Consider the following 66,030-nt stretch of genomic DNA (forward strand, 5'->3'; position numbering starts at 1 on the left):
CTTTTTCTTTTTCATTTCCATTTCCCTTTTAATTTTTCTCTCTCTTACCCCATGTGACAAACCAAGTCAAACGCCAATGTTATTTGATTAAACACTGTTTTTTGGCAAATAAAAACACATCATCCATCATCATACATGACATGCATTCACATGCATACGCATACGCATGCTTCTTCCCCCTCTTCACACTTCTATTATTACTTCCACACTACGTTTTGTCTCTTAATTTTATTTTTTTTTAAATCTAATATTCTTTTTATAAAAAATTAAATAAATTTTAAGGATATAATATTTTTAAATGCTTTAAAATTATTATTAATATTATCTAATCTAGAGCCGTATTTATTTCTTTTTGGCAGCTTAATTATCAGAATTTTAAAATTGAGTGTTGAAGGATGAAAGTCCCACATCGACTAATGTAGAGAATGATTATGGCTCTCTCCATTGTTTGAGGCCTTTTGGGGAAGCCCAAAGCAAAGTGATGAGAGTTTATGCTCAAAGTGGACAATATCATATCATTGTAGAGAATCGTGTTCGTCTATCATGGTATCAGAGCCATGCCCTAAGCTTAGCTGTGCCAATAGATTGGTAAATCCTCAAATGTCGAACAAAGGAGTCGAGCCTCAATTAAGGGGAGATGTACTTTGTTCGAGGGGGGAGGTGTTGGATGATCAAAGTCCTACATCCGCTAATTCGAGAAATGATCATGGGTTTATAATCAAAGAATGAAGACTCTCTCCATTCGTTTGAGGCCTTTTGGGGAAGTCCAAAGCAAAACCATGAGAATTTATGTTCAAAATTCGAACAATATCATATCATTGTGAGTCATGTTTGTCTAAGAGTGAGCTCTCAAAAATTAAGTTTTGAATTAGAAGTCCGTGCTTAAACATGGATTTGAATTTATAACTTAATCTGTGCCCCGATTAATTTAATATTTAAATAATATCATTAATCACAATAACTTAATATAATAAAAATAAAAAGCATATAAACTAATTTTGAGATTAAATTTGTGTAATATCATAATTTAAATCCTATCAACTTCTACTTCTTTTATTAATTTTATTATTATTATTATTATGATAATCCTTTATTCACTAATTATTGCTTATTAAAAAGAAAAAAAGAAGGCCACAATCCACTGCATCATAAACTCTAAGCTTTACTACGTGGTGGATTTTGACAGGGTGCAAACTAGAACACGCGCATTCTTATCGTGGACCGGGGTGTAGATGACAAATTCACTTAACGGCGGTTATGCCCTTTTCTCGACGGAAGCATAACGGTGCTTTTTGGAGGCAAGCAGTAGCACGCGAGTTGATTCACAAGACACGTGCCGGTGGAAGGTAATGATGTATGTACATAGGATGTGTAATGTGTATGGCATATACATACATGGAGTTTACTTTTTGTTGTTTAGGGAATTTAATGGGTTCATAATGACTGAAATTGATTAACATACGGTCGTGTTTTTCATGCTGCTTTTAGGGTTCTTTTTTTAAGCTTAATACTTACGTCATTTTACGTCATCTTGTGGGTAAAGGTACCAATTTCCATTTTTACCCTTCATTTCCTCCTCTAATTATCAATATCGACAAAATTAATACATGACACAGCAAAAATATCGCATTCAAATTAGAGCGATGCTCAGAATATGATAACTAAACAATGCTTAAAAGAATTTAAACTTATTATATATAACAATAAGGTCGTGTACTTCATGGCTTAATTATAAGGATTATAAAGTTAAATGTTAAATAACGAGACCATGTTAAGAGATCTATGAGAACGTTCGAATGGATTTTGAATTCTGAACATGGGAGGGGATGGAAAAGCCTTGTTCGACCCCTCTTATTTCATTTCTCATTCTCACCAACTTTGTAACGACCTGAAATTTTCTACTTAATTTAAAGTCGTTATGGTATACATATCATAAACATGAATGCAGAAATACTTTATTTAAACTTTCATATAACATAACTTTCAATTTAAAACATGGTCATGGACTTACTTTTAAAAACGACACAATAAAAAACTAAATAAATGTTTAAACAAAAAACATCATACTCTAACCTAAGTCTAAGAAAATAATACGACTACCTTATGCATGTGTCACGGTCTGAAGTTGCGATGTTGTCGTCAGCCTTACAGGAATGTCTTGTCTTGACTTGAAATAAAGATAGCATGTGGCTTGAGTATTGTAAGAAATACTTAGTAAGTGACCCATACTTAGTAAATGACCCCACTATTGGGGTTAAATGCAAGAACATGCAATATGCTATGACGGGACCTATCAGTCTATTTTTTTTCCTGCGACTCTATTCTAATTGGGCAGCTTGTATGTGTATCATATATTTTACACGCAGCCCATACGTGCGAGCATGGACTCATCAGTCAGTTTGCACACCATTGGCCTTTTTTCTTATCGAGCGACCCTTCTCTGGTAGCTCAATTTTTGCCAAATACCCATTTATTTTTGTAAGAATTAGCATGAAGATTTTTCACGATAAAATTACATAAATCAGGTTCACCTATATTATATTAAAAAAATGTAAAACATCTTAATAAATTAAAAAAAAATGTAAACCGTTGTCGGTCCCAATTTTGAATTCATAGGATATTTGTTAAGGATATTTAGTAATAAATTATATTATATTTGATATTTTATTATAAGACAAATATCTAACCTTTACTTTATTACTATAGGTATCTTTCCATTTATTGTTATTTCCATATCCTTGTAATTTATTTGATTATAAATAAGATAACTTTCACACCATTTAGGTGTGGTGGATTCAGCAAACATTCACATGGTATCAGATCCATTTTGGTTTAGAACCCGGATCCTTTCTTTTCAATGACTTTTGAAATCTTCTACTGTTCTTCTCCACCACCACTGCTGGCTTTGACGCCGCATGGGCAGTTGTCATAGTTGCCACATGCAGAGCCGATTGATTACCCTTCGGCTCCACCCTTTTGACCTCAAAATCATTCTTCGCCCTACTTTGTACATACAACCTCACTTTTTCCAACACAATCGATTTTCCCTCCACCAATATAGTCTCTTTCATTTTCTTCCGAATATTCCCTTCATCCTTCACATAAACCCTAACCTAAACCTATCAACCTTCTGCAGAGATTTACCTTTGGAATTTGCGCGCCGCACTGGCCTCTTCGCCAACCAAGTTGCCGCCGCCCTTCTCGCCAAAATTGGCTCCTTCGCCCAATGTGGCGACTCTTCCGGCTTCAACATTGTCTTTGTCCCTTGCTCTAGGTTTCCCCTTCTACTTCTTGGGGTTAGACATATTCTCACCAGAGCCAAGGTAGCATTGTCGCTAAGCGACAATCCCTCTTCATGGGTTAGACATATTCTTACCGAAGCCAAGGCAGCATTGCCGTTGAGCGGCGATCTCTCTGCAGTTTTCGATGGCCAAGAAAGTGTTTCTCTACGCCTCCTCTGAACCAGGTTGTTAACATATTCACGAAAAATGTTTCTCAACCTCTTTAAATTTTTCAGATTCAAGCTTCACGTTCGTTTAAATCCGACGCTTAGCTTGCGGTGGGGTGTTAAGGATATTTAGTAATAAATTATAGTTTACCATATATATTATATTTGATATTTTATTATAAGGCAAATATCTAACATTTGCCTTATTATTATAGGTATCTTTCCATTTATTGTTATTTCCATTTATTACTATTTCCATATCCTTGTAATTTATTTGATTATAAATAAGATAACTTTCACACAATTTAGGTGTGGTGGATTCAGCAAACATTCACAATATTAAATAATTCGACAATGGGATATTAATTTATTTTTATTAAACGTTTTAAATATTCGATTTACATGGATTTTTTTTGGGAATTAAACATTTAATTGAAAAATCTCGATAAAAACATATTAAACGTATTTCCAACTTTATTTTTTTTAATAAACAAGTAATATAAACATTTTTTATTTTTATTTTTATTCTTTTAGAAATATGTAGAGTCTATTGTATGGTCTATAATATTAATGTCCAATTTACATTATTTAGCTCGACAACTATTTAGCTATTAATTTTAAAATTTTATTTATGAAAATCATGACGTTTGATAACTATTTTGGTTTATAAAAATTCGTATTTTTTTTTCTCATCAATTTTTCTACAATGGTTCAAATTTCTTAATAATGGAATTGTTAGCCAAAATTAAAAAAACAAAAAAAAATTGAGTTCATTTATATAATGTTGTGGGTGTGAAAAGAGAAATTAAAAAATTAATTTGTGGGTGTGAAAAGAGAAATTAAAGAAAAAATGTTGATATCATTTATATGATGTTAGAAAGGGTCAAAACAATGTGAAAGTAAAGTAATTTGAATTTTACAAATTGACCAAACCAGGTTGGATTTGGTCGGTTGAACATAAGTCAAGTCAAAGTCAAAGTCAAAGTTAAAGTCATTAAATTTGTAATAAAAATACTATTGGTCAATTAATTAATTTAAGCCACCTTTGTTGAATGAAGACAAGCATTTTAAAGTGTATTTTCCTTCCCTTTTCATCACTGTGTAATTTTATATTATTTGTTTATTATTTGTTTATTATTTGTGTGGGTTGAGTCAACTAATTAAAAGGGTAATTAAAAATAATAATAATAAATAATAAATAATAAATAATAAATAATAAATAATGGAATTACAAATCTTCATCCCCGTATTTTTGTTTTACCAACGTTGTATTTTTAATGTTTTTTTTTAAAAAAAAGAGTTTATAGTTATTATTATTATTATTATTTTAATGTTTAAATATGTCCATTGATGCATTATTTGCATCATTTTAAAGGATACTTAATTTCGTATAACTAAAATTTGGTCGTACTTAAGCTGATCTTACCTCAGACTTATCCATTTTCAACCTCGGTTTGAATGAGTCAGGGCTTAGGTTAAAGTTTTGTTTTTTTTTCTTTTCGTCGTTGGTTTTATATGTCACCCACTTGTAGAGTGTTATAATCTGCAAGTTGTGGAGAGTGCCACAATTCATGATGTGATCGTGCTCTCTTGAGTAGGTCATTAAGGACGATGATTAGTTTAAGTGAGAGAGAATGTCACAACCTCATTACGAAGATAGTAGGGTGTGACCCCCTTATGCATACAGACAAGGTGGTGACTCTCAAGTGGCAACCATTTGCCCACGTGAGGGTTGAGATGGACAAATGTCATGATACAACCGAGGAGAATAGTGCATCATCCAACACACCATGAGTGTGCATTAAAGTCAAGCTGAGGCATAAACAAGATTAGAGAGAATGAGGTGACACGAGTGTTGAAGACAAGCTTGGAGAGGGTCAGGAAGGGCAATAGGCCATAACCTTAGAAGTGGGGTTTCGATGTGAGTTTCGGCCTGCAGTTCTAGAGTTATGTCCATCTATATGAAAGATGAAAGCTCTCCAAACTTGGTGTCAATTGGATACCCGACGAACACTCCATAGGGCCGTATGACCGCTTACCACATGATGTTTATTCTAGAAGGATTGGAAATGTCTCAAAACGTACTATATGGGGAGGCATGGTGTCAACTCTTCACCACCCCTAGGTCCTTTGCTTAAGTGAGCTACGTGTGTCATAGCGTGGGCAAGCGTCTCGGGTGTTTTTGTTGAAATAGGTCTTTCAATGAGATGATAGTGTCTGATGACACATGCCATCATTGTGCCTCATCCCATGTTGAATGTTGGTATATGTATTTGCTATCCGATACAAAGTTCGTAAATGACACTACATGGACGTGGAAGAGTTCATGCCTCAATAGAATCCAGATGGATGGATGTTTGGGATGTCCTGATGATATGATCGACAAATGTATCTGAGCAAGCTAAGATAGTTGAGCAGTCCAGAGATATGGGATGACATCATGATACATGGGTTGTATTGTTAGGAACCGAAATGATGATGAGATACGACATTGCACATGAGAAACCTTAGCCTAGAGTAGAGGTAAGGTCGAGTTGAATGACTTGACCTAGTGTAGAGGCAAGCCGACTAGAGTCACAAATGATTGAACATGCATATGTTATTGAACAAGCTTGGACTTCACACAAGTTGTGTTTAGTTGGCGAAGACAAACCTTTCCTAATATCCAACGAAGCCACAAAACAGGACAAAAAATGTGACTAGAACTTGAATTTTCCTTAAGGTTTGTTATGAGTGTGTCAAGATCATGATGCTGCATGGTTGAAATTATACGAATGTAATGCATTCTCCTTCATAACAAAGGATGATTAATTCCTTATCCCATCATTCTTTAGCCCTTGTCTCGTTATGCTCATAAACTCGAAAATGTTTTTAAAAAATTCATATAAGTTACATATAAAATATTTTGTAATTACACATAAAATATTAAAATAGGAGACCTCAAAAATTATTTGAAGGGTTAGATTAATAGGTTGTTGAATCCCACATTGCTAAATTTGTAATTGCATGTAATCTTTATATTTTAGGTGGCGGACATTACACACTGCCGAGCTTTGTAATGGGAGCATTAAAGTGGTTGGAGGGTTGGGTCAAACCTGGGAGTTGTGGGTTGTGGGCCTTGGGTTGGGTCAAACCATTCGAAGGCCCAGTGGTCATCCTTCATTATTTGTTCAAACTCAAATTCATATTCCTACTGGCAAGCCTTGCCAGACACGATCAGACATACATACATGACCTTATCATATTAAGCATTTTATTAAAACTTCATTAGAATCTAGTTGGCTTAGAAACAATTTCTACACTTGAATCGTTGTGAATTTCCCACTCCGCTCAATCTAATTCGCGATTTCATAATTTTAAATCATATTTTTGATATCTCATATCACAATCTACCTCCATACAAGCCTGAAGACACCTTTAAACCGCCTCACAACTTTCATACCATGCAGCTGTCCTCGAACTTGCCTTTAAATCTCACAAATAGTGTTGAGACAAAGGTGATCCACTTTTCATTACTTTCAAAACTCAACATCCATAAAATTAGTTCAAGTATAGAGTGCTCGAGCTTTCATGATCATAGCTTGTAAAATTTCCCTTTGGTAAGCCCAAATCACTCTTTTCTACGTTCACACCAACACTATGATTTCATAGTTGGGTACTTCCTAGTGATAGACCTTTTCTTTCGACACTACCACTCTCGATATCTATAGTAGCCTACGGGATCTTATTGTCTACAACCCTACCTTGTCACTTTCATTTTACTCAAATTGGTTAAATTGTATTTTGTTCTCGCTAAGTCCTATGAACAGGACCCTAAGGTTTGAGCTACATCGTAATCTCTCACAATTTCTCTAGTCAAGTTCTCTCAATATACCAAAAAAGCTTGCTTGCCAACTACGATTCTACAAAGATATCAAATCAAATCAAATCAAACACACCCGCAACTTATGGTATTGTCGATGAAGATTAGAAAATCAAAAGACTAAAATAAATAATCGATAAAAAGTTACATCCCAAGATTATATAAACCATTAGAAGTCGATATTGATTCATTAAAATCATAGTATAAACCTATAACCTATGATTATATTTGCATATTCAAACTTGAATTTTTTCAAGTTGAACATCCTTAGGTTTCAACGGCACATACTCTCCTAACAAATACTCTCCGAGATGGTCTGAGAGGGCAGATTTGTCAATATTTTCATGATGGTATGATTTGCAGACGAAATACAACACCGTCTCCGTCACCAGCTTCAACAAATAGAACACGAAAAACAACAAGAAGCACAAAATCCCCAAAACGCCCTTGGAGACAACTCCCAACGCTGCCGCACGAACCACCAAATGCCCAAACATAAAACGCACCGTTCCGAGAGGGAGGCTTAGGAGAAGGATTATAACCACGGAAATCCCTAATTTCCCTTTCACCAAGGCGTAGCTCTTGGCCATGGCTTTGAATCCGTAGGAATCTTCTAGAACGGAGACGACGTTCGAGAGCTGCCAGATCGTCATCAGGTAGAACGCGCCGCCGAGGTATAGGATCTGGAAGGCGTAGATCAGGAGTATGACGCCGGAGGCGGTGATGTGGCCGATGAAGATGATGAGGACTAGGAGGGAGATGATGACGAACAAGCTGGCGATGGAGTAGCCGACGTAGGAGATGAACACGCAGAGAAATGTCAGGAGGAGCCGCTTCCAGACCTTGGGGACGACGCTCATCACCGGCTTGAAGGTGACGTCGCGGCCGGTGTAGATTGACGCGACGGTGTAGACGACAGCGGCGGTGGAGAGGAGCGACAGGACGACGAAGATAACCAGGTACGCGACTTGAAATAGAAAATAATAGACCTTCTCCGACGAAACGACGCCAGAGAGTTTTCCGAATGACTCTGTACGGGGTCGCGTTTGGTCCAGTATGAATTCGTCGTACATGATTTTTCTTAGGAATAGATTGGAAAGCTCCATATGAGCGAGGAACAAGAAGGAGAGAGGGAGAATTAGGGCTAGAGTGATTTGGGAGAAAATCCTTCGCCATGTGAAGATTAATTTGCTGGTTTCTCTAAAAATTCCATAGGTTCCGAGGAATTGCATCTCTTCTTGTTCTACATCCATGATTCTGCGAAGAAGTAGATGGGATAATTTGCAGAAGAATGGAGGATTTTTGGAGGAGGAAAGGATATATAAGGAAAATGGGTGTTTGAATGTTCTTGAGAATTGAGTTTGAAAAGGATATAGATGACTTTTGGGTGCCTCTGCATTGGTTATTCCAAATATTATTTTATCCTTTCTTGTTTATAGAACAATCAATTTTAAATGCTTGAGAATGCTGACGAACTTTCTTGCTACTCGCAAGGATATGTCTATGTTGGTAGTGTTCATAGATTAGTTTATGTTGAATTTGACAGCGGCATTCATACATTTTTTTGAATTGACCTGAACTTGGGAAAGGTTAGGAACTCGGACCTTTGCTATAGAACCTCCTCCATATATCAATGGAGGGACTCCGACAATCCTCTCCTTGAACAAGATACCATTGAAACCCCTCTTAAATAGTCATCTATTCGTTGAACACTATCCATATAATCTTTTTTTAAAGCACATTACTAGTCTAATAGAGCTCTACCACGGATCTTCACTGTATGACTACACCTTCAAGACGGCTCACAACTTTTCTTTATTGATTCTATTGACATAACTAGGTTCAAGGTAGATTTTGATACCGGTTGTAGAAACAAGATATCTTTACGAGGGTATGATATCGATGACGTCGAGCCTAAGCTTTCATAGGTTACTTTCAATTTTTCTAAAAGACTGGTAGGGATTAAGTTAAAGCGTAAGAGAGGGTTTAGGTTTGAGAAAATATGAATGGTAGGCCCCTATCCTTATCTTTTTGATTGTAGAGCGAGTCTTGCTGACTGAGTCAACACGTTGGTTGGCTATTATTTCAATATTATCAATGAAATGGCAATAAAATAAAAAAGAAAAAAAAAAGCATCTTTTTTATTATTATTAGAAAATTATAAAGTCGACGTCAACGATGGCCTGATGTTGACTACAATTGTTTTTTTTGGAAGAATCATTGGGCAGCAAGGCTCTCTGTCGAATAGAAAATTATAAGCTTTCACCCCTCTTGTTCATCTATAAGTGGTGTTATAATCGTCTTCGTTCGATTATGCGGTACTATGATTTACACTTGATTATTGCCAACTTGAAGAGGAACTCAAGTTTCAATATACTTTTTCATTCTTGTTTATGAATTTATCACACATTAAGTGAGATTCTTTCACTCTCAACCAAAATTCACTTCAGGATTAACACAAGCATACTTGGTCCACTGTCATGATCGGTATTTCCTGTCATGACCCTATAAAAGTAAATTAAAATAAAGGATAAAAATTTAGATCAAATTAAAACCAACAACATCAAAATTAAACACTAAACGAGTATAATCTCAAAACGAAATGAAAAAAAACTCAAATACACAGACAAAATGACACTTGGAAGTAACCCCCTCTATGGCCGCACACCTCTCGAATGTTATCTACTTATGTAGTCTCTCATCCCCTCTCAAGGTGCATTTATTAGACACACAATATTAGTTCCTCATGTACCTACTAATATAATCCCTCGTCCCTTCTCAAGGTGGGGTTTATTCTACACTCAGTAGTGGTTCCTCATGTTATTTACTTATCTAATCCCTCATCCTCTTTCAAGGTGTGTTATATTCTACTCATAGTAGCTATTTACTTATCTAATCCCTCATCCTCTTTCAAGGTGTGTTATATTCTACTCATAGTAGCAATTCCTCCTCTTTCAAGGTGTGTTATATTCTATTGAGAGTAGCAATTCCTCATGTTATCTACTTTTCTAGTCCCTTGTTCTCTCAAGGTGGGTTATTCTACCAACACTAGCAGTTCTCTCAAGGTGGGTTTGTAGTTTATTTATTTATGTAGTCCCTCGTCCCCTCTTAAGGTGATTTTATTATACACATAATAGTAACTCCTTAAATTAATACCGTTCACTCTTTACTAGGTTCTGAAGGCATTTAGACGGCTTAGATCTCTTTTCGCTTTTCTAGTCACTCAGGGTTAGCTCTTGGGGCTAAACTTATAACGACTCTATTTTTCTATTTTTCTACTATAATAGAGTCATTACTACATTCATGATGTATAAGTTATGTCATATTTAAAAGCTATGCTATGATGTCACCCTGTCATGTTGATAAAATTGTTATGAGATTGATATTTTATGATACATAAACCTCTATAGACCATGCCTTGAAAGCTATGCTGTGAAAGAAAGTATTAGAATTATGTAGGTGAAACTTATAGACTTATCATGTTATGAAAGAATAGAGGTTTATCTTGCATTATAACTTATGTCACGACAATAACCTATGAGGACCTCATGCATATTTGTGTGTCACGTACATTGAGATATTTCCCTATTATGATGAGTATAGACATGTTCATTATGACTTACTATTTACGATATTTATGTTTGCCATAATGTTATGTTGTCCCTCAGTGGTTTTCGACAAGAACCCATTAGCGAGTGTTAGCCTGATGAGCCAGACCTAGGGGATGTGCGAGACTGCCTGACGGGCCCATGCTCGCACACATGGGATGTGTGAATAAGAAGTACTACAAATCCAACTTTGTCCCGGCTAGAAGTTATAAAGGTCATGGTATGATATGTTAAAAGAATAGGTCTCTCCTTTCACGTGTGTGAGTTGGATTACTTACTTGGATTACTTACTGAGTATTTCTTTAAAATACTCAAGTCATTCATTACTCTTACATTTCCGTTAAAGATAAGACACCTTGTACATATCATGGTGGCGTCGTGATGAAGGTCATGAAACAGTGTTGGGTAGTTGAATTTATGTTTATTTTTTACCCTTAGATTAGATCAGTGCATTATTTTATTTAAAGTTCATGTTATTTATTTTCCGTTTATTTGCTTTTACTACGAATGTTTAAGTCAATAACATCGTTTTTGAAATATTTCAAATGACTATTTCCGCAATTACCTGTCATGTAGTATATATATATAGTATATATATAGTAGAAGTAGAAAATTAGTATGGTTGTAGTCTCATCCAATGAAAGCCCAATAAATAAAATAATTAATTAAATTTTTAGAAAATTATCTTTTAATAGTTAAAAGTTTATACAAACTTTTTTTAATACTATAAAACATTTATTTTTAAATATTTAGTTAATATTTGCAACACAACATATATTTTAAAAAATTACCTCCAAACAAAATTAAAATTAATTTTAAGAGTGGCATAATAATAATAATAATTGATGTAGATGCTTGGGCGGATGAGAAGAGAATTATTTATTTTATTTATTTGTTAATAGGTAACGGTCAATCATATAAACAAAGACGATAACTTCAAGTTTTGACTTGATTTTATTGTTGATATTAGTAGCCTTCGTTACTACGTTTGAAAACATTAAAAAACTAAATCGATTCGACCTAGACTAATTAGTTCAGTCAAATTATTCTAAGAAAATTAATTTCTTCGCTATAAATATTGAAAATATCATAATATTTGTTTTACTTTGCGGTCATTTTTCAAAAAATCTAGCCGAATCAGATTTATAGTCCATTAGCGCGTAGATGAACTTTTTAATATTAATTAATTAATATTTTGATGTTAATAAAATTAAATTTATTTGTCGATAATATTAACAAGAATCACTCCCATCCCTAAGATTAAAAATAGGAGAAAAATCATAAATGATGGATGACGTGGACATGTCGAAACCTGACGTGGGTTTTTTGAAATATTGGACCATCTAGAACGTGACATGTGGCGCTGGGTTTGAATTAGAAGAATAGTCAAAATAAAGAAAATTCAACGCAGTTACCTTTTTAATATTATGTTATTATATTTTCCAGCTTATGACGAGCCCACACGTGGCAGTCAACTATCTACATTCCTGCACCCTTCGCTGTTTCATAATTTTAATATTTTCGTCTTTCACCCTATCAAAAAGTGACACGTGCCATAACATCTATTTTTTAACCAAATTTTGGGCAACATTTTATTCATTATTTCTAAATTATTTTATTGACTTAAGACTTGTATGCCTATTCTTTGAGAGGAAACTTTATTTACTTATTTTTTAAAATTTTATTTAATTTATTAGGGTTGTTCTTGAATTTAAAAAAAATATTGGAGGCTTATAGAATTTTTTTTTCAAATTTATTGAATAAATAAATTTAATATATATATTTTAAAATATTTTAGGAATAAATCGTCTCGTATCTATCCTAAATACTCATCCACTCCATTAAGTTTTTGATCTCGAGCAATCATAAGCAAATGAAATTGTAGTCTTAATAAGAGTGAGGAGTTGTCTCAACAATTGGATTCAAAACGTATCAACTCTCATTGCTTAACAAAGGTTAAGGTTAATTACAAACGCAAAATATTAATAAATATGGAACATAAATATTATTAATCTTATTTATCATTGGAACAAGTTGCAATTTGGGAAGCCGATGATTGATGAACAACATTGTGAACATCCGACCCAACATAATTAGGCGACAAATGACCATAAAAATGGTCCGACAAAGGCAGCTTATGGACACTCTCACAGTGACACCATTTGCAAACAAAATACACCACAATTTCCGCCACAAACTCGACCAACAAACACAACAAACCCCATAAAATGAAAGACTCACCCCTTCCCACCACCCTCACCAACACTGGCCGACCAACAAACCAATAAAGCTCAAACTTAACCTTCCCCAAAGGCAAATTAAGCCACACCGATGGCTTTACAACCATCCTCGACAGCTGCAACGTTATCACCAAATACCAAATGCCCATCAAATAAAACATTACAAACAAGAAAAAAATACCAATTTTATGGTTGATTAAGATCTCGATCACAGGCATCCAACGCAGCACGGTGTAAGTAATAAATCCTAAGGCAATTAGAGCTGCACAAGTGACCAAAAACATGACAAGAATCTGGTTCCAAACTTTTGGGAGGACTCTCATCACGTGTTTGAAATTAGAAACGTCACGTGCAATGTAGATACCGGCCGCGATTGTGTAGACGATGGCATAGGTGATGAGGAGAGATAAGATGGATGAGAAGATTGAGAAAACGAAGTTGAGGAGAAGATGATGGTTTGTTTTGGAGGAAACGAGGTCGAGGAGTTTAAGGAATTGGAGGGAATTGGATAAGAGAGAGAGAGGAAGAATAAAGGCAAGAGTGATGTGGGTGAAGATTCTTGTCGATTGTCGTATGAATTTGTAGGTTTGTTGGAGAATTCCATAGATTCCTAAGAATTGCTCTATTTCTTCATCCATGGTGTTTTGGGAAATGGGATGAACAAATTTTCAGAAATTGGAAGATATATAGAGAAGAATTATTATTATTATTATTCTAATTTCAAAGTTTGAATGTTTCATGGAGTACTTCCTTTGGAGTGAAAAATGGTGAAGGATTTGGATCTCATGCTTCAATATTCAAAGTAATGAGTCAATGTTAATGGCATTTTTGGTACATATTATATTATATTCATTGTATTTATGATCGAGTTAGTTACCGTAAGCTTTAATTTAAGCTTTAGGAACTTCAGATTTAAATTTTACGGGTATATAAGTATTTGGAAGGTTTTAAAGTTCCTAAGATGGTTCGAAGGTAGTTCACCTAATCTAGTGTCGCATGATTTCCTGAACGACTTAATTGAGTTTTGAGCTAAACTAATTTTTATGATCTTCTTACTTAACTAGCTTATATTGTCTAGAAAGTGAATCAAAGAGGAGCAACCTCATCAAGCATAACATGAATGGTATCATGAGTTCTAAACATTGTTTGTGAAAAGTTAGTTGGCAAACCCTTTAGAGGGCCATAACGTCAAATTGAAGTAGGGAAATGACCCCAAATGTACCAGCCAACTACTGAGTTTACCTATTTGGTCTCTCTTTTGACTTAGGACGAGTTTAAGGAATAGATACCGTGTTTCAAGACCCTAGTTCATTTCCACGTAAGATAAAAGGCAATAACATGAAATAGCCTCGATACACCATCCTATATGACCAATACTGAATCTTAGATCTATTGCTAGACAAGGAGCACTATTAGGCTTAAGAGCACTAATGATGAACGGGAAGGGATACAAAATGGTTTCAACTCTAGTGATACCGTTTACGACTGTTAATAGTGTTAGGATTAGATTAGATTAGATTTGGTTATTTGGATTAGATTAGATTTGGTTATTTGAATTAGATTTAGTCATACCAGATTTAGTCCTATCGGATTTGATTCTGTAATGCTATATAATAGCCAATTTTATTATTGAATAGAATGAGAGATTTCTCCCAATTATTTTGATCTTACCAGTTTTCTTTTTCTGTTCCTAACATTTGGTATAAGAGCCATGCCCTAAACTAGTTAAAACTAGAAGCAGCAGTCTTCTACGTCTGTCATAATAAAAATATGTCAATGAAGAGTCCATTTGTGCAGTCTGCTGGAGGAAGGAGTCAAGGTCGTGGAAGCTTTAGAGGCAGAGGAGGGGACGAGGCACACAAACCTTCAACAAGGCCACAGTGGAGTGCTATAACTGACACAAGCTAGGACATTTTCAATGGGAATGTCAAAGCAAGGAGGAGACAAACTATGCAGAGACTCAATAAGAGATGTCGTTGATGGCTTACGTGAATATGAATAAGGCCAATAAAGAAGATATGTGGTTCCTTGACTCGGGATGTAGCAATCATATGTGTGGGAAGAAGGAATATTTTTCAAATTTTGATGGAAGTTTCAGAGATTCAGTGAAGCTGGTAACAACTCAAGCATGATTGTAACCGGAAAGGGTAATGTGTGGCTGGAAGTGAATGGAATCATAATGATAATCACAGGAGTGTTCTGTGTCAGGCCCAAGGAACAATTTGTTGAGTATTGGTAAATTGCAAGCAAAGGGGGTTATTTTTTTGTTTCAAAATGGAACATGCAAGGTGTTTCATCTTGAGAGAGGCTTAATCATGGAGACAAAGATGTCTTTGAATCGAATGTTCGTATTGCATGCTATATCTCAGCCTATAGCAGCCATTCAAACTCAATTGAAACTTATGGGGAGAAGTGGTTCAAGGTCTCTGTCGTACACTCACCGCTCTAATTCCTATCGCCATAGTCAGAGAAGCAAAAGGGACCCAAGTCCTTCCCCCTATCATTCCACTACCCGTTCCAAGAGAAGCACCCGTTCAAGTTCCCTCAGCCGCCAACGCAGAAGTAGGTCTTCCTCGTTATCTCCTTTCCCTAAATCGTCCAGTTCCAGTCCTAGTCGTGCATCCAATGATCGGAATCATTCCATAGAGAAGCTTTGGAAAGAGGAAGAATAGAAGAAAAAGCATGAAGCAGAGTTGAAGAAGTTAGAAGAAGATGCAGCTAGGAGGATGGAAGAACTAATTCAGAAGAATGTTGAAGAAAGACTAAACTCTGAAGAGACTAAATTAGAAATACAGAGGCGAATAGAGGAAGGTCGCATGAAGTTGTTTGATGATGTTGACATGCAGCTTGAGAAAGAGAAAGAAGCCGTTCTGATATGAACCAAGAGACATCAATCATACAATATGCTTCAATGAAGATGTGAAGAAAAGATTGTCCAAATTATCAAAAGATGTTTCAATTCATGCTACATTGAAGAAGAATAAAGTTTGATTGTTGTAAATTTTGGGTGGGTTATAATTTAGAGTTATTGTACTTTAAGACTTTTTATTTAATTTCGGTTACATTTACATAATGGCTAATTATGGCCATAAAGTGCGAATGTTACCACTTTTGGAATGCCTTTAATAGTTTCATTTTGAGGGTATATAAGGCCATCTATGTTGTATTTGTAAGGCAGACTTGGAAAATATAGTAAAGAAGCATTTGTGCTTTTCTTTAGCCGATGACTAAGTTTCTTTGCAATTCTATGTAGTTTAGATTGCATGTAGAATCATTCAAGCTCGACATGATCAATCTTGCTTGTGGAGTGATTCGAATCTCAAACAAATGTTTGAGATATTTGATCAACAAGAATCATTCAAGCTAGACATGATCGATCTTGCTTGTGGAGTGATTCGAATCTCAATCAAGTGTTCTTGCCTTGAGATATTCGATCAACAAGGTAATCCGAATCTTGCTCTCCTTGTAGTGATTCCTTATCATATCACGTTCGTACTACTACAAGACAAAAAGGAGAACAAGCACGAAAAGAGAGAAGAGCTAGATAAAATGCTGGAAGAGAATAGAAGAAGGGTAGAAAAAGCACAGCGACGATTAGTTCTGGAGCTGCAGCGGAAGGAAGAAGAACAATATTGTGAACTCGAGTGGATTCAGAGACAAAAAGAGGAGGCAACTCGGAGAACTAAGCTAGATGATAAGAGTTTGAGTTATGTTTTGCTGGGAGTTAGTGAAGAGTCAAAAGCTTACAGACTCTATGATATAGAAGCGGCATATCAAAATAATAATATAGAAGTGGCAGATGAAAATAATAATATAGAAGCGGCAGATGAAAATACTACAGAAGAAAATATTTCATCTGGCTCTTTGGTTGAAACAAGCTCTCCTAGCTCGAATAAGGTGAGGAATAAGAGGCCACCGGTTTGGTGAGAGACTATGCAATAGGAGAAGATTTTTGTGAAGATGTTGATGAGCAGTCTGGATGAGAAGAATTTTTTTTTGTAAAAAAGATGATGAAGCTCAGCCATGTTTACCACTACTGAACCTGCAAACCTGTAAACTTCGAAGACACATTGATTTAAAGACGCATTGAAGAGTGAGAAATGGAGGCAAACCATGGACTTGAAGCAATAAACAGAAATGACACATGAGAATCGATGAAGATACCTCATGTTGGAAGTCAGTTATGAGGTTGTAGATATAAACTGATTACTGTTTCGGTTGAGTTTAAGGGAGGGATTGTTAGGATTAAATTAGATTAGATTTTGTTATTTGAATTAGATTTAGATTTAGTCCTATCGAATTTGATTCTTTCACGCTATATAATAACCAATTTTATTATTGAATAGAATGAGAGATTTCTCCAAATTCTTCTAATCTTTCTAGTTTTTTTTTTCTATTCCTAACAAATAGACACGGTAAAATATCTCAAATTATGTTGGATGTTGCGGTGGTAAACTAGATATTTAAGGGAATCTTAATGGTGTATAAATTAAGTTCTTATTTCCGAGACGACTAGCTCAGGGGGGCTAATCATAATCTGGGAGCAATAAAATGTCGTTCTTTGATCATAACTCATTATCCATAAGCGATCGGTTCACTAAAAACTTCTTGACATGATGGTATACACTAGAAACATCCTAACTTGATCATCGTGAAACCATGCAATCTTTAGCGCCCTCATTTTAATTTATTTCATTAATCACTCAAATCTGAGCTCTTTAACTCAAATGAGAGTTTAACTCAAATGAGAGTTGATGGCATACCAAAAGTCTTCCTTAGCTTAGAATATTAAATTTCTCTTTTTGGGAGAATTTTAAGTCCGATTACTTGCACATAAATCTACTCAGTTCAATGGTTATTTCTCTTGAGTTTCTTTATGTGATGTCTCATATTGGTTGGGGAGGAGAACAAAACCCTCTTTGTAAACGTGTGGAAACCTTCTCCTAGCAGACGTGTTTTAAAATTTTGAGGGGAAGCCCGAAAGGGAAAGCCCAAAGAGGACAATACTGCTAGCGGTGGATCTAGGTCGTTACAAATGGTATCAGAACCAAACACCGGACGATGTGCCAGCCAGGATACTGGGCCCCAAAGAGGGGGTGGATTGTGATGTCCCACGTTGGTTGGGGAGGAGAACAAAACACCCTTTATAAAGTCTTGAGGGGAAGCCCGAAAAAACGACACAATCTCCATGAATCTAAATATTGGAGGAATATTTTATTACGTATCAACTTGATTATAATTCAACTAGTACATCTTATATATTACACAACATATATTTACACTTTATTCCAAACGAAAGCAAAAAATAGTGCACAAATCAGATTCAAACAACTTGCAATTTCTCAATCGGAGTATGATCGTCGACCTTCAACGGGTAATATTCGACCGATAGATAACTTTGAAGACGATCTGAACCCGACAACTTGTCGACAATCTCACGGTGGTACGATTTGCAGACGAAATAAAACACAGACATAGTCACTAATGCAAACAAAAAGAAGAAAGAAAACAACACGACCAAAACAAGTTCCAAAAGAATCTTACCCACCAATGGCGTATGAAAAATCATATAATAGAACCCAAGTTCGAACCCTCCCGTACTCAAAATAAGAAACATTGATAACTTAATATTGATCATCATCATCTTCCCTTGAACCAAACCCTTACTTTTAGCCATGGCTTTAAACCCACAAAACTCTTCAAGAATTGACACAGCGTATGATAGCCTCCAAATTAGTGTCAAATAGAAAATACCCATAAAGACAATGATGGTGAAGATGATAGCAAACGTTAAGCTATAGCTGTTGGAGCTAAAGGCATTTGATTCATTTGTAAAGACAATGATCATAAATATCAAAGAGAAGACCATGGTAGCAACAAAGGTGTAGGCAAACAAACCTATGAAAACGCTTAGATAGGTGAGGAGAAGTCGTTTCCAGACGTTGGGTATGACGCTGATAACATGTTTGAATGAAACGTCACCGGTTGTGTAGATACAGGCGACGGTGTAGACGACCGTGGCGGCGGAGAGGAGAGAGAAAATGATGGAGAGGATATAAGAAAGGATTTTGAAAGTGAGAGAATAAGGTATTTGTGGGAAGAAAAGGGAGAATTGCATGGGGAGAAAGGTAAAGAGATAGAGAGGAAGAATGAAGGAAAGAGTGATTTGGGTGAAAATCTTTCTCCATTGGTATATTAACTTTAGGGTTTCTTTGAGAATCCCAATGGCTCCCAAAAACTGAAAATTGTCGAGATTTTTGAGTTCTTGATTCATGTTTTGTTCGGGTCGAATGTGAAGACTTTAGCAAATTAGAAAGAATATTTATAGCCAAGAAATAGAGGATGGAGTGATGGTTTAATATTCTAAGTTCTTCATTTATGATCCCGACAACCCAACTACTAAAATAAATATACTAAATTAATAGAAATACCGTTCAACTTTCCGAGGTGTTTCAAAATATCGAGTTTTTCAAAGTTTTATTAATACCCTTCAAAAAAATTTAAACAGTAAAGATAATCTATGAAGTGTAGATAGATGATGGTTTCTATTCCTATATTGGTTCAAATAATTTTTTTTAATAAAAATTAAGACGTGATATTAATTAGTAAACGTATTTTTAAATATTTTTAGAATGTTGAAGAGTAGTAATGAAAATTTTTTAAATTCTCAATTTTAAAAAAATTTAAGAATATTTTTTTTAGATAAAATATAAAATTTAAAAGTATTTTATTAATTTAGTCAAGAAAATAATATTAGTAAACGCCCGTAAATATTGATTTCGAAAGTCTCAATTCAATGTTTTAATATTTATTATATAGATAAGGATATGATCAACCGTGAGAAATTTCTTTGAAGACCAAATTTAGAGAGGCCACAAAGTCTTTTCTAAAGCGTGTTTTTATGTCACGATCATGGACTGAGTCAATAAGCTAGACGTAGAATGTTATGGTGAGTTCATAGTTTTGTCTACAAGATTAGTTGCAAATTCATTGCTCGATTATATTTAGAGAACGATATCGAAAGACGTTATCAAAGCTAAAGTATAATGATGAAGAATGATAAAGAGAAATATCTGGAGAAAAAAACCTTTTAAAGGGATACAATTTTTATGTAATATTATATAACATTATATCTTGATTTTTAATAACATGCCATTTTTTATTTATTGAGTCACAACAGTTGCTTCCGTTCATCTTACTTATAGGTTTTGGCTTCTCAGCTAACTTAACTTGGGTTTGATATGATTGGACCATTTTTTTTTACACTTATCGACTCTTTAGAGACGTTTTTTACACTTTCTGATTAAGGTTAGTATGACTACTTTTTTTAACTAATTTAAATTTAAATTATTTAGAGTTAAGTTTAAATTATTTTATGCAAATTAGATGAGTCAATTTCCATAATAAAATTCTCCGAGACTGTTCAGGTAGAATCAAATTATTTTCTGAAAACAACTTCCTAGGCACCCCAACAATATTGTTGGAGAAGTTATGAAACCAAGCCTCGATAGTTTTATTTATGTTTAAATTGTAACCCTTTGTTCATAGCGATTTCATTGCTTTGAACTTCTTATTTCATTAAAGTTTATTTTAATTGAAATGAATTTAACGAACGTTTAACATTGTACATAAAAAGTTTTAAATAATTTTTTTCATGCACGGTAGTCACATCATTTATATAGTAGTATAACTATTTTATTAAGAAATATGGGCGATGCTCGACCCTAAACAGGGTCTATGTTAGAAATATTGGCGATGCTCCCCTAGATATTGACTTTTGCAGTCTTTGTCTCGACAATGACATTTGGGTTGGGACATATAGAATGGTGATTAAATCTTTAAGAAATTCGTAGTTTATCTTTTATGATACATTAAAAATTAAAATAATATTCTTAAATTTTAAATTTATGTCTAATAAATTTCTTATTTATTTAATATTTTTTAAAATAAATAGATCTATGAGAACAAAATTAATTATTATTATTATTATTATTATTATTTTGTCCAATAAGATATAAAATTTGTAAAACTAAGATAATTTTAAAGAAATTATTTCTCGAAAGTTAGCTACAACAAAGAAGAATTGTAACCACTCAATTTTTTTTATTAAAAACGTCATTTTGACATGACATGTCTAATATGTACGAAAAAGTTCATTTCAGACGTGACTTAAACGTTCATTAAATCAATTTTAAATAAAATTAACTGAAATAGCATAAATAAAATAATAAAAACTTAAAGTAACGAAAATCAACTCGATCTAACCCAAGGGCGATAATTTAAACATAAATGTAATTGTTCTAGCTCTGATTTCATAATCTCCGATGATCCTGGAAGCTAATTTTTTTGAACTCCAATAATTACAAAATTTCACATGAAATTAAACATTTCTTCATAAACAAGTCCAACTATAATATAAGCATAATTATAATTATAATTCGGAGTTATTCTAAGGTCAAAGGTTCAGTCTTAGACTCAAGGGATTGTTGAAGATGAACAAAGAGCTCCAGTTTGTCAATGCGCTCACGATGGCACGATTTGCAGACCAAATATAACACAGTTCCAATCAACAAGAACATCAAAAAACACCACATCCAAACAATCCCCAAACTTCCTCTGATTCCTACCTCCACCAACGCCGATTCAGCAACCACCACATAACGAATCACAAACAAAATCACTCCAAAAGGAAGACCGATCAAAATCAGAAGAATCGAAGCCATCGCCATTTTGCCGTTAAGCAATTCCTTACTTCTAGCAATGGCCTCAAATCCATACGAATCCGCTTCGAGAACTGATACAACGCTCGCTATTTGCCAAATTAGGGCAAAATAGAACATCTCAACGGAGAGAAACAAAATCAGCAATCGAGTCAAGAATTCGAACGGTTCGTAGTATAGGAGATGAAGAATCGCGATGCAGATCAGTGTAATTGCAGAAAGAGCGACGAAATTGAAGGCTAAGAAATCGACGATTAAACAGAGAAATGTGATGAGATGTTGCTTACAGATTTTCGGCACGACGCAGAGCAATTGGTGGAACGGAAGTTCGCGGTCGGCGAAAGTAGAGGCGGCGGCGAAGACTGTAGCGGCGGTGGAGAGGAAGAAGAAGACGGCGGAGAAGAAGAAGAGAGCGGAATTGAAGGGGAAAGAACGGATGCTCCATAGATTGGGGATTTTGGTTTGAGTGAAGATTAAGAAGGAGAGGGGAAGAAGAAAAGAGAGAGTGATTTGAGTGAAGATTGTTTTGGCTGTGAAGATTAATCTGATGGTTTCTTTAAGAACTCCATAGATTCCAAGGAGTTGAAGCTTTTCTTGTTTCAGATTCATGAGTTTTCTGGTTGGGAAAATTGGAGGAGGAAGATGGAGAAGCAGAGAAAAAATGGAGGCTGTGTGTTAATACATGGTTGACTTCTACATTGATTTGGACTAACTTGGACTGATTCAAAATTTGAGGTTTATATTTTTTTTTAATTATTATTTAAAAAAATCTTATATTAAAGGTCAAGGATATTATTAAAAAAATAATTTAACTCTTTTCTTTGGACGCTCAACAATAGAAATATCTTTTAATGCTTTTGAAACGTTAGATATGTTTATGAGTTGTCTCATGTACTGACTTTTCCATCCTTTTTGTCACTTTCGTACCATGACCTTGTCTAAAAATCATTTGAAAAACAAAGTGAATAATTGATACGTGGAAATCACTCCAAGAGTAAGATACGCAAGAACATTATTTGAGATTCGAATCACCCCACAAGTAAGATCGATCATGTCTAGCTTGAATGATTCTTGTTGATCAAATATCTCAAACACTTGTATGAGATTCGAATCACTCCACAAGCAAGATTGATCACGTCGAGTTTGAATGATTCTACATGCAACCTAAACTACATAGAATTGCAAAGAAAATTAGTCATTGGCCAAAAAACAGCGCAAATGCTTCTTTTACTATATTTTCCAAGTCCACTTATAAATACAACCTGCATGGCTTTATATAATAAAGCTATTAAAGGGCATTCCAAGAGGTGTAACATTCGTACCGCCATAATTAACCTTGAAATAAAACTATTAATCTTAAAATAAAACTATTCCAAGAGGTGTAACATTCATACTGCCATAATTAACCATTACAAGCTATTAAAGACATTCCAAGAGTTGTGACATTCATACTGACATAATTAACCATTATGTAATTGTAACGTAATGTAAATAAAAAGTCTTAAAATACATTAATGAAATACAATGACTCTAAATTGCTCTAAACTGTAATTCACCCAAAATTTATAACATGAAACTTTATTTTTCTTCAATGTGGCATGAATTGAAATATCTTCTGATAATTTCAACAATATTTTCTTCACATCTTCGTTGAAGTATATTGTATGATTGATGTCTGTTGGTTGATATCAAATACTTAGTAAGGAACTTTGCTATTGAGGTCAAATATATAAACCATTGTATGACTAATCAAACGAAATCGAGGAACTTTAGTGGTTAATTACCCGAAATACATAGCGTGTAATTTTTTCACTAAGACTATTTTTCAGCAATCCCTCCTCAAAGTGATTAATAATGGTTGGTACCCTGTTCATACCGCGTGTAACCCTTACCACATAAAATTTAACATCCACCCTTATGCCTTAAAATATTATCAATCATTGATTACCCAATTCACACCGCTTGTAACACTTATCTTGATAACTATTTTCTGCAATCATTCAACAAAGTGACCAATAGTGGTTGGTTACCTAATTCACACAACACAACCATACAATAACAAACATATTGATATGAACCAAGATACATCAATCATATAGTATATTTCAAAGCCATGTATGTTGTATTTGTGAGTAGACTTGGAAAATATAGTAAACGTAACATTTGTGTAGTTAGCCAATAACTAAGTTTCTTTGCGATTCTACGTAGTTTAGGTTGCATGTAGAATTATTCAAGCTCGACATGATCAATCTTGCTTATGGAGTGATTTGAATCTCAAACAAGTGTTCTTGCATTGATATATTTGATCAACAAGAATCATTCAAGTTAGACATGATCGATCTTGCTTGTGGAGTGATTCGAATCTCAAACAACGTTCTTACCTTACTCCCCTTGTAGTGATTTCCACTTATCACATATTTAACCCTTTTCGAAAACCAAAAGATTTAAGTTTCAATAGAAAGGTCCCTAGAGAGCTTCTTCTTAATAGTTTCTATAGGTATTGGTCCACCTCCGACCTAGACCGAACCTACATTTAAACACAAAAAATTAACAAACAAATTTGACATGATACAATGATTCCAACAAACCATAGAGTTTTCTTGCTCACCTTCTTCGTATGAAGAAATTGGGTCCAATTCCCACTATATATATATATATAAAACGTTTCAACTTTGATGACTGGCGCATTATATCTCGATTACTATACCAAAATTTAGAGGTAAACATTAAGGATACGTAGGAATTTATACCTAACACATCGTAATTAATTATTTAAGTTTAATAATATTTTTTATTATTTTATTTACAATTTAATATTATCTATGATATGAAAATATAAGGTTATTAATGTAATCTTGAATCATATGGTTGACATATAAGAGGATCATGTTCAAGTAATAGAGTCTATAGTATATTAATAAAATTGAGTGACTTATTCTGGTAACACTATTGATACGATCTACTTTACCATCGTTACAAATGATTTGATTCAAATCGTTTGACATGTGAGTGAGAGTATACTATACAGTGAGTTTGTATAAGATTGGACCAAGAAGTATTTAATATCTTTCTATAAATTAGTTAACTAAGAAGATTAATACGTGCATAATTTGAGTTATGAACTCGTACCTGAGAAGAGTTGTCCTTTAATTTGTATAGGTGTAAATGACATTTTTAACCGATTCAATATGTCTAACACAACCGGGAGTTGGAAAACATTTATGAATGAATGTATAGTAATATAATTTTTAGAAATAAATTTATAAGGAAATTGCACATCCGTCCAAACCACTTAATCGGTCCGGTCTGAAGAGTAAACCGCTTCGTCGGCGCAAAACGGCTGCCAGTCTAAGAAATTATTTAAAAAGAGGGACGAAGATAAGACCGCTGGTTTAACCAAAAAGAACTTCTTCTACTGCTCTCCCGCCTCTCGGATTTTGGAGTTTCCATTTCAGTTTCCATTTCTTGTCGCCGCATTTTCTTTGCTCAAGTATGTCTCTCTTTCTCCCTCTCCTTCCTCTTTGTTTTCTTTCTTATCTTTCAAATTCATTTCTGTTTCGCATCTGTTTGGTTGCTGACAAAATCGTGCTGAAAAACACAGAAGAATGGAGTGTTTTCGAATTTTGTAGCTTCTTTATTCAGCATTTTTTTTTGGAGCTACTGGATTTGTTTGAATTAGCTTCTTGTTTGTTGACTATGTTGAGCTTAAGGTTTTTCCCGGTCAGGGGAAGTTGCAGATGGGATTTTAGTGATAGTGGTATATATATATTTTTTTTGTTGTGTTCATTAATGGAGAAAATTTCTCCTGGTGAACTAAGTGTGTTTTTTCGGTTTCTATCAAGTACCAATTAGTTTTGCGAAGCTTGGGTGTGGAGAATTTTCAGAATCTGTAACACATGCGACTATCGGAACCCTAATCCTGTCCGGAATTAGGGTTTTCTTCGTGCTGTTTAGATGGTTATTGAAGATGGGGAAAGCAATGGGAATTGCACGGGACGTCCTTTGGAGGTCAAGTTCATGAAGAGCGTGGCAGGAAAAAATGGAATCGGGATGGGGGTTTTGAATGTTGTAACTGAAGGGGTTCCAGGAACTAGCGATGGTTTTCGAACTTACAAGCGGCGGAAGCAGACGAAGTTGGCTCTTGGGAGCGAATGCAAGGGAGATGGCAAGGTTCATGTTGAAGCTGCTAGTCAACTAGTAGTCCAGGTTTCTCTCTCTCTTTCAATCTATCGCCCTTTCAATTAATCATGCGCACCTATTCAGTATACTCCAAATTATTTCTTGTTGATTTAGTGTTGTTTGTTGGATTTAATCTTGGCTATGCGTACTTGCATTCAAGACTGGAAGTTCTATGAAATCTAACTGACTATGAATCGTGTTGAATTCATAAAGTATCAGGGAAAAGTTAGAACTTGATATTTTGGATTCTACTGAACTGTGGACATTATATAAAATGTAATGATATCTACTTTAAATGAAAATGTTCTCAAGGTAAAAGGAGGGTGGATTGGAAGAGTTGTCAATCTGCTTTGAAATTCATCAATATATACTGCCCCATACTAGGTGGTAAACATTTAGGTGAACTGATAAATTTTTTGTCAGATGGTAGGAGACTTGGAATGTATTGTTGCAGCAACCAGATTTGGTGCGATGAAACCCTTCAAGAATATTCTTTTGCTTTAGGAATTTGGAAGAATTAATGCTTTTGATTGTGTTTTGGGGTAAAGAAAATGGGTCAGTTGTTATATAATTTTGAACCGTATCAAGGATTAGATATGTAAATCCATGGATGTATTAACTTTAAGTTTTTGTAGATCTTTGGTGGATATTTTATCCAGTCCTTGTTGCAATTTTGCCTTGTTAATGGTTATTTTTAAAAAAGAAACTTTCTGTTCATCAATAAAAATACAATTGTGATGAGTTAACCATTGATTTTTTTTTTTCTAATTGCAATTTTTGAAGTGATTGCGGACAAGTTCCTTGATAATTCTGTTGTTCAGGAAACATTTTTCAAATTTTCCAATGGGATTTATTTGTCTCACGATCACCAAAAAGAGAATGTTTAATAGAATTGTGCTACTTTTTTTTGGAGAGAAACTTGGTGGTATTCAGTTTACTTGAAACAGGATAAAGTTGTTTAAAAGGATCCTATTATTCACCCGACCATCCAAGGAAGTTGTTTAAAAGGCCAAATTCTTTTGGTTAATTGAATACCACCAAGTTTCTCTAAAAAAGAAGGCCATATTCTTTTGGTTAATTGGACTCCTGCAATTGTTAGAAATTTTCTTAGGGTGGAAGAGGAATATTTTAGACATAGGAGTTTGAATACGCTTGACTCAGAAACACAAATATGGAGATGCTATATGAAATGGTATTTATATATTGACACATTATTTTAAAAAATGAGGACTTTGTTGAACGAAAGGACATAAAAATAGAGTATTTTTCTATGTATATATCTATAAAAAGATTTAAACATGGCTATCTATTTATCTTTCAACAAGGATTTTTTTAATGAGGTTATCTGTGTTTTCTTATTGCATGATCCAGTTCCTAATCATATTATCTCTTTTCTCTTTCTAACGCCAATGTGTCATTATCTTCAGAAACATTTAGGTGCTTTTTGTTGTTGCTGGTATTTGTGGTTTTGGGTCTAATTTGTTATTCCATTGGGAGACTTTGCGTGCTCCAACACTAGCTTTGGAGACGTCAAAAACTTCCATTTATCAGTTCTCCATTTCGATGTTTGAACCAAAGACCTTGATAATCTTCTCCAAACATCCCAAATCCCTATCAATGGTGCTGCTCCTTGGGGGCCATTGGGCAGTGTGTTACACATTCCTTGGATGGTCAAGGACAAAAAGGAAGTTTTTTGGATTTGTCATATTTTCCTACCTTATGGGCAGTTTGGTTGTAGATAAATAAAACAAATCTCGAAAGTTTAGAGGAATCTTTGGATGAAGTATGGTTTTTCGTTTTTATCATATAGTTACTGTTATACAAATAAAATGAAGAAACATCTGATTTACATAAAGTTATTTGACGAAACAGACCAAAAATAAAATTCTCTCTACATCTTTGAACGTTTAGATGCTTTGGTATGTGGTCTGTTGGTTTTTTCTTGTCTCATTCTATTTCCATTTGTTGCAGACTGTTCAAGAAACTTTATACACGCTAAGAGGCAGTAACTCCTATGATCATGTCCATTCTCCAATGGTCAATTTAGATGAGTGCCCAGAGGACCTCTGGAGATCTGTTTTGTTACAGCAGATATACCAGTCATCAAGTGTCAATGGAGGCAATGGAGGCAATATACCAATGTGTGTTCACGATGGCCTTGCTTCTCATTCAGGAGCCATTGACCCCTCAAGATTTAAGGTTAGTTTAAAACATGTTTTTCATGCAGATCTTGTTCTGTAGGTTTCCCTTCTTTCTTTCTTTCTTTCTTCCTTTTTTTATTTGTTCGGTTTTTAAAATAATCTTGGTTCTCCTTCTGTGATTGTTGTGCAGATATTTGATGCTCAGCATGGAAATAGCAATATTGACCTTCTACGTACTGGATCAGTGTCTAGTAGAGTTCAGATGGCATCTCATAAAGAGAATGGCGTTGTATCAAGTGGATCATTAGAAAATTCAAACAGATGTAGTGTTAGCGAGAGTTGCTGGCGAGCTTTCTTTAGTATTATAGATTCACAGAAGTTTATCTCATTGTGTAAGCTTCTATCTGAAAATTTCAGAGGAATCAAGGCTGATAATGTTTTTGACTTTAGTCTTGTAAACTCAAGGATCAAAGAAGGGGCTTATGAAAACTCACCCATGCTCTTCCTCTCTGACGTACAACAGGCAATAATTGATTATCTTGTTCTACTTTTTATTGTTAACATTATGATATATTTTTGCTGAATTTCTTGTGGAACTTCTTAATAAAAGTGCTTGTAAAATGAACTAAATATCTTTTTTCTGGGTATATGAGGATCAACTTAATGTTTTTATAATTTTTTCATGTGTAATGCCTGCCCTCTAACCATCTCTGACTGTCCCTAATGCATATTTTAGTCGACATTCCATCGTTCATATTGAAAAAAAGTTGAAAAAACTGTTTGTTTTCTTATATTTTTTTTTTCAGCATTCTCTTGGGTTTCATTCTAGGTTCCAGACCTGCTGTTCTCCATTTTTTTATGATTTATAAACTTGGGGAAATTTGAATACTATTTGTTGGCGTTGGAATTGTACTTTCAACCACAGATGCACTCCGTTACAATGTTGATTTGCCATTAATAGCAGTTATGTTTGATTTTTTTTTCAGATATGGAGAAAGTTTCAAGCAATTGGTACTGAATTGGTATCACTGGCAGAAAGCCTCTCAGACTTTTCCAGAGCCGCTTATCAAGAAAAGGTAAAACAAGTATCTTCAGCAGTTGATAAGATCTTATAAAAATGGCTTAAGTTACAAGTTTCATCCCCGTCTCCCTTATCGTTTGATAAAATTTTAATCCATAGGGACTAATTCTTACATTTAAAACCATCGTGACTAGATTTTAAATTTTTCAAAAAACCACAAAGACCAAATTTGTAATTTAACCTATAAAAATTGTAGACTATATGTTTTAATCGTCTGTTTCCTAGTTAAAAGTTGTTTTAAGTGATCCTTCTATCTTATATTCTCTTATAATTTTCAACCTTCCAGGTGGGAGTTTCAGGACGCAATGTATTTGAAGATGGCAAGCATGAGGTAAAAATGTTTGTTTTATTTTGCATTTTGTATTATTGGTTTAAAAAATTGCACAGAAACTTAAAACTATATTGCTTTAGTCAAATATGTGAGAATAATGAGGATTGAAACACTTAAGACACCATGCAGTTCTAATACTTTGTCGATTTAAACCAAGTTCCAGTTTTCTAGAAGTCACTATATTTTCATGAATGTCTGCCATTCTGCTAATATGTGGCTCCACCCATTAAGAGCTAGTAGAACCCTTTGTCTGTCACCATTGAAGAGGTTGTCACGATTTTGTATGGGGAAGTGGAATGAAAATGGCAGAGAAGAGAGAGTACTGTTTGAGTTCATTCTTCAGCTGAGCCCTATTCTTCATCTGGGCGATCTCAACTTTCCTTTTGTAATCTTCTGCGTCAGAAAAATATCAAGTTTATTGTCAACCATCCTAGATGCTATGTGGACTTGCATTCAAATTTTTTGTGAGAAAGTAGAGCACTGGATGTATTGGATACCCGTGAATTTGGGATGGGGATGGGCTATTCAAGGTTTCATGTAGCTGTAGGTTAAGTTTGAGACTGGACACTTAGCGACGGTGAATTCTCCTTGGCTTGGTTCATCCTTTATCTTCACGACCACCATTTACCACTTTCTTCAATGGTTCCTCTAAGTGACACCTCGTTTGGATCTTGGGATCTTGAGGTCCTAGGTCTACCTTCTTAATCATCAACCTCATCTATATAATGTTTCATGCAGGCAGGATTTTCTCACGTCCATCATCCATGTTAAGTAAGGCTATTTTTCATAAGAAGCATTATGTACAATATGTCTGTCTTCCAAATACCTAAAAACCAACAGTGTTACTTGTTAGATGGAAAAATTAATAACTTTTCTTTGGAATGCTACAGGGAAGGGAGTTATGTCAGGTAGTTAATGGGAATATAATTTCATTACCGTTGGGGAGTGTTAGATTAGGCATTGAAAATTTGAAAGTAGAAACAAGAGGAACTTCTAACAAAATGGCTTTGTAGATTCTAGAAAAAATGTGGTGAACCATGGACTTGGTATTATCTAGTATTCGAGCTTGAGAAGGCTATATCTTTTTGGCCTAGGCTGTTTGGCCTGTCCCATTAATGAGACAAAATGTCTTACCAAAGAGAGGTAAGGTGGGAGCAGTTGGTGGAATATTGTCAAGCTGAAGGGAACACGGAGAATATCTCCTATATTTATTTATTGTGAAACAAAAGTTAGCCTTTAATTACTAAGGACATAAAGAAAAGTACAGCATGAAGTTCCATAACTTTTGATCATCATCCATTGTTTTATTAATAGAGTAACATCTATTTGTTTGATGTAAGGAAGATTATTATTTCCCAAACCAATTGTTTGCCATTTCAATCTCTCGATCCAGATACCCTAAAATTTAGCTATTCTTTTAGGCTTATGCCGACATAAGAGATGGAAGATATTATTTTTGACACAAAGTTAAATATCTAGCAGCATCCAAAGCCTTGTATTGGCTCCCACAGTTTTTTGCTAACGGAATAATGAAAAGGTAGATGAGGAAGGTCTTCTCTTTATTAGGTAAGGATACTCTTTGCAATCTGTCAGCAATATTTACCCTCTCCACTGAGAGAATCCTTGTCAAAATAGTAACCTTTTAAGTATTCTTTATCTTCCATGGCGCAAGCTCAAAACTCTTGGGTATTAAATAGAGGAGCGACAACTAATTCTCTTATGTGAGAAACTGAGCTTTCATTCAAAAAATAAAAGAAAGAAATAGAAAAAGGAAATAAAAGCAAATGGTAGGGTATTCTGGAAGACGACCTAACAAAGGAGCCTCGAACCTAATTATAGAAAAAGAGGCTTCAGTTCAAGATCATAAGACCCAGTGGATAATTACAGAAATCCTTAGAGACCGATGCCTATATAGAGACATTATACCTAACAAGCCTTCTAATAACACTTCACATCCCTAGATATCTTGTTATTCCTTTCAATCTAGGGGTTCCAAAGAACTACGAAGAAGCCCTGTCACAAGATTTGGCCCCTAGAACAGAAAGGTGGCTTACAAAGAACCTCCTCCGCCATAGAGCTGTAAACTTTGCTCCTAGCAAACAGATGTGAAATAGCGGGAAAAAAAATCCCAAATAGAACAAACAAATTGACAAAAATATGATCTAGGTCCTCAACCACTCTCTTCCAAAGAACTCACCTATGTGGATCCACCACGAAGGATGAGTGCCTCAAAACACAATTCAGGGTGTTCACCCTTCGACCCAAACTTGCCTAACAAAGAAGTTCACATTTGGGATTTTAGCCTTCCACAGTAGGAAAATGAGGGATTTCACATGGTGGGATCACATAAAAGATGGAATGTCATGTTAGGAGCTTCAAGGTCTGATTAGGATCTTCATGGTCTGACTTTTGGGGCCATCTGGCTTATTGTTGGTGGGTTCTCCTACCTCACGAGTCTGGTGATCCAAGCTTTGAAAAGATCAAGAAAGGATGGTTTGCTTTCCTCTCCAAATGGATGTTAGAGGTTTGCAAACGAGAAAATGATCTTTGAAAGAAGCTTGTTAGCAGTTATGGTTTAAGAGATCAAGGGTGGACTGCTAATTCATTGTTTACTAGTTAATATTAATGAAATATTGTTTTACAAATTAGAACTAACCAATTATCAATTGATTGAATAAATTAGATTATTTATCAGTCAATTGATCTCAACGTACTTTTGCGAACTAAATTAAATTGTTGATCTAAATTAAATAGATTTTATATTAACTTTAATCCTCTTTTATCAGTTAAAATTAATTTTTAATATTTATTCTACTATTAAATAAAAAATAAAAAATGAAACTTATTTCCATTGGATTAATATGGCTATGTGGCTATGCCTTGTTGGCTGCTGAACATGTGGATGGGTTTTGAGTACCCATGGGAAAAGAGAAAAATTGCAAACAGCCCATTAGAGAATGCTGAAATGACGAAGCACTAGAGTTGGAGAAGGAAAACTCTTAGACATGGATTTCAATAAATGGCTGGTTCTACCCATGAAGCTGAGGCACACCGTTTATAGTTGGAGGAACATTAGTGTGGATTAGACTCCTTGGGTACTTTTTCCATGCAAGCCCACCTACTCTTAACTTTAATACTGGAAAGCACATTATTGGGATGATTGGAAGGGAAATATTCCTAGGAAAGTCAAGTTTTTTTTGTGATCCTTACCTACCATGCTAGTATCTCAACAATGGTAACAGTTTGCAGAAAAGGACCCATGCTTTTTTTCGTTCCAGTTTTGCCTGAATTGTTTGGGAGACCACAAATTGCAATATTCAATAATAGTCAGTTTGTTTATTCCTGCTGGTCTTTTTTATGCTGTGACATTGGGATGCTTTAGTGCTGTCCTAGAGATATCAATACTTTCCTCTCAAGCTTTGCCCGGATGGTTCTGTGTTAACCTTTGATGTAACTTCTCTACTTTTTTCATTCTCATTAAATTAGGGGTCTTTTACTACTCCCCTTTGGCTTGGGCCTCCGTGCTCTCTTTTTCTACCCTGGTTCTTCTATTTTAAATAAATTTATTTTTTATTATGCTAAAAAAAGGAATATATCTTTTTAATAAACTAATGACATCACATTGTAATGTAAATAACTGTAATGAAAATATCAGCAAGTATATCATAATCGGATTTCAACCTCTTGACAATTAAGAACACTTCTAAACCTTGTCCTAGTTATGACTTCACATTGTCCTAAGTGCATTTAAAGGGTTTGTTAACATCATTGAAGCTAATTTTCCAATTGTTCTGAGTTAGGGTTGGATTTTTAAAAATAATTTGTTATTTTTGCTGACATGCAAATTTCTTTTCCATCTAGTTCTCTACGCGGGAATCACCTTCTCATGCTAAAGCAGAGCATATGGATGGTTATGGTGTGTATAAAGTTTGTGCCTGCAGAAGTTGTGGAGAGAAAGCAGAAGGGATTGATTGTCTGGTTTGTGATTCATGCGAGGAAATTTACCATATATCTTGCATCAAACCTCCCGTCAAGGAGATTCCCCTTAAGAGTTGGTTCTGTGCTAGTTGCATTTCAAGTGGATTTAGTTTGTGTCATGACAACTGTGTAGTATGTGAGAGGTTGAATACGCCCACAATGCTAGCCAATGGAGTTGGTGAAATTCTGGAAACTAGTGAAGTCAATGAGAATCTGAACTGTTGTTTAGATGATGGAATTGAACAACTAAATGACAGCAAAGATTTGGGCCCTTGCAAAATTTGTGGAAATGGAGTAGAAAGTGGTGATAATTTTAGAATATGCAGCCACCTGTTCTGCCCTCACAAATGTTATCACACCAGGTGCTTGACAAAGAAACAGTTAAAATCTTACGATACATGCTGGTACTGCCCTTCTTGTCTTTGCAGAGCATGCCTCATAAATCAAGATGATGACAAGATTGTTTTATGTGATGGCTGCGATCATGGATACCACATTTACTGTATGAGACCACCACTTGCTGAAATTCCAAAAGGAAAATGGTTTTGTAGCAAATGTGAAGCTGGAATCGAGGCAATACGTAGGGTGAAAAGGGCATATGAGAATTTTGAACACAAGCGTAGTAAGAGAGGGAAAGATACATTTGGGGGTTATGGCAATTCAGGCAAGAAACGGATCAATGGAGGCGATCAGGAATCGGATACAGGAAGGAGAGGAATGGACATGCTTCTTACTGCGGCCAAGACCCTAAATTATGAAGAGGGTCTGGCTAACCTTTGATATAAATAGTTGATAAAAGAGAAGGTCTGAAGCACAAATTATTTCATGCTGACTGATTACACATTTTAATCTCTTAGAATTTTGTTTTATTATGTTCATGGACTCGATAGGTTTTGGACATTTAGGCATGCTGACTTTTTGGGAGATTATAACTTGGAATGATGTATGTAGTCTGTGTAAAAGAAACTTGGCACATCTTAAACTGAAGATTCTGAGAAACCAGGACGCTGTTTGATTAAAGGAGATCTAGGTGAGAATCAACCATGTATTGTTTTACTCATTTTGTACCATGAGAGGTATATAATCTCCAAGGATTGGGAGAAGGCCGATGTTTCTGTTCTATTGTAAAATCCATTTAACACAATGACAACCAGAGGAAATGATGCCTTTTGTACGTATTCTTAGGCTTTCTTTAGATATATATTTATTATATTATCATTTGTAATGTATGCTATATTTCGGGATTTTGTATCTAATGTCGAATTCTATGTGTTCTTTCTTCAACATATATCATGTGCCTCCATAGGATGACCGTTTATTTTCTTAAGCTCTTTCTAATTTACAGCGTTTTTATTTTAAAGATCAAATTTGAGGTTTATTTGATCCAGCCATGTTTAGAAAAAGCATGTATAGATATATCTGGAAAAGCAGGTTCTTCAAAGCTGGTGCCGGCAAGATCAACGACGATCCTTTAGCTGAAAGTGAAGAATGCGAGGTAAAGTTAATTTGAACCTTAATCTTACTTTCCATGAAATAGAATGGTAATATTGGCTGAAGCAATGTTCAAGTAACTCTTTATCGATGCCAATACTAACTCGAAAGTTGTTGTGCAAGGTGATGGACTTTCCTAGTCTCTTTTCATGCTTGCTAGCCTCCTTCCCAACGGATGAGGACACACGAAACAGCGGTGGATTTTGATAGAAAGGGGCCATAGCGTTCCATAGGCAATCTTTTCTACTTGTTTGGGGATGGGTAATGCAAATTGAACTCAATTTGTTTAGTATGCATGGAACATTATCTATATGGCAGTAGTTTAGGGAAAACTAGCTCGCCATATGCAACCGTGCTAGCTTTTGACCTCTCCGATAATATCTTTGATGGTTCTCTTCAAGTTATGGAGGAGCTGTCTTGCCAAAGTAGCTCAAAAAATGGAGGTAAACCCAGTTAACAACATTATCCTTGGTAGTAAGTTTCATGTAACTGGAGTAACGTTGTCGGGTAATCTTCGACCCGCACGAAAGGCATAATGATCTGGCTAGTCTGAACTATAGGGACCATTGAATTCTGAAGAATTTCATCAGAAAGTGCTCAGTGTGGTGCTTATTAAAGTTGGCACTAACAGGTGAATATGTGATGATAAATGTAGAATTTGGATATGTTTATGCATGCAGAAAGTGATACACTTCAAAATAACTATGCAGGCTATTGTATGTGGAAGCAGTGGCCAAGTTTGAGGATGTTGAAAAGGTAAGATTGAAGATCTTCCGATGAATACGAATCATGGAAATAGAGAGTGTCTAGTAGTCATAATGAGTAGAAGCTGGTGAAGTTGAGGCAATGAAGTACGAAATTATTTGAAGATGGGCTTCTATCATATTCAAAGTTTCAATCGAAGCATTGCGGGCAAATGCCTACTAAGGTAAGAACTTGACAGACTTGATTTGCATATCTATTCTACTTTGATTACTATGCTTTGTCTTAACTTATAAAATAACTTGCTCGATCCTTAATTATTATTTTATACATTTTAGACATCAAAAAACAAAACAAAAACATGAACTGAAAATAGAAAGCTAATAGAAAAACTAGTTTTGTAAGGTATTATAAGAAATGGAACATTTCTATTCCATTTACAACTACAAATCATCTTAGAGAGGAGCCTTAAGATAGGAAAACTAAAGGCCATGTCGAAGAACATTGCCCCACCTCCTAAAGTACAAAGCTATCAATCTGATTGACGTTCAAAATGCAGTTAAGTTTCATCTACGCGACATGCAGAATGGATGAGGGAAAGGTGAGTGAAAGGTGTTAATGCCATGGAGTGAGGAATATCTTGTCTCATGTAAGACAATAAAATGCACCTCGAAGTGTTGTCGAGGAACTGTAGGCATGCTTGAGCATAAGATAGACAATTGAGATCTCGAGCTAGCCTATTTGTTAGGGGGAACCAATGCTTCAGCCCGAATATAGCTTACCTCCAGCACCTGATGGGAACTTTAGGAACTTCTAGCTTATGATAGCTTATGATTTACCCCCAAATGGTAAAGCAACACAAGCTTTGAACTTCCTTGGAACAATAATAAAAAAATCTCCTCTCAAGAACATCTTGATGGTGAATCTGTCCTCGTTCACATGTGCATTTTTCTCAACTTTACCCGTTTTTGGAACCTAAAGACAAAGCCACATCAGAAAGAGACTCCTAGATGAGGCACTTCATATACCATGTCCGAATGTGTCATGTCATAGTTAATCAATGTTGCTCTACCCACACAATCACTTTTTTTTTTTTCTTTCTTTCTTTCTTTCTTTCTTTAGAAGAATTTTCGATTGTGCAGCACTCACTCCCAACACTGAGTGAGTCAAGCCAACTTGAATTTACGTCGCATACGGTCAGACAATGTATGCTCTAGCCTATATCTCCGTTTTGAGAAGGTGTTAGAAAACAGAAGCCTAAAGATTTTCGAAAGGAGTTTAAAAGTAAGAATGAGAGAAGATTTGAAAGCAACATTATAACTTTTTTTAGTACAAAGAATTTGACAATTAGTTACATACTCTTATAACACATTTTGAGACAATTCATTCACATATGTCAGAAGTTTGTTAGATCCAAACATGATTTCTCCAAACAGTTATACAACTTTCCTATGATACATTTTGAGGTGATTCATGTCTAGAAGGACTAGACATGATTCAGTCGAGTAGTTGTCCAAATAGAAAATACAATAATACAATATAGTAAACAGTAATACAAGAAAAAGAAATTGAGTACAGCCTCTTCAGTTCAGGTCTCCTAATTGTTTCCTCATGGAGAAAATCGGAAGAACGAAAGTTAAATTTTGTGATCATCCTTGGAGGCAACATAAAAAGAAACCAAGAACTCATCAATTTTTCAAAAAAAAAATGTAAAAACTATTGGGACGCATAGCTCATCACCAAACTGAAACACCAAAACAAATCATTCGCATCTTCAATTACAGTAAATGAAAAGAACCTAAAACATTTGCCAATCAAACTGTACAAATGGAGGTGGGAAGAACTACAACAAATATGACACAAGAAAAGAGTACTATCACAGCAGTGAGGAGAGGGAAATTTATAGAGAGACAGAGCCGGAACAACCCAAACCATGGAATTTGAACTTGGTAGGGGTGGAATTTGAATTGGGTAGGCGTGTACATAAGTTAGGTTGGGGTGAGTACGTTTAAGTTCGGGTTGGTTGGATTAGTAACCTAACCCAACTTAAAAATTTTCGAGCTGGAGTTGGATGGTTGAAATGTTAAAAAAAAAAAATTAAAAAAGTTTTATTTATCCAAAATTTATAATTATTTGATACCGAATTCAATAAAAGATATCATTAAAAATAAATAAATTTTTATCAATATAGTGATTACTCTCAAAAAAATATAAAAATGAAATCGTAAAACAATAAAAATAATTAGTTTATAGTTTTTTTTTTTTATTTTTATCAATATAGTGATTACTCTCAAAAAAATATAAAAATGAAATCGTAAAACAATAAAAATAATTAGTTTATAGTTTTTTTTATTGAAAAAAATAGTATAAAAATTTGAAAGAGACTTATTCATGTATGATGAAGTTGGACGACCTTAAATTATTATAAAAATATAAATTAATAATGTTGCAACAAAAATAGATTACAACAAAAAGATAATAAATAAGTTAGAAGGTAGAATTATTAACCATATTTTGATCTCAATGTTGCAACAAATACCTACGAATGAGATCTATTATAATAGTCTATTTTTCTCCCATGACTATTCTAAATGGGCAATTGGATATGTATTTAATTTCCTACACACGGTCCACACGTGCAAGTATGGACCCACCAGTCAGTTCGCACACCTTCTGGACCCCTCTCTGGTCGGGCGAACATTTTCTGGTAGCTGTAGATGTCAAACACACGTTAGGAATAGCGACTGTCACGACAGCATTATGGTAAACATAATGATTGTTTCCCTGTCTCGTAGAGTATGCGTCTATACTATCGTAAAAGGAGAAGGGGTATCCCTTGTTGCATGAACACACAATAATGCATCAGAACCCAACAATTTTCTATTTTTCATTATCATATACTACTAACCCCGCTAGCGTCTTCCTTCATATCATATCTTCCATGCGTGTATCGGGGTTGTATTTCATGCCAATTCGTCATTTTGCATGTCAATCATATCATGTATCATTTATATCAAACATAAACGATATCATAACTTATCATGCACGTATCATACCATACCATATATCATAACAGTCACATAACATAACTCAAGCATGCCTTCAACATATCATATTATAAACATATCAATTCATCACATAATAATATTCACGTATCATATTATATACATATCATTTCATAAGAGTTTGCATATACGAGCATATAACACGTGTGAAGCCATAAGCATGTGTCATCATACAATACACAATTATAACCAAATCGATGGTAGAGTCACTTACTTGGTTGGTCGTAATCGGCGTTTTTCCTAAGTTTGAGTATGTTCACTTCTTGTTCCTTGAAATTGCTCTAAATAACGCCGGTTGTCATTTCCTAATAGGAAGTCTATCCCGTTTTGTTAATAACTCAATTTAACTTAAATCAAGAAATTTAACCTTATACTAACTTTAATTGGGTTAAACACGGTTAATTTTAGCTTAGAGAGGGTCGAAACGGTAGAAAATTGTATATTTTTCCTTTATCGAGTAGAGAAGCTAATGTTTTGAGTCACCGAGACGAGCCGAGCCGAGCTATTTAAGTTGAGGGGGCTTTTTGCTGCAGGTGTGACACGTGACGGAATGGGGCGCTGATGTGTGTGCAGGTCGAGTCGAGGTGCAGGTTGCAGATTGGTGTTGGGTTGCTGCGGGTACTAGGTCGTTGCAGATGCTGCGCCGTTGCAAGTGGCTCGAGGTTGTATGTTGGGCAGATGCTATTTGAGTAGTGGTCTGTAGGCGTGCCATCTGGGATGCCGATGGTATTGGGTTATCTGTTGGTTAAACGATTCGAATCCGACCCGAAGTCCACAGACTTCTTCTTCCTTACTCAAATTATCGTGAAAATTCGCGACGTTTCACGACTTGTAATCACCTATAACAACGTAGATCTACGAGGTCCCAAAAATATGAAACCCTCATTTCATTTTTGACGAAGAACAACGTTGTTAAGGCATGGAAACTTACCTCCTATGTATATGTAGTCGTCGGCGGTCTTTTTTGCAATGTGTTTCGTTCGTTCTTCGCGTCGGTTTGTGGGATTGGCCTCGCTAGAAAACTTTCGAATTCTTTCTCTCTCTCTTTGTTTCTTTCTTGTAGGGGATCCCGAGTGGGGCAGGAGGTGTTTGTCTCGTCTTTGGCGTAGCGTGAGGGTCGGGGAGAGAGTGTGGCTGAAGTGGAAACGAGAATTCCGACACTCATCGAAATTCTCACGAGTCTTTTATTTTTTACCACGATCTATGATTGTATGTGATTGCACTTCTCAATCCCAACATTCGAGTCACTTATTAAGTATTTTTAAATACTCAAACCACATTTAACCGTGTTTCCACCAAAGACAATGACTCTTATGTAAAGATGACAATATTAGAGATCATCCAATAAAAAATGACATTCATTTTTAAACTTTGGAAAAGAGACGTATTTCTGTTTTCAACTATGTTATTTTTATTATTAAAGTAAATAATTGAAAATGATTTTCTGCATAAATTTGTCACGGCACATATATAGTTGCAATGTGTATGCGTATCTATTTTAATAAAAATGTTTGCTGACATATTGAATTAAAATAAAATTAATAGATTCCTAAATAATTATAAATAAAATTATTTCAATTAAAGGTAAGCAAAATTTGGTTATATATAAATATATACTATTTATTTATTTAATTCAATAACAAATATTGCAATTTTTCATTTTAGTTAGTTTTTCTTATCTGTCTCTCACAATTTAAGCTTACAATATTAATGAAGATTTCCTCCTTCTCAAAAAAAGAAATAAAAAAAAATAAACCAATAAAATTAAATAATAATTAAAAAAAAAAAAGTCTGTGAAGGATTCTTGGGCAGGGAATTGTTGTCCATAATTCTCCCATAGGGCGAAATCAATAGTATTTGTCGCCCATTAGGTCTCCATTTGATGAATTCTTGAATTTGAATCCAAGTTTCGTCCCTGTTCTGGATTCCAATTCCTAGATTTCTATCCCACAATCCGTTTCCAAGATCAAAGGAATCGCTCTTCCTCATTGGGATACGCAGGAACAAGTCTAGAATTGCACTTTGATTCCCAATTTTTTTTGGTCAGTCATGGAATTGAGATCTGGTGGTAGAAAGCTGTCTTTCGATGTGCTTCGCGGAAGCGGTTCGTCTGAAGATGATAGATCCTTAATTTTGGGCTCAAAATCTGATCTAGTTTCAAATGGCGTCGAAGAATCCGTATCGCATCATTCGATTGAGAAGCCCAATCGGAAAAAGAAGCGGCATCGTGGCTCAAAGAAGAATAAGGCAATGATGATGACGGCACCTTCGGATTTCTCAATTCCGGAGGAACCGATCGCTGACAAATGCATGATCTCTAATTCCGTCTTTGACAAGTGCGAAGACTTGGGGCGACTTTCCGAAAACAGAGGTAGTATTTGTACAAATCGCTTGGGGTTGGAACTGAATTTCCGTACATGTTCTACTGAGACTGTGGTTTGTGAGGAGTTGACTGTTCCCGAGGAGAGTAGAGGGAGCGTATCGATGTTGGGGCAGACAACAGAGGTGGATTGCCAAAATTTGCGCAATGAGAGGTTTACTTTCGGTGAGTTGAGGCAAAGAACTGTGAATGGAGATGATGCATCATCAAGATTTGGCGACGATGGGAACGTGGAGTCTTGCGTGGATACGAATTCTGGAGTAAAGCAAAAAAGTGAGCCGAACGGAAATGTGGTGCAAAGATTGGAGACTGCAGGGTCCTTGGACTGGAAGCGGCTCATGGCTCAGGACCCTTGTAAGTGAACTTTCCTTGTTAATTATGATTTTTTTATGGATTCCCTTAGCATCGCCCGTTTGTTAGTTGAAGACGTAGTAGATTGTTGGAATATCATTATTTTCTCTTGATGTAGTAAAATATTTCACTGCAAATTTTAGTCTCTTGGCTATTGAACGAATGTTCCATTGGCCAAGAGGATGGCAGTGGACATTTCTTGTTTGCATAAAAATTAAATCAATCAAGCAAGGCAGAAAGCTTGATTCTGTTTTTATGCTTTTGAATAACTAAAAAATTGTTTAGGAAAATAATCATGACCGGTTCCACCCATTATGGAGTACATCTGAATCTATTATGACCCTTTAGGTTTGCCCAAATAAATTTAATGTACAAATTGTTGCAAATTGCGAATGCAGTGCTTCCATTTCTTTTTGGTATGATTCTTTGTTTTTGATATCTGTGAGTGCTTGCACGCACTTTGGTTATTCTTCATTTACATGATCCTTATTGGCGACTAGTGCAACCCATGATGGTTTTCTTTTTGGCATGATATGATTTATTGGGACAGGGAACACCTCTTCCAATTGTTATTAAAATGAGCATGCCAGTTGTTCATTGTTACCCCAGTAGAAGTCGAATATTCCAATGTCTTTCTCTCGCTTTTTTTGATGTTTTAATTGTACACTAACAGACTATACTAAACACCAAAATAAGGATTGTATAAGATGGTGCAGAAGGTGTTTTCATTAATTTTGATACAAATGAAAATTCCTTGTGAAGAAGATGAGAGTAGTTGAAGAAGGAAGGTTAAGATTTTGTGCAGTTTGCTTTATCCTGGTAATCTACTTGGTTTGATGATTTGTTTTTAGATTTGGTACAAGCCCCCATTAAACCTACAAGTTTATAGGAATAGGGAAGTGGAGAATGGAACCTATTAGGCACAAAGGACTTTCACTCAATAGTGAATGTTTCATGAAGTTATTTCTCCTATCAAACAACAGGGAGGGATAATTATGTAGTTCTTGTTAAAATGCAGTTGAGAAATGAGAAACTTTTGTAGCACTTCATCAGACATTTCTATGTGAATTCATTTAGAAAGAAGAATCTGTTTGTTAATCATTTGCTCATCCGTTGTTGATGTAGATGATATAGGGGTGTTCTTTTGGAATGAGATAATATGTGTGGTAAGAGTCCATTGTGGTGATATGGTTATACTCCTGTAATGATTGATAAAAAAATAAGGTGCTAATCAAGGAGACCATCATTGAGGCTTGTAAGCTAAAGCACTTCCGTTTGGACAAGCCCTTGCCAAACTGCAGGAGTACGGATGAGGCATGAATGGTTTGCTTGAACTGGTGGTAGTCTGACACCCCAGAGATTTCTCGAAATGCACATCAAAGTAATTATTTAGATTTCTCTTTTATTATCTCTGGGGTTATGGTCACCCCTTCCAAGTCTGTTGAATGAAGAAATAGAGAAAGAAGGGTTTTTTAAGTTGCTTTCTGGGCAAAAAAAGAGGACGAAGAAATTTTTGTTTTTGTGTTTGATTTTGTTCTTTTGGTGTTTTATTTAAATTTTCCTTTTTTTAGTTTAACTACATGTAAGGAGGTGGAGATTTGAACCTTTGATCTTTTGACCAAAAAATAATGCATTAACTAATTAAACTATGTTCAATTTGACAGTTTTGGTGTTTAATTTAGTTGATTAACAAAAAGCATTTATAATTTATTGCCACAAGCAATAAAAATATAAAACTAGTTAAATGCTATATTAATAATATAAAAAATAATAAAAAGAAGTCTACTCAGTTTTTTTATCACTGTATCAAACAGAAAATAATGATAGGAACCTGAACTGTTCAGACCTATTTGTAAAAACTTTGGGTTAAATTCTAAGATTTGAAACGTAGGGACCAAGTACATGGAAAGAATTAGGGATAAAATGCAATTTGGCCAGAATTTTAATAAATACAATATAAGAAATTTTATTCACATTCCACAATTTGTAACTATTTTGATTGATTTGCGTCTTACTCTCTCTTATTCTTTTTCATATTAAGTAAATGTAGTTGAAGCAGATGGAAGCAGAGTCTAACCAGAGGCTGTGTTGCTCTGGTTCCTATGTGGCTCAATTTATTTCATCTGCTGTTATGCTTTCTTCATATTACTGACCTTTCGCTTTAGATACATTTTCTGCAGACAAGTCACCAGTTAAATCCTACATGGAGGAAATGTTTAGTGGAAATTCATTGCGGATCACTACCACTTTTGGCAATGAGAAAGAACGAGAAAGAGTCTATGATACCATCTTTCGCTTGCCATGGAGATGTGAATTGGTAGCCTTAGCTCTTATTTCATAATTATCAATTTGAGAGTTGCAAACTTTTTAGTACATGAACATGGTCTTAGTTCTATTGAGACTTGGCTTTTTGATCATTTTAATCAAACCAATTATTTGGCAGTTATGTTGGTCATGAGTGTCGTTTAAGTGAATTTTACATTGTTTTGTAACCGTGAGTTTATACTTTGTTGATAAATAGAATTAAGTTTTACCGTTATCTAAAAATGAAATTTACCCCCATTCATTTTTTTGGGGGGCGTGGGGCTGGGAATCTGAGGGTAAGAGCTTTCAGCTTGAACAGTCTTGTTCCCAACAGTTACTCCTAAATTTGAACTTGTTGCAGCTCATAGATGTCGGCTTCTTTGTCTGCCTTGATTCATTTCTTTCATTGTTAACCGTTATGCCAACAAGGATCCTGATAACACTTTGGAAGCTTTTTAGTACAAGGTTAGTTATCAGCTTCAACATCCCTTTCTTAGTGAAGTTTATATGAAACTGCAGATATTGCATTTGCCTTCGAAGAGCCAAGTCATTCAGGGATCTAGCCTTTAAATGCAAATATATACTTGTAGATATCAATGATGAAATTTATCAAAGAAAGATTGTTTTTTGTTAAGAAAATTGAATTTATTTTATGATTTTCGATGACCAAAGACTCTGGCTCAAAAGCAAGATTCTTCATTTTTAATCAGATTATTGGACGAAGGAGCTTCTATCTTATTGTGTGTTCAATACTGGCATGTTTATATTCTATATATTTTGGCTGCTTGGTACCCAGAAAGCTACATTTGGTAGTGAGAGACTAAACAATTCATGCTACATAGATCATTATAAATTTCCCAACAAAAATAGACGTAGGTAGAGAAGAATTTATGCCTTTCAATTCATTTTCTCTTTTGATCTAACTCCAGAACTAACTTACATTTTGATCGCAATTTGTGGTGTGACAGGTTTCTTTTGTGCTTTATTACTTGTTTTGATCTGTTCTAAAAATACTATTGTAGACACTTGAAGCCAATTATTTAGTCACATATTGTGAACACCTTCTTGATATCTCTCACCTGAACAAGCATCATGTCCTTGAAAGATACTTGATTAGCTCGTTGTTTCTAATTGATTTACACACACAGTAATTAATGATGTTTAAAAATTTACGTAGTCACCTTCGTAACAGGACTTTTGGAAGACTTTCTTCAGCAGAGTTATCAGATTTTGGCTGTTTTTTAATAATGGCATCCGGAGTTGCCCTCTTAGAATTGACGGGTATGCGATGTCTTCAGATTCTAGTTTTTTTGTTCTCTTTTCTTATTAATTGTTTTGCAATTAGACTAGTGGCTTGAATATCTGAGTAAGTGCGAATGTAGACACAGTGCACAGACTCTTAAAATAAGCTATTTTTCAAACAATTAGTATGCAAGTGGTTGGGACGCAAATGTGGAACAATTTCAGACATACAGGGTCACAGTTGATTAAAGAATACTTTTAGATTTGAATATTTTTATTGCACTTCAGTGCTTTCAAAGACTATGAATTGTGTCTATAAAATTTTACTTACATGCATGTATACTGATGACAAATTTTAATTTATTGCAATTTTGAATATCAAAACGATAATTACATTTGATCCCTCTTCTTTGTTTCTCCTGAGACTATAGACAGAGATTCTCCTTTGAACCTTTTCCTCCTCCTGTTTGTTGCTGCTGAGAAATTTAGTTTTTCCCCCCTTTTATGGTGTTAAGTGCATATATTCAGCATTTTTTTCTTCTTCTCATCATCCTTCAATGAGAATCTCTTCCAACTTGAATTTTTGGAATGTCCTCACATTGTTTCTTTTCAAGAAATTGTGTCTATGCTTTCTAGATGAGTATAATTTTGTTCCGTGGAATGTGAAAAAGTCTTATTTGTACTCATGATACATTTTTAAGTGGCTAATATTTCTTTTATATTTTAAACCTTTTTCAGATATCAGCTTAATTTATCACATGATTCGTGGTCAAGGAACAATTAAACTATATGTTGTTTACAATGTATTGGAGGTTAGTTGAGCATCGGGTGTAGAATAATCCTACTTCTAATCTAGTGCTTTATCGATTTGATAGATTTCAAATGCATGAATCATTAATTTGATGAGTAATCATGTTTGATGCTTGATTTTGAAAATACTCCTACCAGTGTGTTGATACCTTTTATAACCTGATGTTGATACTTGCATGAATGTTAGATGATTCCAACAGTAGTGCAATTTCTAAAGATTGATTTTGTCATTAGTAACTTGTTATTAAAATTGATGGAAGAATTTTATTTCCAAAAGCTTGATTTTGAAACATCTTTGCTCATTTCAATTGGGTTTCGGTTGATTTTGTTTTGATGTCCACACTGAGAAAGATTGAGAAAGTGGATCCACGTCTATCCCTCTCTCCATTTCTTTTTTTAGACTTCTATGTTATAAATAAGGAGATGCTTTTCATTGATAAAACTTCCCTCGAGCCATGATGCTTACAAAGGACCTCAGTTGGTTTAAATGTGAAAACAACTATGGCGAAGCCATATTTTTTTGTAGAGAGGGACAAACTCATCTAACTTTGTGTATATATACAAAAGTTGAACTACAAAAACTATGATGTACATTTTTTTTAGGTTTACTTTTTGAATGATGACATACTAAGAGGGGACAATTCTCTGCCTGCCCACCCGTTCCACATCTGTAGTTACCCAGGAAAGTGCCTCACTTAGACCCACACTGAATTTGACTAAATTCCTAATGTCCTCCCAATCTATTGAAACATCCTTCAAATGCGAAAACAACTATGGCGAAGCCATAATTTTTTGTAGAGAGGGACAAACTCATCTAACTTTGTATATATATAAAATTTGAACTACAAAAACTATAAAGTATAAGTATTTAGATATACTTTTTGAATTACAACATACTAAGAGGGTACAGTTCCCTGCTTGCCCACCCGTTCCACCTCTGTAAGTGCACCACTTAAATCAAGACTGAATTTGACTAAATTCCTAATGTCCTCCCAATCTTTTGAAACTTCCTTCAAATCCATCATTGTTTCCAATGAGTAGCCTTAAGAACATTATGCTGGAGGGGGTTCTCTCCAACCCCGATCCTTATGGTATGGACACCACCAAGAAGAAGAGTATTCTTTTAGTTTTAGTTTGACGTTGGAGAAAAAAGGTTTCTTCCTTTTGCAGTTTTGATCTATGTTTGTCAAACATTCTGTTGTTTTGTATCTCTGGGAAAATTGCTTATACTATTGTGTTTCTGTTCATTATTGATTACTATGAAAAGTTTTATTGTTTCAGAATAGCAATATTCTTTATCCTTTTCCCTTTGTTTCAGATATTTGATAAACTATTTCAAAGTTTTGGTGGAGATGTGTTGCAAACTTTATTTAATTCAGCAGAGGGACTTGCAAATTCTCCTCCTGAAAACATGGGCTTCTGGATCGGAAGATTCATTTCTGATCAAGTTCTCGCTGTGGCTGCCTCAAATATCCTTCTTTTAGAATTCTGGAATTTTTCTCATGGTTATAGATATTATGATTCTCCTTTGGCTCCTTGACTATTCATACTTGTTCATTCTTTTATCTTATTAGTTCAGGCAATTACCTTATCCACCTGTATAGTGGCTCATAACAACGCCTTGCTTGCTTTGCTGGTGTCTAATAACTTCGCAGAGATAAAAAGCAATGTGTTTAAACGTTACAGCAAAGACAATATTCACAGTTTGGTTTATTTTGGTATGTCAGCTTCTTTTCTGCACAGTCACAATCAGGAGTCTTGTAGCAAATGAACTCTAGTAAATCCACATAATCTGAAACTTCAACAAAATCCCATCAAATAAGATCCAAAAGTAATAGAAGTAAAATAGAAGCATAACATTTGCATCCTACTACATCTTTGATGTTATTTATTTTGATAGATTCAATCGAAAGATTCCACATTTTGGCATTTCTCTTGTTTGTGCTGGCTCAAAACATATTGGAGGCGGAGGGTCCCTGGTTTGGGAGTTTTCTCTATGTAAGTTCTCTCGGCCATCTTTACTTGGAACATTTTATTATGAAAATTGATTAGTAGCAACTACTTTTCTTAAAACTTTTTTTGGGTGGCTGCAGAACGCTCTCATGGTTTTCATCTGTGAAATGCTCATTGATATCATAAAGCACTCATTCTTAGCTAAATTCAACGGCATAAAGCCTATCGCATACTCAGAGTTTCTTGAAGACCTTTGCAAACAGGTTCATGATTTTCTCATTTATCTTTTTATTTGTTCCTTAATTCATTAATACATTGTCCCATATATACATAATGTAACTCTTTTTCAATTGTTGTTACATCCATCATTAGGCTCTTAACATGCCATGTGAAGATGCAAAGAAAAATTTGACATTTGTTCCCGTTGCCCCGGCATGCGTGGTAAGGATGCTTATTTTATAATTTAGACAAATATTTCTCTAAATGGAAAAAGAACTTTTTCATTAATGATTGAAAAGTTGCCATGACACATTATGAGCATGTTTTGTCGTATAAGTTCAAATTTTTGGATGTTTAAACTTAAAATTTTGGATGCATAAAATGTTGTTCCTGTCATGTGTGCACTAAAGATTCATGAACATTTATGAAGACTTCTTGAACTGCCCGAAATGGATCTCTACTTGGGGATTATGAGCATGTTTGGTCGTTTTAGTTCAAAATTTTGGATGCATAAAGTGTTGTTGCATTTGGTGTATAGGTCATTCGCGTGTTAACTCCAGTATATGCTGCCCTTCTTCCATACAATCCTCTCCCATGGAGGTTTCTTTCAGTTCCTCTCCTCTTCGGCGTTACCTATGTCATGCTCATAAGCCTCAAGATTTTGGTTGGCTTAAGTCTGCAGAAGTATGCAACTTGGTATATCAACCGATGCCGAAAGAAGAAGCACCATCTACATGCCGACTAACCAGAAGAACGAACCGTATAAAACCTCGCTCACATTATGCTGAAATGAAATCGTTGCTTCAGATGGTTGCCATAACGTGTGAGGAATGCGTAGAGGAGGACGGCTCAACTTGCTCCGCCTTGCTCATGTTGTAGGGGGAAGCAGCAACCTTTAAGAGGAGGAGGACCTTTTTGCCACAGGTTGATCGAGGTATCGTATCGTGTTATGTTTTCAGTATGGAAATGCAAAATGTAAATGAAGTTTTTGCCTCAAATTTTTTGGTATTAACTACATCCCATAGTAGAGGTTGTGGCTTGAGGAGTTGAGATGGCAATCATGAGTTGAAATCTAATAAAATATGATGGTCTACACAAGAAATTGTATCATTGAATAAAAAACGAATGCTAGAGAAGATGTTTACAATATATATATATAGAACTTGTAAGTAGACCTGATGTGGACTTTTGCATGAAGTTCAAAATTATTAGGTTAGATATGATAATCATTTTCTAAAGTGATTGACTTGTCATCACTTTATTATCACTTTTATGTTACTTATAACGTAGATATATTGTGAAGCTTCTAATAATATAAAAATATATTTTTAGTTGTGATATAATTATATACACATTTATTTATTCTATAATTATTTTTTAGATTATTTATTTTGGAAAGTACTTTTAAGTAAAAAATGTTTGAAAATAAATAAACATTTATTCCGAACAACTCGAACCAATGGAATCTAAAAAAATTATCATTTAAGATTGGTTTGAACAAATTTATATTTCAATGATTGATTAGGTCTAAAAAAATGTTCAAATTTGATCCAATCTAACCCATGAAGGTGGACACGAACATAGCAAAAATATGTACATATAAACGTTTTTTCCGAAATCATTTAATATAGTAAATTCGTTTTTATTCCTTTTTTTTCTTTTCTTTTCTTTCTTTCATTTCCTCTCCTTTTATACTCTTCATCTATGTTTCAAATCCAGAATTCAAAGTTTTTTTTTATTTTTTTTTATAGATATATTGAGAACATAAAAGATATTTATTATAGGAGAGACGAATCAAAGAGAACAAAAGGTCTTTTTATCTTTTGATAGTGTATCCTTTTAAAGTCAATGGATCCCTCTTATCCCTGTTTAGTCCCCTCCGTTCCCTTCGGATCATACCTTTCATCTCACTTCCAATTCCTATCTTAATAGGAGTGAGACTTCTACTTTTTCCGCAACCAAAAACCTAGTATGTGGTCATTTTTTAGTATTTTATTGTTAAGTATAGTTATGATTTTTTTAGTTTATCTGTCTATTGATCAAATAAACAGTAGTTATATCTATCAATATGTATGATTTTGAACTATCAATAATGCTTTTTCTTTAGAGTTGGGCTACTGGATCGATCCACTTACTTGTATTATGTCAATATTAATCACGACTGTTGGAATTATGATTCTTATTTATAGTGACAATTATATGTCTCAAGATCAAGGATATTTGAGATTTTTTGCGGATATGAGTTTGTTCAATACGTCAATGTTGGGATTAATTACTAGTGTTTCTTTCAGTTTCTTAGAGTGGCTGATACAAACAAGAGAATGCTAAAAATACAAAAGGACTTAAGCAGAAAGAGAAAAAAATGTAGTAGGTATAAAAAATGTAACGACCCTAAATTTCCACATACTCAGAGTCGCTACTAACGTCTCATGCTCATCTATAATGCGGAAATATAACTCTTACATGAACATAATTGATAATGTAAACTTCAAAAAAACGTTTAAAACAACTTCTTTTCTGGAAAACACAGCCATGGTCTTACGTGTTTAAATATGAAATACTAAAATTTAGAGAAAACAAAAACAAATACAAAATAATTTAAAACAATGAAATGCAAAACAACCTATTATAACTTAATACTAGAAATTTAAATATGAGTCTACCCTATGTACGTGCCACAGTCTCTACTCGCGATGTCGTCATCCTCCGTACAAGTGCGCCTTGCCTTTACCTGAAAAACAATATGGCATACGGCCTTCGAAGAAATACTCAGTAAGTGACCCCACTATAGGGGCCATGCTAATGCAAACTCATGCAATCATGAATAGGAACCTATCTCTAATCATCTTAGGGGTGGCCTCCAGTCTCGGACAAATTGGATGTGTAGTACTTCCCTACACACGACTCACACGTGCGAGTGTGAGTCCCCAGGGCGCTCGCACACCCCCTGGACCCTCTGGTCAAGCTAATCTGTAGCGACGTCCGGAGGTCAGCGGAACCCCATAGTGTCATGCGCCTCATGAACACCCTCATCTGTGTGCTTTCGCACCTGTGCGCATTCGCACTCATCATCTCTAGGAGAAGTAGCCCTATGCTTATGAACATACAAAATGCATGAGGTCCCTCTAAATCCATCGTAATGTCTCTTCTGACACAACCCTCTAGTCTCATCTCTTTGTTACTCTAGGTAACGCATACTCGTGGATATTTATATTAATATCATTTTCATGCTCTTAGGGTTGTGTCTTATGTCGATCTAACGACATGATGCAATATGGCACTCATCATCATCTAGCATGCTCAATATGGAAAACATCATCATATTAAGGTAAAAATCATGCAATCATCATGCTCATCATAATGCCACAACGTGCGTCAAACATATCAAGCATCACTCAACAAAATATGTATCTACTGCACATATCATCAAGCATCATAATCCACACATCATCATAACTCATGCAATTTATTTAGCCTATCCTATAGTAAGGCCACTTACTTGGTTGGCCTTGGCTGAAGTACTTCCTAAATAGCTAAACGTAAGCTCTCGTTCCGTGAGAGCTGCTTCCTACGTCCCCGGGGTTTGTTTCCTATCACACCGTCCACCACTTTCCATGAGTATTTCACAATTAATTTACTTATAATTTAATAAATGTGAAATACGACTCTAAAACGGCCTCGGATACCTTAATAGGGGCTGAAAACAGATTCGGGAGGGTCGGAACAGTGGAAACCGGGCTGAAAACAGGTGAGCCGAGCCGAATAGCCGCTGGAGCCGCCGGAGGAGCTGCCGGAGTGTCACCGGAGGGAGCCCGAGCCGTTTGCGCCGAGGGACTGCCTGCGCCGCTCTGTGACACGTGGCAGCAGCAGAGAGAGCCACGTCGGGCAGTAGTGTCGGGTCGAAGCGCGGGTCGCAGTCCGGTTTGGGTTGTGGTTCGGGTCGCGGGCTGTGGAAGGCCACTGGGCCAAGACTAATCGTTGGGCCTCGGCTTACTGGGCTGGGCCGCAAGTGTTTGGTTTGCAGGTCGGCTCAATTGGACCGTGGGTCTAGTCTGGGTTGGTTCAACTGAACCGTAGCTTCTGGGCTGGTTTGAGGTTTGGGCCGCTGTAGTTGGGCTGGGCCGAAGGCAGAGGCCAAGGGAGGAACGGGCTGGCTCTCTCGGGTTTTGGGTTTGGGTTGACCCGGATTCGTGGATCTCGTCTTCCTTACCCGACTTCGGCCGATTTTCCGGCGAGCTTTCTCTCTCCTTCCCGCGGTGTTTCCGTTGCCGATTTCGGTCCTCTTCCTTCCCTTTTTCTCTTTGTTCGTCGTTCTTCTTTCTTTTCTGGGAGTTTTGCGGCCTAAAAGCTCCTAAAAGCCACAGATCTAAGAATCGATTAAGAAACCTAATTTTCCGACCTCGGTTACCGACGACGACGCTTACGAAATAACACAAAACGCACCCTGAGTTATTGTGCTTTCGTTAGGGATCCCCCTTATGGTGGTAACAGGTCGTTTGGTGTCGGTTTGAGGGTGGTTTGAGGGCTCGTCGGAGAAACTGGACACTCGCCAACGTTTGTCCGAAATCTCTCTCTCTTTCTTGAAATTTTCTATCTTTTCTCCCTTTGCAGGTGTTCTGAAGATGCTGGGTGTCGTGGGCTGAGGGCTGGGCGTGCTATGGCCGTCGTTTCGTGAAACTCGGCGGTCGCCGGAAAACTCGGGGTTTTCCGGCGACTGAGTTTTTAATTTTTAATTTATTTTATTATTTATTTATTTTTTATTATATATATATATGTTTTCTTTCTTTCCGGGTCGTTACAAAAAACTTCTATGTTCATCTCGTGTAAAAAGACACCAGCCGTGTACTGGTTAAAAAGAGAAATGGATGCCACCACACCTATCCATTTTTGACCTTTTCACAGTTGAGAATTCCGAAGTGAAATTTTGTCTTTGTCGATTCCATTTGGAAAGAAAGGTCGAAATAAGAAAGACATTATTCCCTTCTTGTCAAGTACCACTGATACAAAAAATTAATTTCAAGTGATTAGGTCTTTTAGCATAGATCACAGTTCTTGATACTTCTTATAGCTATAAAATTGTCATGAGGAGATCTATAATTTTTTGAAGAAATCGAAGGTTAATTTAGATGAGAATGAATCTACAAAATGCAAAAAAAAAAAAAAAAAGAGAAAAAAAGTAGAAGCTTGAAGTCGATTTCTCTTCTCCAATTTCTTGTTCTAGGGCTCAAGAAACACCAATTGTGCAAGTACTTCGAGAATTGGACTATATTATGTTAAATAATTCTCGATCAAGATTTTTATGAGACAATTGAACAATTAACCATATAAACAAATAAGTGGTGATAGACACGAGAATTACTGCCTCCTTAATGATATTGACTCTATAGAGGCCTATTCAAGAGATTTCAACTAATTTTTATTAGAGAATCTAAGAACAACATCCAAAACAACAGTACGACGAGAACTATGAATTAGAAATTAAGATGAGGTCGCACCTCGAACACCTCGAACACCTACTTTATATTGATGAACAACTAGTATACGATGAACAACTAGTATATGATCAGTAATAAAAGGTTAGTGAGAAGTAGTGAACTAAAATTTATATAAGATGAGAATTAAAAATAGATTAAAAGTTAAAAAAACTCCCCTAATGGTGTGTGAGTAACTTAAAAGTGATGCAAAATTATCTCCCAGAATCTGCTTTTGGTATCATTTGGTTAGTGGGAAAGCTATCATATCGGTTACTCTCTTCCGTACACTCAGTTCCAGATTCAACCTCGCGACGAACACAATCAACACCATCTTCCTTCTCATTCTCCTTTTCTTCCCTCAACAAAACCTCTGATTCTTCAACTAATGGAGATTTATCCTCAACCATCCATGGATGACCAAACGCCATATGAAACAACCCTTCAAGCTCTGCAGCGACCTCCTTCATTGTCGGCCTTTCTTCCCCTTTCACTTTCAAACACCTCTTCGCAAGGCTCGCAACTTCCTTCACTTGCTCGTACTCCACATCGCCGCCCAAATTTTTATCCAAAATTTCTCTCAGCCGATTCTGTTTCAGAGCAATTAGAAAGTACATCGACAGATTCCGTTCTTCCTCCGATCGGCTGAAGGATAGAGGAACTTTTCCGGTCATTAATTCGACGAGAACAACGCCGAAACTGTACACGTCGCTCTTCTCTGTTAATTGACTGGTTTGCAGATACTCTGGATCTAGGTATCCTAGAGTTCCTTGCACGATTGTGTTCAAATCGACCTGATCCAAGGGAACTAACTTCGAAGCGCCGAAATCGGAGACCTTCGCGGTGTAATTGTCGTCGAGGAGAATGTTCGTGGACTTCACATCTCTGTGAATGATCGGAATCGAGGCCGATGAGTGAAGATAGGAGAGAACTCCAGCGGTTTCCGATGCGATTTTAAGGCGGATCTTCCAGGGAATCGGCCGCGGCGATTTTCGCTTGTGGATGTGATCGAAGAGCGTACCGTTGGAGACGAACTCGTAGACGAGAAGAGGAACTTCTTCTTCCAAGCAACAGCCTAAGAGTTTGACGGTGTTGCGGTGATTGATCTGCGAGAGGACAATGACTTCGTTGATGAACTGCTTGTTTTGAGCGTTGTCGACAACCTTGGATTTCTTGATGGCGACGGCGGCGCCGGTAGGGAGGATGCCTTTGTAGACGGTTCCGAAGCCACCTTTGCCGACGATTCGGTCGTCGGAGTAGTTGTTAGTGGCTTTCCGTAATTCCTCTGCGGTGAAGATCTTTGCAGTTTGGTTGGCTTCATCGCGGATTGAAAGCTGTTGCTCTAACATTAATCCGCCGTTTCGTTCGAAGAAATTAGCTTTGAGTTTGATGAGCTTCCATCTCTTGAAGCCGATGTAGAACCAGGACGAACTTACTAGCACACCCATTACTGCCAGCGCGATACCTGCCGTTCAAATGCTAAAATTATTATTATTATTATTATTATTATTATTATTTTTTTGTTAATTAAAATTACAAATTTAATTTTTTCCTAATAATTTATTTCTAATTTTCAATATTTAATGAGTCTTACAATGTTTTTTTAAAAAATTTGTATTTAAAAATCTTTGAACTATATCATTTTTTTTAAGGCATGAAATACACTTCACATAAAATTTACTTTTATATTTAATAAATCAATTAATTTTAAATTTTTTATAAAACCACCTAGGTTCCAGAGAAAAAAAAGTCGATTGAGTTGAGTTTTTTAGAAAACCAAAAATTTAGTTCGGTTTGCAAAAGTTGACAGTTTTGACCCGACCAATCCAAAAAAGGGTAACCTTATCTAACCCTATTCTACTTTTTTTTTAAAATATTTAAAGTTTGTAACCAATGTTGTTATTATAGCTGGTAAATATTTGATATTTAAATTTTATGAGATTTTAGTAGATAATTTAGATTTTTTTAAAATAATTAAAAAAATAACCGGACAACCCAACCAACTTTTGGAGTTGGGTTGAAACTCTATTTTTGGGTTGCTTGAATGACCAATCTAATCAACCAGAAATCTTGAGTGGATAAAAAAAAATTCAATCCAACTCATTTACCCAGTAATTTCAAATTTAAAGTTATAATTCTAAAAAAAAAAAAAAAAATTTTACATTTAAAATAACCTTAGACACGTGTAAAAAGGTGTAGGTTACCATTTTAAAACAAAATTGTAAAAAAGAATCTAAATTGATTGATAAATTAAAATTAATTTTGTAACAATATTATATTATGAATTAGTGATAATTTAAGAAGAGGTTGGAAGAGGGAATATGATACCAGAAACTAATATGAGAGTATGAAACCGGCGGCGGGGAACACAGCCATTGCTATCCTTTCTGCCACTGCCGGAGTATCCATTTGGGCATTCACATCGATAACCTCCTACCGTATTTATACATATATCCGTACACTCGTTTTCATTTGGATCTTCACATTCATTTACGTCTGAACAAACAAATACAGTAAGTTATCACATCACAAACTTTTCTTCATACAAGGAGCTGAATAAGAAAATATCTAAGCATACATACAAATTTGTGACACAAAATGTGGAAAAATTATTTAACGATGTATCAGCTACGATGCTACCGTCGATCCGTGAAACTTTGTAAAACATTAATATTCATTTGGTATAAACAAGTTTCTTGTGTTTAAGTAAGATAGGGGCAATGAATAGACATAAGCATAAGAGATAGACTTGTTGAAAGGTCGGGTAGGACCCTGAGCTTTAATCTCGAAAGTCAAGTTTTTAGAGGGAATTTGGACATGCAGTTTTGGAGTCAAATCCGTCATATGAAGTATGAAAATCTTGCCAAATTTGATGTCAATAAGACATTCGGCGGATGCTCCACGACATCGTATGCCCGTTTGTTAAAATCATGTCTACCCACCCGATTGGAAATGTCTCAAAATGTACTATAGGGGAAGACATGGTGTCAGCTCTCCATCACCCTTGGGCCCTGGGGTCTAACCGAGCTATCCTGTGATACATTCGTATGTAACAGTGAGGGCCAGCGTTACGAGGCGAGTGTCTAGGGCGTCTTCCTTTGAAATTAATTTTTTTTCAAAGATAGTATTAGATGACACGGGTGTGTTGGTATTGTGCCCCATCCCATGTGTCGGAGATTAGATTACACCCACTATCTAAAACGGATGGCGACAATGGTTTAGCATGGACATGGGAGAGTTTAATGGCAGATGAGACCCCAAATGAATGGATGTTCCGAACGCTCCAATGAGATGAATAACATGTGGGCCAAGCCACAATGGTTGAGCTGTCTCGAGACATGAGATGGAATCACGATACATGGATCATTCGATGGGAACCTAGATGATGATGAGACGTAACGTTGCTTACGAGAGAGTTTGGCCTGGAGTAGAGGTAACTAATGACTTGGCCTAGTGTAGAAGCAAGTCAACTAGAGTCGCAAACGATTAAATACGCACCCACTAACGGTTTGACACATAGGTCATTTGTGGGTTGAAGCCAAAACTCCTCCAAATCATTAGTGTCGTGAGTTGAAGACACCTCAATAGGGAGAGTTCTACCCGTCAAAAAAGTTAGACCAAGCTCATTTACCTACGGTTTAAGGTTTGGACAAAACTTCTAAACTGGAACCAACCAAATAAAAGAAATAAAATCAATATTTTTAATTTAAAAAAATTAAAGTAAAAAAAAAAAATAATAATAATAACTTGACGTACCTTGGCACCCAACATGTGGCAAATAAGGATTCCCAGTGAATCCCTGCAAGCAGTTGCAGCGGTAGCCCCCCATGAAGCCAGGGTTCAGGCAGCTACTATTTCCCTGACACGCAAACCCTTGGCTGCCCGCAGCCGCCTCACACGACTCATTGCCGATGGACCACTCCAACACCATGGGCACTGTGGCGTTCGGGAAGTGTGGAACATAAGCCGGCGAGAACCTGAACTCACCCTCCTCCACCACAAAGCTGTACCCACACGAAAAGATATCCGAACCGTTCGTCACATCGCTTCCCACCACCGTCAAATTCATCTATTTAATTCAATCTCGTTAATTCTCATACAATAGTTTTAGTGTTAATAATAGATGGAAGGAACAATAAATGAAAAGATACTTATGATAAGTCGTAAGGAAAGACATATATCAAAATGATATATATGGTAAACTATCATATTTGGTAAACTATAACTCAGTATTAAGTATTCTTAACAAAAACCTTGCCTGTTTCAATCCACTAGGAATTGTCATTTGGCAACACCCGACACCGGAGCACGTCCCGTTCGGCATATTCCGATAGCTACTACAAAACGATGCACAACCCGACAAGTAATCCTCATCATCTTGGAGGATGCCTCCGATCATCGAAACAGTACTACAACCGACGACAGTGAAGATATTCTTCGTCGAGATCGTGAACTTGTCAAACTTAAGAAGCGTTTCATTGTGGCCAGACATATTTCCTTTGCCATCAAAACAATAATTAGCCACAAGATTTTCGATAACCAAATCAGCATCTTCCACCGAAACACTCATGATCGGAATGTCGTCGACGAATGGCTTGTTGGGAAGAATCGAGGTGTTGCAAGTGACGAGAAATGCCTCATTAAGGGAGCATTCAGGAGTGAGTCCAAATGGGTATGGAATCTCGACTTCGCCGCATTGATACGAGCAGCCCGGCAAGGCGATGGCTGACCGGTCGACTTCATCGTCTGCCATGGCAGCCATTATCATGAAGGCGATGTAGAACCATGTTGGCATCTCCAGTGAAGAAGTCATTGGGGATGCTTGAAAACTAGGAAAGATAAAAAGTTGACATATTATTCAAGAGTGTTATAACCTAAAAGTCGCCGCTGGCCGGTTTGAGTATATTAAAATCTGGATCATAATGAACAATATGAATCTTAACGAAAAGGACGAGATTCTTTTGACAATTCCAAAGTTATGGGAGAGGGAAGTCGTTGTCGGTTGAGTTGTTGTCCTGTCGTTGGGTATATAACTGTTTGTGTCTTTGGTAATATCCCATCCAAGATTTCTCCGACCAATCATTAATGTTTTTTCTTTTAAAGAAGCCTCCAACCAGCGTTGGCCTACACATAATTGTACTTGCAATGTTTGTGTTGAATGAAGCTGGCAGGGTTTTTCAACCTTTTGCATCAATGTGTGATCTATTTTGAAATAAACCAACTTTAGGGAGAATCCGTGCGTGTCATGGATGTGGAATTATATTCGGAGTATCTAATAGAATATGAGTTTATAGATCAAGGTTACGTTGAATACAACTCTTTTTTGGGAAATACTTGTAGTCTTTATTAAGATCAATTAAGAAATAGATTATAAAATACTTTTAAGACAATACTAGAATGCAAATTGGGTGGGGTGGAGGAGTATTTAGGAAAATAAATTTGAAAACATGCGAGGTTTGATGATACGATAGCATATGCTCTCCCTATGATTGATAGAGTTCCCAACAATTACAAAGATGCTATTCAGAGCCCGAATGACTTACATTGGCAAGAGGCTATGAATGAGGAGATAGGAGTCATGGCAGATAAATGAAACTTGGGACTTGGTACGACTTCCGAAAGGTAAGAAGGAAATTGGTTGTAAATGGGTCTATGCAAAAAAGGAAGACTCTTTTGGTACACGTTATAAGGCTCGACTTGTGGCTAAAGGTTATGCATAGAAGGAAGGAATTGATTACAGTGAGATTTTCTCACATGTGGTAAAGCATTCTTCCATTCGGATTTTGGTGGGGTTACTCAATTTAATCTTGAGCTTGTAGAACTCAATGTAAAAATTACTTTCTTGCATGGAGATTTGGAAGGATAAGTATATATGACACAACCAATTGGTTTTCACATAGTTGGGCAACAATATTTGGTATGCAGATGGAAGAAATCTTTGTATAGGGTGAAGCAATCTCTTCGCAATGGTATAAGAAGTTTGATCACTTCATGGTAGAGTATAAATACACTCATATCAATTTGATCATTGTGTATATTTTTGGTGCCTTGACGATGGATCGTTTATCTATTTGCTCTTGTATGTTGATGACATGTTAATTACTTTCAAGAGACAGGTGTAGATTGATAAGCTCAAAGATTAGCTTTCTAAATGTTAAGGACATTTAATAATAAATTATAGTTTACCATATATATCATATTTGATATTTTAATATAAGGCAAATATCTTACCATCCGTATCTTTCCATTTATTGTTATTTCAGTTTATTACTCTTTCCATATCCTAGTAATTTATTTGATTATAAATAAGATAAGTTTCACACCATTTAGGTGTGGTGGATTAAACAAACATTATCATGGTATCAGAGCCCTTTCGGTTTAGTAACCCCGATCCGCTTCTAAATTTCCTACTCATCTTCTTCTCCACCACCCCTGCTGGCTTTGACGCCGCAGGGGCCGTCTCCATGATTGTCACATGCAAAGTCGATTGATTACTCTTCGGCTCCACCCTTTTGACCTCCAAATCACCCTTCGCCATACTTTGTACATACAACCTCGCCTTTTCCAACACAATTGATTTTTCCTCGACCAACATAGTCTCTTCCATTTTCTTCCCAATCTTCCCTTCATCCTTCACATAAACCTTAACCTAAACCTATCAACCTTCTGCAGAAATTTACTTTTGGAATCTAGGTGCTGCACTGGCCTCTTCGCCAACCAAGCCGTCGCCGCCCTTCTAGTCAAAATTGGCTCCTTCGCCCACTGTGGCGACTCTTCTGGCTTCAACATTGTCTGTGTCCCTTGCTCTAGGTTTCCCCTACTTCTTGGGTTACATATTCTCACCAGAGCCAAGGCAGCATCATTGGTAAGCGACGATCCCTCTTCATGGGTTAGACATATTCTCACTGAAGTCAAGACAACATCGTCGGTAAGCGACGATCCCTCTTCATGGGTTAGACATATTCTCGCCGAAGTCAAGGCAGCATCGCCGCTGAGCGACGATCCCTCTGTAGTTTTCAATGGCTAAGAAAGTGTTTCTCTACGCCTCCTTTAAACTAGGTTGTTGACATCTTCACAAAAAGTGTTTCTCAACCTCTCTTTGAATTTTTTAGATCCAAGCTTCACGTTCGTTCAAATCCGATGCTCAGCTTGCGGTGGGGTGTTAAGAACATTTAGTAATAAATTATAGTTTATCATATATATCATATTTGATATTTTATTATAAGACAAATATCTTACCATACTTATCTTTCCATTTATTGTTATTTCAGTTTATTACTTTTTCTATATACTTGTCATTTATTTGATTATAAATAAGATAACTTTCACACCATCTAGGTGTGGTGGATTAAGCAAACATTCTCACTAAAGTATTTGAAATGAAAGATTTAGGCAAAGCAAAGAAAATATTTGGAATGGAGATAGAGCGAGATAGAAGTAGAGGTACCATTTGATTGACTCGGTCTCAATACCAACGCAAAGTGTTATGCAAGATTTGGTTTGAATAATTCAACTAAACCTACTAACACACCCCTTACTCCTCATTTCAAGCTTAGTGCTCTCATGTGTCAAGTTTTGGTGAGTCGTTATATGCATAATCATGGCAAAGAGCATTGACAGGCTGTCAAATGGATTCCTAAGTAAATTCTCTGTACTATTGATGTTGGCATCAAGTTTAAAAAATAAGAGATGTTTAATCTTAACAACTTCGTAATTGGCGATGTGGATTCTGACTATGCTAGTGATTTGGATAAGCAACGATTCACTACTGGTTATCTATTTACTATGGCGGGTGGACAGACATGTTTGTTGGTGTTCAACATTGCAGTCTATTGTTGCTTTGTCTACCATAGAAGGAGAGTATATGATAGTCACTGAAGCTTTTAAAGAAGCTATTTGGATGCATGGTTTAGTTAATGACTTGCGTATTACTAAGAAACAGGTAGAGGTGTTTTGTGATAGCCAGAGTGCTATTTGTTTGTTAACGAACCAAGTCTATCATGCTCGTATGAATTATATTGATTTCCGATTTCATTTTGTTGGAAAAATTATCAACGAAGGGAACATTCGTTTATCTAAAATTGGAACTGCCCATAATCATGCGAATATGTTGACAAACGTGATTGCTCGTAAAAAGTTTTGACATTGTTTCGATCTAATTAATGTTGGTCAGAAGAATATTTTGTTGATTTGGTGGCAGTCAAACCAGTTATCTACTTGGAAATCTTCTATGGAGATTGTTGTAAATTGTCACGAAGAATAGGTGGATTCATAAACATTTTCAGTACATTCCCCTCTCCTATGCATGTATTGGAATTTATTTGGTTCATCTCCCGTTCATGTGGTTCACCACTTTGAAATTTTTTTTTGTTCATTTTCCATTTGATATATGAATCATCTTGATTCATGTATGACATTAATGTTTCTATGTGTTAAAGAGTTGTCTAAGATGGTTGAAAAGCATTGAGATTGAATGTCATTTTGTATTTACCTAATGATATTTGGTGGGAACTTTGTTGATTGAAATTTTGGTGTGCGAGAATGTGAGATATACACTTTTATTATTGAAATTGGTTCGATGTAAGAAATTTTTTCTCTCTAAACCACATGTAAATCTTTGTATTTTTATTTTATTTATTTTCTGTTTTTTTGGAAATGGTTCATGCCCTTGTTGAGGCGCCTTGTCTAGCGACCATTGATAACATACGGTGGTGAAACGTCGGCCGACGTCGAGCAAGCTAGGCAATCAACCACTTTTTCATGCATGTTTTGGAGACGTGGGTTGCATTTTGTTTCTTCTTCTTCTACGGTCACGCTCATAAGCATCACAGGCAATGCCTCTAAGGGTCATTAACTCATTCAAAAAAGGTTTTTTCGTTTTTTTTAGTATCATACCATATCCACGAAAGTGGTGGTGCCCTAGCCCCATGAACGACATTGCTTGTCTTTCCTTTTGTTTTGTTCTTGAACCAATCGACTCCAAATTCGAGTTCCCATTCTATTTCGATGTTAAAGGATAAGCTTGTGCATTTTAGAGGTATACACAAGTTGAGTTGGATTGGATTAGTGATCCAAAAAACTCGAATAGTGTTCACAATCTTATCCGATTTAACCTTTTATTTTAGGGTTGGGTTGAGTTGATGTTTTTTTTAATTATTTAAAAAAATATCTTAGTTCTCTTTCTATAAGTTACCCTAATGACACTCATAAAACTCATATATTAAACATTCACAAATTAAAACAGATCACAAACATCAGCTACAAATGTCAAATATTATTAATTTTCATAATAAAGTAAAATAGGGTTGGGTTGGATTGAAACTCTATTTTTGGATTGGTCGAGTTGACCCGACTAAAAAAATATCAATCGCAATGACTCGAATTTTCGGTTTTTCAAAATTAAACCGAACCCAGCAAAAGAAAAAAAAAATCTAACGTAACCCAACATTTATAGTTTGGATTGAATAGTATGAGTTAGTTGGATTCTGAGTTATATCAATACCCTTAGTGCATTTTGTACTATCCAATTAATATTTTGAGCTTTCAAATACCAACCCTTAAGTTTTCGAATTGGATTAAAAGCTTTACGTTGAATTCTAATTTTAGAATTTTTGAGAAAGTATTGAATTCTAAGTTCAAAGCCATTTGAACAAAGGTTAAAATTTGTGGAGTTTGTATGTTATGTGAAACGAACGTGCAATGTTGTGCATGCCCGAAGTTCTTCAATATTACATCATAATAATAAATTGATATTTATATGTTCGCTCTTTTGTATGATCATAAAGTTACAATAATTATCTTTCTTATAAGATGACTTTCTATACATGAAACGAATATTGGTTGAATGATATGCATGATATTAATGCATGTTTCGAGAGTTTAATGTTTTTGTGCAAAAATGAAACTATGATCCCGTCTCAATCTCCGCCCCACCTCACTCTACTTCTTTTTATATATATATGATAAGTTTCTGTGGGGAACTCGATCTCCACATATTTTTCGAAGAGAATTCGTACTTAAATCTCTGCAAAAATAAATGAAAATTTTCACGATAACAAAGGATGAAATATGAGACAGAATCGAGGATAAGAAAGACCTTCATATCTCCACCTTACGTAAAAGATATCTCGAGTTTTCACTATCATTAATTTTTAAAGAAAGTTTTGATAAACAATTGTTCTATAATATTCCCCTCTTATTTTCACTTTTGGTCGGATCATGATCCACCCATCATCTTTACAAGAGGCTTCCCATTCGACCAAACAAAAAATAATAATCTAAATCTTCACATAATTATACAATTCAATCCGCCATCAAACTCCATCATGGACAGCTCAAGCCACTCAAACCAAGAGATCTACCGTCATAGTCGGCCACGTCACCGCCTCCTCCTCGAAATCTCCATCTTTTGCTATCACATTGTAACAGTCCTATTGAATAACTTTTCAACTTTCTATACCATCTCAAACCTAAACCTTCCCACCTTTGGCGGGAAGGTTCCCATCAACCTTCACAGTTTTAAAACTCGAAGAAGCCACAGAATTCGTCCCTTTGGACGGCGCAGAGGACGGTGTGGGTAGCTTCTTTGGCAACATCTGCTCCCAATACTTTGTAGGCACCCTGGCCGCCTCCGACGACATGGAGGCGAGGGCAAGAACGAGAAGAAGGATGAAAATGAATCGAGGGCGGAAAGAAAGAAACATGATATTGGTGTTGTAAGAGTGGAAGGAAGGAGGAGGGTTTTGAGAAGGAATGGAAGGAGACATGGAGAGTAAAGTAAGGAAAGGGCCAACTAGTTTTGCTAATGAAAAGGTGTGGCAATGGCAGACAAAACATGTTTTGCCCTTCCATTACCTAATACCACAAAACAAAAAACACAACATCAAAAGGAATCTCTGTTTCAGTGAAGTTTTGAAGCTTTTATAAAATATATAAATATGTATTTTTAATTTTGTTTTAAGGTAAGAAATCTTTGCTGTCGGAGTTGTTGGTGTTGTTTTTGAAAGTGTGCGACTTAAGTAGTAATTATGAGTTAAGCCACACGTACAAGTTTGGTCTTGCTTTACTTTAACAATTATTAATCTATTTTAAGGGTCATTTGAATTAATTTAGCTTCATTCAATAATTATTTGGTTATTTGTTTTTTTTTTTTTTAAGAATTTTATGTTTGGAATCTAAGTTCGGTACCTGACGGCATTTCCTATGACATGGTTACATCACTTACTCTTCGCTTCTTATGAGTGAAAACTAAGTTTTTCCAACATGTTTTGTTTTCACTCACATGCATCCCCTACAGCATGGTCATGTTTCCGAATTCGGTTCCTGATGGCTTTTGCATTCCCTGCGACATGGTCACGTTACCTACTCTTCGCTTCTTACGTGGCTCCAACATTCCTCTGCTTCCCCTACAGCATGGTCATGTTTCCGAGTTCAGTACCTGATGGCTCGGGTATTCCCTACAACATGGTCAAGTTAGCTACTCTTCGTTTCTTACGTGGCTCCGACATTCTCTCGCATCTCCTGCGACATGGTCATGTTTCGAATTTGATACTTGATGGCTCTGGCATTCCCTATGACATGGTTACGTTAACTACTCTTCGTTGCTTACGAGCAAAGACTAAGTTTTTCCAACATGTTTTGTCTTCACTCATATGCATCCTGAATTTAGTACTTAATGGCTCTGACATTCCCTCACGTCCTCTGCGACATAATCATATTACTTACCATTCGCTTATTAAGAGTGAAGAATAAGTTTTTTCAATATATCTTGTCATCACTTACATCCATCTCCCTTCTTAAGAAAATCTTAATAATCTAAAGAAAATCTTACTTACCGGTGAATTACGTATAAGAGATTCATATTTTTGCTCTTTCTTAATTAACTAACTAGTTCTACTTGTTAGTTAATTAATTAATATTTTTTTTTAATTAATTGAATTTATTTTAAATAAAATAAATTAAGAGATAGGTATAAAAAAAAAAAAAAAAAAAGTTTTTAAAACCGTAAAACAAATATGGGATTTAAATACCCTTATTCATTCCCACCCGCTTTTCGTATGAACGGAATGTGTCCCTAAGCTCTTAGAATATATATATATATATATATAAAATTAAGAAAAGGTGAGAAATATTATAATAATAATAAAGTTAGGGTATTATTAAATATTGGTTGAAGGCTAAAACAAAAGCACTATACTAATATTAAACCAATTCTTTAGTGGTTAGCCAAAGAAAGGAAAGGTGTTTGAACATAAAATAAGGTTGTGTGTAGGAGAAATGGGCAACAGTGTTAAAAGTGAAGCTAATTTTGATACACTGTTGTTTGCCATTTACCCAACAAAACAATGTCTTTTTTATGCCAAATCAAATTAGAAGAGTACAGCATGTGGTTTTTCTATACTATATTCCTCTTTTTTTTTTTTTTTTTTTTTTTTTTATATATATATATATATAT

At 35.5% G+C, this 66,030-nt stretch overlaps 5 protein-coding genes and 1 non-coding gene across 10 annotated transcripts; 2 read left to right on the top strand and 4 right to left on the bottom strand.

Annotated features, from left to right (window-relative positions):
• Positions 1-7,440: 7,440 nt before the first annotated feature.
• Positions 7,441-11,058, bottom strand: LOC111433439. The gene is made up of 2 exons (XM_023070492.1): positions 10,979-11,058; positions 7,441-8,269 (listed from the first exon to the last, which is right to left on the bottom strand). Exons 1-2 carry the CDS (start codon positions 10,997-10,999, stop codon positions 7,547-7,549), a joined length of 744 nt encoding a protein of 247 aa, XP_022926260.1. The 5' UTR covers positions 11,000-11,058; the 3' UTR covers positions 7,441-7,546.
• A 10,544-nt stretch (positions 11,059-21,602) lies between these two features.
• LOC111433408 lies at positions 21,603-21,998 on the bottom strand. Its single transcript, XM_023070459.1, has one exon. It carries the CDS (start codon positions 21,996-21,998, stop codon positions 21,603-21,605), a length of 396 nt encoding a protein of 131 aa, XP_022926227.1.
• A 3,259-nt stretch (positions 21,999-25,257) lies between these two features.
• Positions 25,258-34,872, top strand: LOC111433442 (PHD finger protein EHD3-like). 4 transcript variants are annotated; one of them, XM_023070495.1, is made up of 7 exons: positions 25,258-25,368; positions 25,721-26,084; positions 28,029-28,256; positions 28,389-28,721; positions 29,185-29,274; positions 29,566-29,610; positions 33,472-34,872. In XM_023070495.1, the coding sequence occupies exons 2-7, from the start codon at positions 25,833-25,835 to the stop codon at positions 34,366-34,368; spliced, it is 1,845 nt and encodes a 614-aa protein (XP_022926263.1). In that variant the 5' UTR covers positions 25,258-25,368; positions 25,721-25,832; the 3' UTR covers positions 34,369-34,872. The 4 variants fall into 4 exon arrangements, with proteins under 4 accessions (XP_022926263.1, XP_022926264.1, XP_022926267.1 ...); XM_023070496.1 differs by having other exon boundaries at positions 25,259-25,368; positions 25,731-26,084; XM_023070499.1 differs by having other exon boundaries at positions 25,263-25,368; positions 25,812-26,084.
• A 2,486-nt stretch (positions 34,873-37,358) lies between these two features.
• On the bottom strand, positions 37,359-37,444 carry LOC111433480. The gene has a single exon (XR_002708829.1). It is a non-coding gene; the product is annotated as a small nucleolar RNA Z159/U59 (small nucleolar RNA).
• A 3,188-nt stretch (positions 37,445-40,632) lies between these two features.
• Positions 40,633-49,277, top strand: LOC111433424 (protein POLLEN DEFECTIVE IN GUIDANCE 1-like). Of its 2 annotated transcripts, none has more exons than XM_023070477.1 (11): positions 40,633-41,580; positions 43,758-43,894; positions 44,243-44,346; positions 45,074-45,162; positions 45,862-45,935; positions 47,252-47,402; positions 47,484-47,651; positions 47,834-47,931; positions 48,027-48,149; positions 48,259-48,327; positions 48,644-49,277. In XM_023070477.1, exons 1-11 carry the CDS (start codon positions 40,896-40,898, stop codon positions 48,848-48,850), a joined length of 1,905 nt encoding a protein of 634 aa, XP_022926245.1. In that variant the 5' UTR covers positions 40,633-40,895; the 3' UTR covers positions 48,851-49,277. The 2 variants fall into 2 exon arrangements, with proteins under 2 accessions (XP_022926245.1, XP_022926244.1); XM_023070476.1 differs by having other exon boundaries at positions 40,634-41,580; positions 43,743-43,894.
• A 4,423-nt stretch (positions 49,278-53,700) lies between these two features.
• LOC111433410 (wall-associated receptor kinase 2-like) lies at positions 53,701-58,389 on the bottom strand. The gene is made up of 4 exons (XM_023070460.1): positions 57,830-58,389; positions 57,333-57,580; positions 55,905-56,087; positions 53,701-55,041 (listed from the first exon to the last, which is right to left on the bottom strand). Exons 1-4 carry the CDS (start codon positions 58,387-58,389, stop codon positions 53,792-53,794), a joined length of 2,241 nt encoding a protein of 746 aa, XP_022926228.1. The 3' UTR covers positions 53,701-53,791.
• Between the last annotated feature and the right edge of the window lie 7,641 nt (positions 58,390-66,030).

The sequence above is a fragment of the Cucurbita moschata genome, unplaced genomic scaffold (genome assembly GCF_002738365.1).
Source record: "Cucurbita moschata cultivar Rifu unplaced genomic scaffold, Cmos_1.0 Cmo_Scf00042, whole genome shotgun sequence".
Lineage (NCBI taxonomy): Eukaryota > Viridiplantae > Streptophyta > Magnoliopsida > Cucurbitales > Cucurbitaceae > Cucurbita > Cucurbita moschata.

Bases quoted from the DNA above. Each gene is read 5' to 3' on its own strand.
- LOC111433442 (XM_023070495.1), top strand. From the start codon at position 25,833: ATGGTTATTGAAGATGGGGAAAGCAATGGGAATTGCACGGGACGTCCT. The intron at 26,085-28,028 runs GTTTCTCTCTCT...CATTTGTTGCAG, and splicing joins CTAGTCAACTAGTAGTCCAG to ACTGTTCAAGAAACTTTATA. The intron at 29,611-33,471 runs GTAAAAATGTTT...TTTTCCATCTAG, and splicing joins TTGAAGATGGCAAGCATGAG to TTCTCTACGCGGGAATCACC.
- LOC111433408 (XM_023070459.1), bottom strand. From the start codon at position 21,998: ATGTTCTATTTTGCCCTAATTTGGCAAATAGCGAGCGTTGTATCAGTT.
- LOC111433410 (XM_023070460.1), bottom strand. From the start codon at position 58,389: ATGACTTCTTCACTGGAGATGCCAACATGGTTCTACATCGCCTTCATG. The intron at 57,581-57,829 runs GTTTTTGTTAAG...GTGTGGGTACAG, and splicing joins AGTGGATTGAAACAGGCAAG to CTTTGTGGTGGAGGAGGGTG. The intron at 56,088-57,332 runs GTACGTCAAGTT...GATAACTTACTG, and splicing joins GCCACATGTTGGGTGCCAAG to TATTTGTTTGTTCAGACGTA.
- LOC111433439 (XM_023070492.1), bottom strand. From the start codon at position 10,999: ATGGGTTCTTGTCGAAAACCA. The intron at 8,270-10,978 runs CTGAGGGACAAC...CAAGTCGCGTAC, and splicing joins TGGGTTCTTGTCGAAAACCA to CTGGTTATCTTCGTCGTCCT.
- LOC111433424 (XM_023070476.1), top strand. From the start codon at position 40,896: ATGGAATTGAGATCTGGTGGTAGAAAGCTGTCTTTCGATGTGCTTCGC. The intron at 47,652-47,833 runs GTATGTCAGCTT...TTATTTTGATAG, and splicing joins TCACAGTTTGGTTTATTTTG to ATTCAATCGAAAGATTCCAC. The intron at 47,932-48,026 runs GTAAGTTCTCTC...GGGTGGCTGCAG, and splicing joins GGTTTGGGAGTTTTCTCTAT to AACGCTCTCATGGTTTTCAT.